Source organism: Nymphaea colorata, chromosome 8 (assembly GCF_008831285.2).
Source record: "Nymphaea colorata isolate Beijing-Zhang1983 chromosome 8, ASM883128v2, whole genome shotgun sequence".
Lineage (NCBI taxonomy): Eukaryota > Viridiplantae > Streptophyta > Magnoliopsida > Nymphaeales > Nymphaeaceae > Nymphaea > Nymphaea colorata.
In genome coordinates, this window is record NC_045145.1 from 11932784 (window position 1) to 12004872 (window position 72089).

General features: G+C 37.0%; 3 protein-coding genes across 5 annotated transcripts; 2 read left to right on the forward strand and 1 right to left on the reverse strand.

Moving 5' to 3' along the window:
• Positions 1-7796: 7796 nt before the first annotated feature.
• On the reverse strand, positions 7797-16434 carry LOC116259717 (chloroplastic import inner membrane translocase subunit TIM22-2-like). 2 transcript variants are annotated; one of them, XM_031637630.2, is made up of 7 exons: positions 16416-16434; positions 16102-16302; positions 11300-11364; positions 10176-10248; positions 10031-10084; positions 8123-8417; positions 7797-8027 (listed from the first exon to the last, which is right to left on the reverse strand). In XM_031637630.2, exons 1-6 carry the CDS (start codon positions 16417-16419, stop codon positions 8128-8130), a joined length of 687 nt encoding a protein of 228 aa, XP_031493490.1. In that variant the 5' UTR covers positions 16420-16434; the 3' UTR covers positions 7797-8027; positions 8123-8127. The 2 variants fall into 2 exon arrangements, with proteins under 2 accessions (XP_031493490.1, XP_031493489.1); XM_031637629.2 differs by having other exon boundaries at positions 7797-8417.
• Positions 16435-41156: 24722 nt separating this feature from the next.
• LOC116258297 (uncharacterized) lies at positions 41157-58875 on the forward strand. Of its 2 annotated transcripts, XM_031635377.2 has the most exons (4): positions 41159-41642; positions 41789-41827; positions 58359-58443; positions 58546-58875. In XM_031635377.2, exons 1-4 carry the CDS (start codon positions 41307-41309, stop codon positions 58626-58628), a joined length of 543 nt encoding a protein of 180 aa, XP_031491237.1. In that variant the 5' UTR covers positions 41159-41306; the 3' UTR covers positions 58629-58875. The 2 variants fall into 2 exon arrangements, with proteins under 2 accessions (XP_049935254.1, XP_031491237.1); XM_050079297.1 differs by lacking the exons at positions 58359-58443; positions 58546-58875 and adding an exon at positions 53300-53408 and having other exon boundaries at positions 41157-41642.
• On the forward strand, positions 54942-57227 carry LOC126410323 (uncharacterized). The gene is made up of 2 exons (XM_050079296.1): positions 54942-56835; positions 56948-57227. The coding sequence occupies exon 1, from the start codon at positions 55257-55259 to the stop codon at positions 56106-56108; it is 852 nt and encodes a 283-aa protein (XP_049935253.1). The 5' UTR covers positions 54942-55256; the 3' UTR covers positions 56109-56835; positions 56948-57227.
• Positions 58876-72089: the final 13214 nt, after the last annotated feature.

Here is a 72089-nt window from a genome sequence, read left to right on the forward strand (position 1 = left end):
TATTTTCCTGCATAAACACTACAGCTTAGCTAACTAGTCCTAATGCATCTATATAGACTGTGAATCATTATCGCTCTTTTGGCAAAGTTAGAATTAGTGATCAATTTATCCTTCAAATGTTGAAAGATCTTCTCACATGCTGTTGTCCACTCTAACTTAACTCCTTTTTGTAATAGTTTAGTCACTCGAGCTGCAATTTTGGAAAAATCTTGAATAAACTTTTTTTAATAGCCTACCAAACCAAGGAAATTTCTAATCTCTATCACACTAGTGGGTGCATTTCATTGTGAAATAGCTTTCATCTTTGTTGGATTAATTGACACACCATCCTTTGAGATTATATGTCCCAAAAAGTTTATTTTGTCTAGCCAAAACTCACACTTCGAGTACTTGGCATAGAGTTTGTTCTATCTCAGTTTCTCTAAAACAAGCTCAAGATGTAATGTGTGTGATGCTTCACACTCATAATATATCAGCACATCATCAATGGACTCTGTGATAAAATTGTCTAAGTACTCATGAAAAATTTTATTCATAAGACCCATGAAAATGCCTTGCTCAGTCCTTTTCAAAGTAATTCCTCTCTTTGCAATCCTTAAATTCCACGATGCCACTACTTAATGAACTGACCATAGTTGTGCTTGAATAGGACAAGTAAACACTAGAGCTGCTAATCAGGGAAGCTAAGATGATCTCAATAAGCCGAAAATGAATGGTATGGCCTGTAACTGCACTTTGTATCTATATGGAACAACATATAAGTAGAGATCCCGTATGCCCCTCTTGACAATGTAAAATAGAACATTGACATGCTGCCATTTCTGACAATTATTGTAATATGCACAGATAAGAAAAGGGACCACCACAGAGATCAATATACTTTATACCACATGTCAAAACCCTCGGACTACCACACGAAACCACTATGTGTATTCAAAGTGAACTGTGAACAACAGAAAATCATCCTTACTTTCTTTCATTAGAGCTTGGTTTTAGATGCAATAATGCCACAAGTCCAGCTTCTTCCTAACTTGAGTTGCTTGTGCTAGAAGGAGGATTCTACCTGAGCATGGGGGAGAGAGCAGGGAAGTTCAAATGGCTTTAAGAAACCCACGAAACCTAAAATTGTGTTTGTCAATGCAGGGGTCTAACATCGATGAATTGAGTAAGGCATATCAATGTACACAATAGCAACAACGATGGGATTTGGGTTGAGCCAAAGCCACCCACCGCTGCTAGATTGATGAATCGCCCATTCTTGTCGTTGATGCAGAGGTCCAACATCAATGAATCACCCATGCTTCTTATTGGAGCAACACATTCCAACTGAAAACTTTCATCACCCTACCTCGATGAAGTTTGGTTGCCCCAAATGCCCAAAACATCATTTCAGCATGAAAAAAGTACCCCCCCCCCCACCCCCAACCCTTTCAGGTTATACAAAACCTGGTTTTCATCCATGTTTTCATGAAATTGGTTATTGAATAAACTCAGTTTTGATCGTAACTGAACAACCTAAAATGGGCTTTTAGACAAAACATCGTTTTGCTTCTGAAACCCATTTTTTGGTGTGTTGCCAAACAAGCACTTAGAGTTTAAATTAGAATTGTGTCTTAAACCTAGTGTTACATGGAGGTCCCCTGCTACTTTTGGTCTGACTCTTAGAAGGATTTAGGGAGCTTGCTCCCCTAGTTGGAAAACTCCATCTATACTTTCTATTAGGATGCTGGCTACAATGTTTATCTACAACATTCAATGCATATGAGATAACGTGATCAACCGACAAAACATTAGCACAGGAAAATTCATCAACAATAGTAGGGTGAAACATTGGGCCTCCACATGCAAAGACAGATTCCATCATGTGAGATTTTATATTATATAATATAATATATATAATATATATATATATATACAAAGTTATTTGATTCTTCTGGCCATCTGTCCAACAGGATTTTCTAGACAACCTCATGCGATTGGACTGCATGTGTGAGAGATCAAGATGGCCGAGTGCCCAACAGATTTCAATTATAAAGAGAAAGAGAGATCAAAATGTGGTGGCATCTCTCCTCTACAACACACTCAACAAGGAGAGAAATCCATTGAGATTACTTCGTGTACACACCACACAATTTATGTTTTCATATTTGCATATATTTCCTTCCTTTTTTGTGCAAATAGTGGTATTCTCTTAAAACTCCTCCATTTTTGTCATGTTTATGGATTTGACTTTTTACAATTGATGTTGACAACTGTCTTTAGTGTTGGTTGGGTGGAGAAGAGCAGCACTAACGTGCTGTTTGGATGGAGAGAAAGGGAGGGAAGGGAAGGGTTGAACAATCAATCCTTTGTTTGGTTGACTAAATAAAAAGAAGGGAAAGGAAAAGAAAGTAGAAAATTTGTTTGGTTGCAAATGAAGGGAAAAGAAAGGGAAAGAATGGAAAGGATGCTCTAATGTAAATTCAATCCCTCCAAAATTGAAGGAATTGGGAAGGAAAGAAAAAGTCTACCATGTATACCCTTGACCTTCCGTGACTCTTTCGCTCCCTTCCTGCCCCTGGTCAAAACTCTGATGGGTGTCGGGTCTGTCTCTCTCTCCATTCCCACCACTGCTTAAGACTGGGATAGTAATCTTCCCCATTCAGACCATACCAACCATCGCCGGAGTCACCATCACCACTGTTGGATAGTGGGTTGCTACTGTTCATTGTGTTCCCTGTACACCTCTAGAATTGAATGTTAAGGGTATTATTGTAAAATAATATAAATTCTATCATTTTCTTTCCTTTCTATCCAAACAAGCTTTATAATCACCTCTTTTGTTCCTTTCCTTTTTCTTCCTTCCCTATCTCCTTTCCCTCCTTTTCTTTTTTTTTCCTTTCTATTCAAACAAACTTTATAACCACCTCTTTCCTTTCCTTTCCTTTTCTTTCCCTCCCTTTCCCGTTCTCTTTCCCTCCCTTTCTTTTCCTTTCCTTTTCTTTTCTTTCCCTCCCTTTCCTGTTCTCTTTCCCTCCCTTTCTTTTCCTTTACTTTTGACCCCTCTCTTTCCTTTCCTTTCCCTCCATCCAAACAAAGTGTAAGAAACACCTTCTTCAAGACCGACTGTCTGCATCCATCTCCAGCAAATGGAGAGCTCGTTGGGGTAGTGGTGGATTGGAGGTTGGTAAATACCTCTGTCTCTGTCTCTCTCTCTCCTTTCTCTGTGTTTCTTTTTTTCTTTTCCCTTCTCTTCTTGTCCCCTCCCCCTCCCCGCTCTCCCCAAAAAACCTCCTCTCTACAATTACTGTAGCACCAATGACTTCTCTTATTTATTTTTCTTTTTCATTATCTTCTTCTTATTCTTCTTTGTCCCTCCCCCTTCTTTTTTCCTCCTTAGTTTGCTTCCTATCCTTTTTTTTTTGTTCCTTTCATCTGATTGCCCTTACACCCATTTTTCTTATTTTTTTGTTGACCGTGAACATCGATGGTGGAAGAACTTCAGCTCACTTCAACAAAGATCTTCTTTGACCACTCCCACCTTCTTCTTCTCCTTGTTGCTGCTCTTTCTTTTTCTTTCTCTTCCTACTTTCTTGTTGCTCTCTCTTTCCCCATTTTCTCTTTCCTTATTTTTATTCTTATGCCCTGTTGTTTCCCTGTTTTCCTTTCCTTTTTTCTTCTCCTCTTCTTCTTCTTTTTTTCCCATTTTTCTCTTCTTCTTTTTCCTCTCTTGTTGCTCTTTGTCCCCCATTTTTACTCCCTTTTTTTTCTTTCTTTTTCTTTTTTTTTCTCCTCCCTCCCTTATTGCTCTTTGTATCCCCATCCTTTCCCTCCATTTCTTTTATCTTCTCCATTTTTATTGCAGTGTTAATATCACGGGCACCCCACAATGGGCTGGGACATTAACGCGGCCATTGAATAGAACTTAAACAAGCTGAACTTGAGTTCGGACACAGCCTTTTGGGTTGAGCACCAAACCAACCTTGTAAAGATTGACTTGGGCTCAAACTGAGTAATATGGCAGTTGAGCCAAGCTCTCAAACTGAGTAATATGGGAGTTGAGCCAAGCTCGAGCTGGTCAAACTAGTCACAAATGGCACTTTTTTTCTCCAATATCTGAAGGAAATTCTTTCTCAATGCATAGACAACTTGCCTACTGCATGCGGATATGGAAGAAAGTACAATAGCACTTGCAGCAATTTCACCCAATTTACTGTTGTACTGCTCATCAACATACTTACATCTTACATTTTCTTCGCTTGCATTTGGAGCATTCTTCTTTTTCTTGGGTCACAAAGAATGTCTGGTCGTCTCCTTTGCTCTCCTTGTCTCCGATATGTCGAGGAGACAACATGCAAAATCACCATTGTACATGAGCATCTTGGGTCACAAAGAATGTCTCATCGTCTCCTTTGCTCTTGTTGTCGCCGATATGTCGAGGAGACAACATGAAAAATCATCATTGTACATGAGCAAACATAGCGACAATCTCACTATTTTGCTTGCTTTTGAAAAAAAAAAAAAAGAACACTATGTTACTAATCAAAAGAAAAATTGTCTTATTTATTGGTTTGCCAGTACTTGTTGAGTTCCTTCCTCTATGCCTGGTGATATGGTATGTTATCTCACTCAAACACAACATATGAAAGGCCTAAGGGTCGGGGGACAAGGGAGGAGAATTTAAATTTCGTAGTTTACTACAAGACGGATACTCGCCTGTGGGAAGGCTCATTCATCCATCAAATTTAAAGGTCCTTCAGGTCCCCCTTGCGAGACCCACCATCCGTAATTCCCGTTATAACGGATGCATATTTAATCTCTCTTTGTGTGTGTGTGTGTGAGAGAGAGAGAACATATCGAATGGAACTTGGGAGGCAAAATTAGCAATTTAAGAAACAGTTAAGGGTAAACTAGGGAGGACAATTTTAAATAAAATGGAACTTGAAATCTGCTGAGATTCAAATGAAATGTCAGTGAATTTGAAATTTATGTTGAAAATTCAATGAAATTCAAAAGAAAATAGATTCAAAATTATTGAAATTTAATGGAATTCAAATTAATTCAGGATAAAATTGAAAGTATCCCAAAGGCAAGCAGAATTCAAGTTATATTGGCTTGAAAATGGTTGGATTTTAAATAAAATTTAAAATCATCATAAATTTCAAACAGAGAACCAATGGGATGTACTTGAAAATATACTCTGAATTCCATATGATGAAAGTTCTAAAGGAAAACTAGGTAAATAAACTGAAAATACCTTGGATTTCATTTGAAAATTCTTCAAGTTTTGTTATTTGAAGTTTATTTGAAAATCCCTTTCTCATTCATTTAGAAATTTACTGGCAAATTACGTAGAATTGGCTTAAAATCGTTTGAAATTTGTTGTCGACTTTAAATATCATTGAATGTTCATAATAATTAATTTAAAAATCATTGGAAATTTTATTGAGGTTGACTTGGGGTCATAGAACTTGATTTGAATTTGGTAAGAAAATAAAATTGAAATGGATTAGGTGGTAGATGGGTCTCCCTTTGAAACTAGATTAGGTGGTAGATGGGCCTCCCTTTGAAAAAACAGAATTTAGAACTGAATAAAAGACGGTTCAATGCTTGAAAGCATCCAGATCCAGGTTTGATGGTGATTTGAGATCATTGATTTATGATAGGAAGCGATTAAAATAGCGAATCTAGATCCCAAAAGAAGATGGATTAGGGGATCTTGGTTGAATAATTGGATCAAGGCTAGAAATTCATTCTGGAAAGATAGAAATCCAGCTCATGATATCAAATTAAGTGGAGTAGTTGTGAGATAGGGCACGCACCGGCCCAATTTTGATATCCTTATCACGACAATGCTTAGACAATCATTGGAAAATAGTTAGAAAATGGATGACAAATGTTTGGCAAGCTGTTGGAAAGTGTATTCTGTATAAAAGTTAGAAAGTGGTTGGAAAAATAAGTGGTAAATAACTAGAATAACTAGAAAATGAATGGGAAATGGCTTAAAATGGAGGGGAAATGATCAAAATGGACAAAATGAAAATTTGGTGTGCTTAGGGTAAAGTCTAAAGATATTAAGGTTCCTTTCTAAAATTGGTCGTCATGTCAAGGATGATATCATTTAGAAATTGTGGTAATTGCTAATTTTGTGATAGTTTGTAAGGGATTGTTAGTACAACAGAGATCGGCTGCTGGCATTAGAAACGTTGCATATGGCTTTGTGCAACTACGTTCTGTGAAGGAGTTTTGAGTGAAAAGAAGTATAGGGTGCACCAACTCGCATATCTCAAGCTTCCAAACTTGTGCCGGCAAAATATATTAGCAGTTTGACATCTTACGCCAATTGTCGTTGGACAATCCCAAGTCCGTGTGCCTTGAAAAAAAATAGTTGTCCTAAATTATTGCAAATGAAACTCATTAGCTTGTTTTTTGGCAAGGTTTCCTTATGATTTGTTGAACCTAGGTAAATCCAGGACAATTCGGTGACTTTTGGTTTATTTCTTGGTCTTGTTTGAAAATTATTAAAGTAGAAACAAGTATTTTTTGACAAAAATTGCCTATGCCCGACTACCTCATAGTATTCCATGCATGCACCGGTTACGGCTGTGTTTGAAAGTGTGAGAAACCAGCTTACCCTCCACATTGTCTCTGGTTAGATGTGAGAATATACATATTCAACCAAATTTAAACGTGGTTTCCTTTGGAAACGCTGTCTCAAAAGCATGTAGAATTTTGTCTGGTAACTTGTCTCTACTACGTGCAAGAAGCCCAATTCCGTCAGTAAATTTCACTCCCGAAAGTTGCATAGATCTTGCCTTCGTGTCCGTACAGTAGCCAATCCTTTATTCAAGGTCATGCCCATCCATTTCGTCTATGATTCTGAGTTATTTTCTTTAGGAAAATTTGCTATATTGCAAATAGGGCTTCCAAATTCAAAGGTATACCCTTTCACTATGTTGCTCCACATCACAGTGTTTTCATTCTTAGAGAACGCCAAGTCTTGAGTGAAACATTTCCATGTTTTAAGCACAACCCTGTTGTCAGAACCTTGCAATCAGCAGCAATGGTCGCATTGAGATCTCCTGTTTTAGCATCATTCGGCTTGGAATCTCTACTCTTTCGTCTCTCATTCCACTTTTCTTGGAAGAACGAGGCATTAATCAATCCTGGTTTCAATCCAGAAATAAGCCCTCCTTTTCATACGCAGGATCAAAGGAAGCTTTCAGCCCCTAGGCCTCATCATGGAATGCCAGCACTAACTTAGAGAGAGAAAGAGAGAGAAGTGGGTGGGCCACTTTAGAAGAAAGAGGTGCAGAGGTTGATGGAGGAAGGGAGAGAGGCAGCATATAACTTCAAATCAGCCACCAAGTTCAACTGGATGGACAATCTTTCTCCATCGCCAAAAGAGGTACCTTTGTCAAGCATATATCGAGCACATCTTTTGTTCAATTTTCATGGATGCCACTTTCTTGATAGCACCTAGAGTTCGGCTAAGAGAGTATTTCAATAGTTTATATAAACAGGGTTACTAGTTGTCATAAATCAAATTGTCTGATATTTACTCAGCCATCTAGCCAGAACCAGTTGACCCATCTGACCCAACATGATTTACGGTTAAAAAGAAGAAAAAAATGATAGATATTTTTATCATCTAATATTAATTCATGTTTTTTTCTCTTTATTTTTCTCTCAACCATCCATTTGCTTCAGATGAATAGCCTAAAAGACCTTGGTTAAATAGTTAGGTGATTCTAAATAGCCAAAGTCATGAAGAAGCACCATCAAGGATGATGTCTAAAGGTGCACAGCTTGCCTCGTAGAGAATGCAAGTAAAGCCTTGATGAAACAAGAGAACCAAGCATATCAGTTCACATCCGCTTAGAATCGAGTCCTTGAATATCCATGAAAGTTCAGCTCAAAGACCGAAGATTACACCAGAATGATTTCAAACTCAACACGGTATTCCTTTCAATGTATAGTGAGAGTAAAATTTCAATCCTTGATCAACTTTAGTGCCATCCAACTGAGTATCTTACTGCTGCTATTTTCTGATCACATCATGTTGAAAGGTAGTTAAAAGATGTTGATCAAGAGCAAAAAGCAAAAAGGAAGAAAAAGAATTGAAGAGCTAACTGCTAATTACCAATGTCAGCTTTGTGAAATCTTAGGCTTTGGCAAAGATCGACAGAAAGAAAAGAACGCTTGTGTCATGTTAGAAGGTATTGGCAACGTCAATGGAGGAATAATAGGGAATGACACAGGTGGTGGCAACGTCAACACAGGAATAGTGGGCGATGACACATGTGGGTAACCACTCCGATGAGCAAGATTATTCAATCGAGACATTGCTACTGCAGGTTGCTGCTTGTTCAGTGCCTCGATCAAGCATGAGAAAGCTCCGAATGTCATGCAGCCCTGGAAAAGAGCAGGTGGTGCACCTGAGAAGGGAACCAGAAAAGTAAAGCACAATATAAGCTAATTTCCTACTGAAGAACCTCTTTAACATAATCTATCACAACTATTCCTTGGTCAGGAATCAGGATGGATAGAAATGTAGAACTGAACCATAGACCGATCCTTTCATGCAGAATTGCATTTTGTGCCAAGAAATCAGGTGGAGGATTTTACAACTAAAAACAGAAAAAGAATGCCATTTGCTGATTCGAGTAAAAATAGAAGAGATTCATGCTATAACATGTCTAAATTTCATGATCATGATAGGCCCATATTGATTGGTGAATAATTTAATCCTGCCGATAAAACATTATAAGCTACCACAGAACAGGATTTGATGCATTATAGCACATTCACAATGCATGCAAACATAAACAACATGCAGGACCGCGTGCTGCTAGACTAAACCAGGCACTTCTTTAGACCAACAAACATGAAGTTTCACCTTAAACAACCATCAAATATGGGTCAGCAAGTGGCCATTATACCAGCAGAAAATATAAAGCAGTGGCTCGATCCACTACTGAGACAAAGTAGAGATCTATGGCAGCTAGCAAAGTTACATGAGTAAAACATCTACTAACCTGCTAATAGAACTGGGAGAACCTATTTTGAGTTCCTCTTGATTTTGACAATTAAAAGTCATTCAAATTGCATTTAAAACAATTGCTCATAGTCGGATTAAACATTGAAGAAAATGAGAATGTAGCTTTTTATGTGCATATCAAGAACCAAGTTGCTGAATTGTTCATCAACGATTCAACGCCTTAAGCACCAGTTTTGGTTTTTTAAAATATTGTCAATGGTTCAAACCCATGTGAAACCCAAGGGGCTGTCCTACTATAGTTAGTATTGCATATTAGGAACATAATTGTCCTTTATAAAATAAACCATTACTTTACAGTGAAATACAATTAGGTCATGTCCCCTAAGCAAGGGTCTTGTGACTGTGTTAGGTGCAAGTTATTTCAGCATTTCTTTATTTCTTTTAATTTCTGTTGCTGTGATTTTAGTCTACGTGAGGTTATTTCCTTTTGTAACGGGTCAGGTCCAGTTAGGCTTATGTTAACCCAACCCATCACGTCATTGTACTTAAGCTCAACTAAGAGCAATTAAACCCTAATGAAGAATTGTTTGGCGTGAGAGAAGCTGGGCTTCGTGTGGCTTGTGAAGGTTACAGCCGTTGGGCGGCGGTAATCAGGCTGTTAGTCGTGCAGAGGCTAACAGACTGCAAGGGGATCTGTCTCTTCTTTTGTCTCTTTATTTTCTGTTCAAAAATGATTCTACCATGATTTTTCAGATTTCTAAGAATTAAGTGGTCCATTCCTTGGGAGTTTCTTCCTAGTTTTCAAGAAAAGAAAGAGTTTCATGTACAGATTCTTGGCCAGACCAAGATTACAGCTGTTGAAGATGTCCAACAGAAACTTTTCAGAATGTATATTAACTACCATTACATTTCTAGAGTCCCCCGAACACAACGATCTTAAAGTCAAATGCAAGAAGAAATTAACATGCATCTAGTTATCCATATATTTCTAGGCTACAGTGGCAGTTCTCAATTAATATTTGTGGAAAGAGATTATGGGGTCCAACATACCTGGAAAGCTTAAAGCAATCCCAGTTACACATCCAGCAATGCCAACATTTATCACTGAAAAAAGAATTTTCGCATCATATATCTGATTTATATGAACTCTTGAAAGTTAGAGAATTAGATCCTTCATAAGGTAAGTATCACAGACCATCATCTTTGCCCCGCAATCTCTTCAGAATGCAGACCACAAGGCTGTGCACCCCAGATAGCACAGCAAAAGTCTGAAAAGGTTGTTCAAACAATATTAACAAGAAGCCCTTAGTATTAACATTTATATGACAACCAATTAAAGAAGTAAATCTAAGACAGATCCAATATGGTGCACTTTTCAAGTATTAACATTTATATGACAGGCAATCAAAGAAGTATATCTAAAACAGAACCAATATGGAGCACTTATTCAAGATTTTTACAGGAGGGACCTAGAAGAGATGCTCACTTTTCCCCATTTGCACCAAAATGCTAAAAGGATGTGCAGATACCTGTCCACAAAAAAGGATACAGGTGGCACTGAACATGGATGACACAACAATTTTTAGCTTGGGATGTTCATGACAGAAATGAACATCTAATGATTACATTTATTGAAATGATAGCATCCTTATGCTTGAAAATTTGGATGTATAATCTATGTATATTTTGACTGTATCTACCACGAATACATCCACCATATCTATTGGCATATTTCACAAACGATGTGTCTAGATTTGGTTATTGATTTCCATTTGGAATGAACTTAAGCTCTCAATTTAGGGCTTACCTCAATTTATTTTATCATGGATGTATGAATTTGTGACATATTTATTTTTCATATATGTAGCTACGAATTATTTCGCAACAAATCAAGGGAGTCCAATTAAACTTATGCTAATGTTAGGCGCTAGGACAAGTCAAAAGTAACATGTTAAGTTTAACTTTGAAATGTAATTGCCTCAGGAATGAGTATGACTTGTGATTCTATTGCTTCTTTGAAGTTTACTAGTGTTGGAAGACTAATAGATGGGTAGAGTATAGAGATGTATTCCCCGCCAAATGGAAAATTTGGTCTTGGCATCCTACAAAGTAGGTATATCAATCTTCTTGAACCAATAATGGATGCAGAAAACTAAGTGTATTATTCTATAAAGTAGTGAAAAATAAGCTTTTTTTTATTCAAAGAAATGGGTCAAAGGACATATAAAAATTTTACTTGCACAGCCTATTGTCCTTTAGCTGCAAAAATTCTTCATGGAATTGGCAGAGTTCCAGACATATAAAAGCCAACGGACTAACCTTGGCAGAAGAGCCTGCATCAGCAAAAGATCCTTTAAATCCTTTCTTCTTTACCAAGCCAGAACCTGATTATGCAAAAGCACAAAACATATCATCTAGAACACATTTCTGCATAAAAATGAAGCCCCAGTAAATATATAAATTAACCTTTTAGACTGAACCTGGATTTCAAAATGAGGAAATCAAATTGAGCAGTTTATCTACTTGAGTGACTTCATTCTGCAAGGTAGAGATCTAGAAGTACTTGATTCTCCTATCATTTAAGAAGTGCAAATCTCTATAAATAATCATGATATCATCATAACCCTTCCAGAACAGGTTGCAGAATTTGACTGCACGAGATTCTCTATATAGAGAGAAGATCACTATGTTCCTCAATGACTTCTCCTGAAGCAGAAATCAGATAATTTGGAAGGAAAGCAGGAACTAGAATGTTTTTCACTGCTAGTCAGTTTATTTATCTCTTACTAATGGAGTCTTATTTTTTTTTTGGGTTAATTCTATGAATTTTCTATCACCAATTCATCTCCCTGATCTTTCTACCATTAATTGGGCCCTTAGGCCCACTAACTCACAAAAAGAGATGATCATCAAGTTCCCTAGCCAAAGTATAAGACATATACTTGTGGAAAAACTAATATATAACATTAATATTTTTACATGGCAGCAATCCTATGTGATGTTACTATATGAGAGCAGAAAATTTAAATGAACATGGAGATTAATATAATTGAGAGATCGTTCAGCAGACAAGTTTTAATATGGAAAAATCTAGCTGTACAATTAAGGTTTCACTTTCAACACTGAACGGATCTTTTAGCCATTAACCCAATGAATGGAAAATATATACATAGGGATGATGGAAATGGATGGGTCATATGCATAGCTGCCTATAGCCCATATACATATAGCTGTTGTAGTTCATTACTCTACTACCACCCCAAGAGATAGATATTCCAAACATACCCACCACAACGACTAGATGAACTTGAGGTAACATGTTAAAAAATTAAAACAAGGCAAAAGATACTCTCCGTTAAGGATCCCAAATGTTCTTCTCATGGTAGACCAATTTGAGGAAAAACACATGTGCAAGTTGCAACGAAAGATCTCAATATAGAATAGGAAACTAAGATCAAGGCAAGCGATTGTCATTAGAAAGTCGGAAAGGCCAAGCATGAGTCTTCTAACAAACATTGTTTTAAGCCCTTGACTGTCCAGTAAAAGTTGTTTACTGTCCAGTAAGTTTATTTTCAATTCACTTTTCAACTTTTAAGTTTTCCCTTTTCATATATAATGGCTGATAAGGAAAAGGCGGTTTCAAATGCTTGTATGCTAGCGAGCTCTAGCGGCAGCGTGAATATCGGTTCAACTGAAAGCACAGTTCAATCTCAACCACTTTAGAGGCATATATCGAAAAGAGAAAAAGCTCCTGATGGTGGAGGCAATCTACAATTTGAATGCGATTTCGGTCATGGATTATTGATTGGCTCATATACACATGTTAAAGCATATTTATTGCAAATATGTGGCCAAGGAATCAGAGCATGTTAAATGATTGACAAAGACAGTGAAAGAATTGTAAAAAAAACAAGAGGCAGCTGAATTGATGAAAAATTTTGGAGAATCAAGTGAACGTTCTATTCCTTTGACTATTGCAGAAAGTGACGATACTTAGAAGATAAAACAAGAAAAGGATCAGAAATATGAGCAGAGCAAAAATGGATAAAAGAATAACTAGATTCCTTTATGCAAGTTCACTTCCATTTAATTTAGCAAGAAGTGTTTACTGGAAGATGTAGTTATCATTAGCTAATTGCAATCAAGTTGGTTATGTGCCTCCCAGCTCAAAGAAATTGAGAACATTACTTCTTGCACATGAGAAAGCAACTGTTGGGAACTTATTAGAGAAGGAAAAAACAATTGCTTGGAATGAAAATGGCGTCTATCATTTTTTGTGGGTGGATGAAATATAGAGGCGACCATTAATAAATTGTATAGTCTATTCACTTAATGGTCCAATTTTTATAAAGTGTGTCGATGCATTTGAAGGAATAAAAAGATGCAGAAGATTTGAAAAGTTGTTAATAGAAGTGATGAAGGAAGTTGGTGAAAAAAATTTAGTATAAATTATTACTAATAAAGCACCAATTTGCAGTTGTCAAGATATGAATTTATCAAGTAACCCCAAATAGTCATATGAATTTATCAACTAACCCCAAAAATATAGTCATACTTTTTGTATGCTTTGTGTAGCACATAGCTTAAATCGTGCACTAGAGAATACCTACAACCCCTTTAAAAAGGACTCAAAAGTATAGAATCTATGTTCATGGATTGAAGAACTTGAGCATGATGTTAAAAGTATCAGAAATTTTGTTATAAATCATCATCATGTTCTCCCTATGTTCAATAAACATTCTGATTTGAGGCTGTTGAACATTGTTGAGACATGTTTTGTCTCTTTCATTGTGATTTGAAAAAATTTAAGCAAGTTAAGAGCGCATTGATATTGATGGTAACTAACAATGGTTGGGTTTTATCATAGTGATGATGATGGGAGGCTCATGCAATTAAAAAATATATTTTAGTTGATAAATAGTGAGATAAACTCACATATTTTCTTCAATTTAGAGAACCTATATGGGAGTTGATAAGAGAAGTTGATAAAGATGGTCCCGTGCTGCATTTTCTATAACTAAGCCATTCCAATTCAGCATTTAGCGCTTAAATTCTAGTTCCACAATGTTGAACCATGTTTTGGATGTGAAAATTCAATTGGTGTTCATATTTGACTGTATAGGGGGCAACTCGGTTGTCCATATCTTTAAAGTTTTTCATAGGTTTCTTAAACACACTGCTACAAGAGCTATGATTTGAACATAGTGCATAACATGATTTGAACACTTCTAATATGGACTTTGTGGCCAGTGATTCCTTTTAATTTAGATGATATTGATGAATTACATCGATGTTAACACATATGTTGGAAACTTGGATTATGAAATGGAACTTTATATTTGTTTACTTTGTCAAATGTTAGATCAATGTGTCCAATTTAGATGAGGTCAAACTTGGATTCATGAACCATGATTGCAACAGTGAAAAGTGCATTTCTTGTTCGTTTAAAATCTTAATGAATGTATTTTTTCCAGTATATATGTATGAGTGTACCCTTGTGTCTGTGATTTTGAACTTGGTCTGCATCCATGCCTGAATTCGCACCCACACCCATACCCATGTGACATAGCAGTTAACTAACTACAGAACAGATTATAAATAATATATATATATCGTGTTTTTTGTGATTATGACATATATATATATATTTGTTGACATATATATGATATAAATATATATATAACTGCACCTACACCCAAATTTTTTTTGAAAATTGTTGTATCCTGCACCCACACCATGTGAAATAGGGTGCATCCACATGTACTGAAACCACAATTAGTGGTAGCATACAAATTTCAAAGAAGGGAGATATGTCAAAGAAAAGGACAAGAGATTGGGTATTTCAGTTTTGGAATGGAAGCAGAGTTATTTGTGCTCCAAAGAGGTTTTCTTAGGGGCAGTGGGAATGCACCTACCACTACCAGTAATCAGCTCCATGCCACTTCCTATTAGGTTAGTGTTGCATGTGTGTGAGTTCTGTTCTTAAGAGTTTTCTCCTTGTTGATAGTCACTGGGTTGCAGTAGGTGGCTCAGGTCCATTGGACAGACCCAGTAACCAATTAAAAATGGGATCAAGGGGCAGATTTTAGGGCATCGCATGTAATGAAGCCTTCCATCAAGTGAGATTCAGTTCTAATTTCTAACTAGGTTAGGGCTGTATGTGTGCGTGACTTCTGATCTTAGATTTTCCTCCTTGTTCTGGTGGCTATCACATTCAAGTTTCAAATAAAGGGCAGGAAGGTGGTTTCGAATTTGGTTTATCCATGAATCAATGCACACTATTTTAGATAACCCTCTTGGCTGGCATGCCCCCGATGGCACCTTCCAATTGGCCAAGAGAAGTCTGAGGCCCCTTCCCTTGATGGACATTGCCATATCTGGCCTACACTTGCTGGCCACTGAAGTGTGCTTGTTGCAAAATAAACAGAAAAAAGAGAGAGACAAGAGATGTAACCTAGTTCAGTGATCAATGCACCTTCATGTGATCATTTGAAATTTTGATCAATGCACCTTCATCCATGGAAAGCCTCAATCATGGTGTGAATCCCGGTGAATGAATTTGTTATTAGTATGATAAGTTACAGCACAATCTCCTTATTTTTAGGAGGTTTACTAACTGCTACAACATATTTCCCTCTGTTCACATTTTTGTAAAAATCGGAAACTGTAGACGCCTGCAGTAAATGGACATCACTTTCTAAGGCTGGTTCTTCAATTGCGACTCTTTAAATGAGTAGGGACAGATGATGCCTTAAACAGGACCGCAATCACCAGCTGACCTGGAACTTCAAAACAGAAATTCTCTTCTTCTTCATAGAGTTACTATGAGATAAACTTCAGATACACAACACTATAATTTTGTTTGTGCGTCAAGACAACTATAAGTCAATTCCAACTTTAGTGCTATAAATGTCAAAAGAGTTTCAGAAATCTCATTCAATTGCCAGGCCCTGGTAATCGTATTTCCAATCATTAAGTGAAATGGAGAATAGATAATCTCAAAAGAGAAAAAAATAGGTAAAAGCACCTAGAGGAAGCAAAAATACGAATCAACAGGTTCATAAAGCAACTGTGTAACTTCTAAACACTAATCACGGCTCTCAGAGAGAGGGAGGGCGTACCGTAGCCAAAAATGGAGCCCATGAACGCACCACCGGCGGCATCCCCCGCGAACCTTGTGAGGCAGACGAACGGGCCTCCTGGGGATGGGGGTGCGCCTGCAGACGAGCTAGGGTTAGGGTTTCCATTGATGTCGCTCCCAACCTCGCCGTCAGAGTTCGGCATCTCCGTTGTCATTTTGATGACAAAGTGGTTTTCAGCAGCTTAGCAGATTAGGCTTTTAAATTTTAACATCATTGTAAAAGAACGGAACTTCTCAAACCAGTTCAACGGCGGAATTACTCAGTTGCCATTCAAAGCATGAACGTTTACGTACCCATTTATCATTGATGTTCTCCTCCACAGCGTGTTTGATTGGACGGCAATGGCCTGTTTGATTGGGCAGCAATAAGTGGAAAGGAGAGGAAAGGAAATAGGAGAGAATGTTTGGACGGAGGGAAAAGAATGAAGGACGGGAAAGGTTGATAAAAAAAAGTCTTTTGCTTACGTCGAAAAGGAAGTTAAATAGAAGGAAAGGAAAGGGAATTGATTTTGTTTTTAAGACCTTAAAAAAAAGATAGATTTTGTTTTTAAGACCTTAAAAAAAAGAGACATTTAGATGGAAAGGTGAGAATTATCTCTCTCTCTCGTCATAGCAGTGCCAGAACTCTTCAAGAGCAAAAGTTTTTTAATTTTGATTAGGATCAAAATATTATTTTTCAAAATTTTTATATAAAATAAGTAAAAAATTTTAAAATTTACATATAAATTTTTTAAAAATTGAGGTGTGGCTAAAGCCCAAGCTTGGCCCTACCTTAGCTCCGCCCCTAAAGACATGTATGTTTCCATATCCTAACAAAGCCCTTGGACTTGAACCAAAGAAATTCAAGTCAAAAAAATGGTAGAGCGATAGATTTAGTTATTTGTTGGTACATTTCCTTTATCAGAATTGAAGTAGCAATGATGGAGCTTTCTTTGTTGGCATAAAGACAATTTGTAATTGTAGTGAAGTAGTAAGAATCTTTCCGAGGATTTTTTTCTTCATATCCATCTCGTTTTTTTTAATACTACCTTTATTAATGAGTAATGAAAGCCTAGAAATATATACACAAAGTTAAGATGTGATATGATTGTATTTGGGTGCCTAAAGACATGATGTAATAGATCGTTGTGTCGAGTAGTTGGATCATAGATAAAATTTGTTGCATGTTCGTTTGCCCTAGCTAGCTCAGTCTTTTTCAGAAGGGAATGGATCGGCTATCCCCCTAGCCGAGCCACAGCCACAAATATAAATGAGTTGAAAGGGGGTAGGAAGAAGACTTTTGGTACTTCAAGATCCATTGCGTATCCAAGGCCTTTTGTTCTTCTTAGCATTTGTTATTCTGGCGCAAATCTTTTTGGTTTTTTAAAAGAAACAGTTTGAGAAGGTTCAATTAGGTGGAGAGAGAGAGAAAGAGAGCAGAATGATGTGGGGAGATGAGTCTTTTGTAGATAATCCATTCCTTTCCATCCAAATCTCTTCGTTTTGAACGGATTAAAAACAAAGACAAATTCTTTTGGTTTCCCTCTATTTTATTTCCTTCCAAACTAAACTTACTTTGTTATTAACTTTCCTTTCCCATATTCTTTTCCCTCCCTCCAAACTTTTTGTCTTTTTTTTTTTCTTTCCCTAGCCCTTCCACTCGTTTCTCTCCAATGAAACATGCCATAAAGGTGCGATTGGAAGCTAAGAAACCAAGCCATATAAATGGTGTGCCTGGTGCATCAGGGAAATCTGAACAGTGGGTTAAGCCATTAGTGTAAGTGCTCCGAGTCATGGATCTAAAGCCAGCTCTTAGATCCTATTTCATATCCAAACCATATCAAAATATAAACTTCAAACCCGACTTTGATCAATATCCAAACTTTAAATTCGCTGTAGATCCAAGATGAAGCTAAAATTTCACTTTTGGATCAATTCGGTTCCAAATTATCTCTTCCAGATCCACTTTAGATTCAAACTATGCCTTTCAGATATATTGGATCCAAACTGTTCTTTCTATATCTATTTGGATCCAAACTATCTCTTACAGATCCACTTCGGGTCCTAACTATATCTTCTAGATCCATTTGGATCTAAATTATGTTTTTTGGAGCCATTTTGTCTCTTACGGATCCAAATCAGATTTTTGGATCCAATCTGCATCAAAATTATCTCTTTTGGACCCATTCAGATCCAAACTATCGCTTTCGGATCCAAATTGAAACCAAATTTGACTTTCAGTTCAAACTAGCACGTTGGGATCCACATCTCACTTCTAGATCCAATATACGTCCAAACCCACTTTGGATCCAGTCGGGGTCTAAATCCCACTTTAGGATCCAATTCTGATATGAATCTTACTTTCAAATCCATTCCAGATCCATGCAACAGATATAATCTAAATCCAAATAGCCACATTCAGATTCAAAAGTAAAAGTTCAGATCCAAAACCCATAATCCACATCGGAAATTCCATTTTAGATTTATGAGGCCACAAAACCCGATACATCATACCCATCTCTCAAACTACCTTTGAAATTCACTTGAAAATTCTCAAAAATAGCAATTTTGACCAAAATACCCTTGTTTTCCCATATAACCTTGATTTTCCAAAATTAACCTTGATTTCTGATTCAAAATGTTAATATTACCTTTTCCCATATACCCCACTTCCCTCTTCCCAATTTGCTCCATCCTCAACTCTCTCTCCTCCATTGTGCCCCTTTGCACTCTTTTTAGTTATTGCTCCTCTTCTTATTCATTATTCTTCGTCTCCTTCTTCTTCATCCTTCTTCTTCTATCCATCCTTCCTCCATCAACCAGTCTCCCCTCCGGATAATTTGTCTCCTCTTTTTTGTATTTTGTCTTGTTTTAAGCTTTAATTGTTTTATGCTTTAATTAGCTAATTAATTACTCTTGCTAATTAAGTATTATATTTGTTTATGTAGTGTTGTAGTTTTACTTATTCATGTTTAGCTCGAATTTAGTTTAGTTAAAAGCACGACAATATGCCATAATTTATGTTAATCTCATTCAAGCATATTTAGATTATGTTATGTCTAAGTTAATGTCGTTAGGATTCAGAAAGGCTAAAGTATGCCCCTTTTCATTTTCCCTCTTTTAGTGAAACAATTTTTAATTCATTATACATTGACCTAGGAGACCAGAGAGACCCAACTTGTTCTCAATTAATGGTTTAAACCCAGCCTTAACCCATTCATGTCGAGTTAGTCTACCACCTTGTTGCATTCCAAAATTTCTTTTGGTTCATCAATGAGAATTTGTTTTGAAAATGTGAAAGATGGACATGCTTATTGATATGAGGCTTAGTCATTCCTGGCACCTTTACTAGAGTAACAAAGCTAAGGGTTATGTTCATCCTCGGTGTAATTTTTATGTTATCTTAAACATCATCCTCAATCTATATGTGGTGTGGTGCATGTTAAGGATTTTAAAAGGCTTTAGCCAGCATTTAAAAACCTTATGAAACTAAGGAAAGATGAAAGAGTAGGTCCTTAAAATGAGAATGTGTTTTGTAAGTTCGAATAAAAGAATGAGTTTTAGAAGCTATTGACAAAATGGTTAGAGAGATGTTTTGGATAAAAATAACATTGGATTAATGAATCATTTTGATTTAGAAAGAAAGGAAGAAAGTTAAGCTAAACTTCAGAAAAACTTTATAAGCTCTAGGCAACTTGGTAAGTTAAATTGATTGTGAGAAACAAAGGAGGGCAATTAGTTAGTGTCCCCTTTTTATTCTTAAGCAAGTTTCAAGATTTTGCCCTAACTTGGTAATACCTTATTATGGTTTGATCTAATCTTACTTGAGTTTCTTACAAAGGTGTTTGTGGACATTCAAGTAAGCCATAAGTGCATTGTGCATGCTAAATAATTTTTTATATACTTAAACGTATAAATGATTCCTACTAGCATTCATGTAAGAAGCATTTTTACCACAACACACATCTGTGGAAACAAAATCCATAAAAATAAGAAAAAGTTTTTGAAAATTGATACGATTTTTAGGTTATTCAAGTATATGCTCAATGATAGGCATTATGTGCATAGTGATAATGCATGAAATGAATTATTTTTACTATTATTTTCGTGCAATTGTTATATGATTTCATGCTTAAGTCTCCATGTTCGTGTTTATGTGGGGTTTAATGTCTCACAATTCGAATTTGATCGAAATCAAAACTAAAACGAAGAAATTATATGCAAAGCAGTAATTCAGCTTTCAAGAGTAAAATCATCGTTTTTAATCCTAAAAACCATATTTTTCTTTGAGTCTAGATGAAAGAGTAAAATCGTCGTTCCCATCACCTAATTTCAGCAAAATGCTTTCATTTTCTGTGTTCTTTTGCATACTAATATAGAGTTAGATAATTATGTGTTATTTTGATTGACTTGTTAGTGTTTTAGTTAGTAGAAGTTAATGGATTTTATGGTTGGCATCTCCCTAGCTATCCAATAATGATGTTCATTATGCTCGGTAGCATTTCCCCTTGCATTTGCTTGTGATTCCATGCCATTTCAGCTCGATCTATTATGTTTGCCGAGTGCTTAGTGAATGGATCTTTGTCGGCAAAGAGTTGTTAAAAGGAACAGTTGGGCCAAACTTGTTAGAGGCACTTAGCAGCAGCTGCTAGCCGACCTATTAAGGCATATCTTTGCTAGCTTTAAGTAGGTTTTATATTTAACTTGCTCTAGAGTAGTTTAAATTAATTATATTAGTTGTTTAATAATGTTATGTGCTTGATTTTTAATGCCCAGACTAGGTTTAAAACATGTTTTCAAGTGTTGGACTGAGTTTTTGTTCTTCTACAACAGTTTCTGTTATTCGTTGTTTCATAGTGTTGTCTTTTGCCTAGATTTATATTACGTGAACCTTCTTACTTTTGGTTGAAATTGCAGTAAACGTTAATTAGTGTATTGTTTTAATATGTGGATTGCATTGTAGTGATTTAGAAGAGTAATTTCGGCTTTTCCTTTTGCTTTTTAGTTAATTTATAGTCAGTTTTACTATAATTTCTGCAATAGTTTCATCAATTAGTGCCCTACAGTAGAATTTGAGATACTTTGGATGTTATCGCATGCTCTTTAGATAGGTTTAATATTTATTTTGTTGTTTAATTCCTTAGATTTCGTATATAGTTGCTTTAAAATCAATTTTAGAGTGTGGACTGGTTTCTGGTAGGTCCATCTTACTCATCTTTAGAGCTTGTTATGTCATATTATGTAATGTTTCTCTATGTTTTTTTTGTTATAGGAGGTTTTATTTGTGCTGGTTGTTTGCTACTACTGTCAAACTTGGTTCAATATAGTTGTAGTTTACGTAGCGTAGTCCGCAGTGGAGTTGGTAAAGTGTACGGTCTGCCAGCTAGTATGGACTTAATCATAGTAGTTAACTCTAGTTTTCTAGTTTAAATATTGTTTCTATAGTTGTCGTTAATGTTTATCTTTCATGTGGATCAATTTTTAGCAAACATTAGTTGCTAATCTTTGATTATACCTAATTTAATAGTTCAAGCTACCTTTTACTATTTTCAAATTTTAAGTATAGTGTTGTGAAACCCAAAATTTTCTCAAAATCAAATGACCATTTTGCTCTTCATCATGAGATTTCCAAATAGATTTTTAAAGACAAAATTTCAGGAACAAATGACCATTTATAAGCCAAACAAGTACTTTTTACACTAGCATTGAACACCTAGACCCTGACCAGCTAGGTTGTCGAAGCTAAAAATCACTATTTTGCCCTTAATCTTATCATCTTGACCTAGAAAGTAGGGGTTTTTCACCAAAATTTATCAGAATTACCCAACATTTGAGCAATTAGGCCATTGCACAACTTTACATAACCCCAGGAGTCACTAGAGTCAACACACCATGGTTATCCTAGTCTGAAGCCAATTTCCATGTAGCTCAAATCAGCTTTCAAAACTTAAAACCAAGTCAAATTAAGTTTACTTTAATGGAAATAAAGTTTTATTTCACTTATTTTGTGTCACCCAATCCAAGATTTAGTCTTATACTTACTTGTAGGTTGCCACTGGATCTTCCTTTTTCTTGTTTTCAGGGGGTTGAGATGAATTTGAGCTCAAACCAAAAGAGTGAGCTAAAATTGAGCTTGGACTATGTTTTATCTTATATAAATCATGTTTCCTTTAGTTTGGCTTGAGTTCATTCATTTTGTTTTGAGTTTAATTTCATTCTGAGTGCTTTCTCTCTCTTGTTTTCAGGGGTTCGAGCTAAATTTGAGCTCAACTAGACGAGGTAGGATCATATTTATCATATATGAATCAAACTTCCTTTGGTTTGGTTTGAGTTTTTCATCCTGGTTTGAGTTGAATGCAGTTATGAGTGTTTATCATGAGTAAGCCAATACTCTTTTAGTTCGGTTTGAGTCCATTCCTTATAATTTGGTTCAATTCCCTTCTAAAGGCCATGAAGCTCATTTATAGTATTTGCTACACTCTGAAAACTGTTGTAGATCTCAATTTTGCAAAATTAAAAGATTTTTTTGTTCATTCAACATGTTCTTGTAGGTAAGTGGCTTTTCCATACCCCCAACTCCACCAGTAAAAATTCTAACAAAAATCATATTTTTATGGCTTTCTCTGGTTTCCTTTTATAAATGTGTCGTATACAGCTAAGCAAAAATTTGTTTTTGATTTCTAGAATAACCAAAAATAAATTTTCAGCAAGATTTTGACCAAGCATATTTAGAAGTCTAGCCACAAGCTGGTTTAGTCAGATTGAGAAAACTCATCTTGAACTCTATAAATGCTCAAGGGGCAAAATGGTCATTTCTTTTTTAAACCATATTCTTCTATATAAACATAGGGCATATGTTATCTATACCTTGGTTTATGATTTTCATTGATTCCTAGAACCATAGTTCAAGCCCATCCCTTTATGTGAACCTATTTCAACCCAAAATCATACACAAAGTTAGAATATAACGTAAGAGCCACATGAATGTAATTTAGCTTTTCATATAAATTTCGTGGGTCTAGTAGGCATGCCTGCCCCAATTTCTTATTAAAATTGAATTTTCTAAAGACAACAGCCAAGTTTGAACCTAGTTTTTCAAAAATTGAATCTCACTCGAACCCACCTAGCCTAGCTCAAGCTAGGTCCAGGTCTTGGTTCATGCTATTTTGAAATCTCCATTTTTCACATTTTTGATCCAGATCATATATCTAGGTCATATTCTCATGTCTGAATCTCATATGCAAGTCTCAGATTGATCTATCTTTATGTGTCCAAATCCATTATTCCCATTTCAAATCTTGGATATCAAATTATAATCTAAATTCCAATTACCATATCTAAGTTCATCTTCTAGAATTTTCTTTGGATTTGGACCTAGATCTAGGTCCCAATATCTATCCCAAATCCAAGAATCACATGTGAGCATAACGCATATCATATCTTAAAAATGTATCATGATTTTCTCACTCCACATTTAATGTCAATTTGTACATAAGCACTTGAAACATGCATAATTCTTTGTTGCACTCCAATGCAAATAGAATCGAAATCGATCTGTAGGTGGCTAGAACATACAATTTTTTCATTCATATCAAATTGTAGAATAAGGTTTAAACGTGTGTTTTCTCCTCTTCATAATATTGCATCATTTTGTCTTCCATGGTCAATGTCAATTCCAAATACTGATAAAAAATTTATCAACATTTCTCTGTGCACATGTGGCTTTTTGTGGAATCAAATTTGGAGTCCGAACGAAATGCAACAAGCATATTTTTGTTTGAAAACACATTTTAACCCAAAGTTTTGTGCTTTTGAGAGGAAAGAGAAGGTTTAGTTGTTTAGTCCTAGATCAAAAATCTCATAAGGGTCACCTCCTCTCTTTCCTATAAATAGGGCCTCACTCTCCCCTTTCACTATAAATATTTGAGCTTTCCCTAATGAAGCCCACAAAATAGGTAAAATTTCACTTAGGTGCTCCAAAAAAGTATTTAACTCAAAACAAGTTAAATTTTTATAGTCTTGGTTCAGGATGCATTAACACTCAACCTAAACCCAGCTGAACTCAGTGTGGGGGTTGTGGAAATGGGCTCAGCCAAGGCACCAACTTCACGTAATTTCTTTTTTCCTCTTCTTTCTTTACTTATTTGCAATTTTTTTTTTCTTTAAGCATGTTTAGCTTAGTTTTTGCTTTTAGCATGTTTAGTTTTCTTTTTGTTTCTAGTAGTTTAGTTCTTTTTTTTTTTGCTTAGTTTGGCATGCTTATTTTCTATATTAGATTTATTTTAATGTCTTTAGGGAAGGAATGGGGGTCAAGTTTGTCCTTCTCTTGTCTCTTTATTTTAATTTTCTGTTTTTGTTTAGGTAGTTTTACTTAAAGCAAACATATAGAATATAGTTCTCTTTCATGTTTTCTTTAATCATGCGTTGCACTTATGTGTTAACATGCACAGAACCACCTTGCACCCACATGCACCCATTGCCTGAAACCACATTGGGTCAGCCAAGTTGCAGACTTTGTTTGCATCAACCCAAGTATGTGAAAACCTGAACCTAACCTTGTCTCATACAAGAATAATTTCAAATCATAGTTTCCTATAAAATGTTTTAAAAACAATCTCTTTAAATAATTTCAAAACCTCTAGGTCATGTTGACAAGGAGTCCAAACCTAGTTCCTCTAAGACTTAGTTGATAGTCTCATAATCTAGATCCAGTCAAACTCCTTTAAACATATGCATATGAAATGAATGAAGTATATCATATATCACATGGTTTGACTAAGACGAAGCCCACTTATGTCAAATACATCCCAAGTAGATTCAAACCCAGTATAGACAAGACTGAATGTATCACCCCAAAAGTTTAGTCTTGTATTGAAGATTATGAGAGATCTTTAAAAACTTATAAAAGAGATTGTTAAGTTATTAGTTGTCCTAACTCGTAGCCTTTTTGAGGCTGAAGCTAAAACTGCTAAGGGAAGAGTTGGGAACTATTGGACCAGGGGTCTGAGCCCATGAGTGAGTCAGGTCGTTACAGTGGTATTAGAGCACAACCAACACTCGGTCCTGGAGTTCTACATGCATGGTTGTGTGTGCTTTAAGGGGGATGAATTATAACACCCAAAAAGTTTAGTCTCGTATTGAAGATTATGAAATATCTTCAAGGACTTATAAATGGGGTTGTTAAGTTAGTTGTCCCGATTTCTAACTTTTTTGGGGTTGAAGCGAAACTACTAAAGGGTGGGATGAGATCCGTCGGACCAGGGGTCTGAGCTCAGGAGTGGGTCAGGTTGTTATTGTGGTATCATAACACAGTTCAACACTAGGACCTGAGGTCCAACACATGCAGACACAGGTGCCTTAAGAGGGTGTATTGTAACATTCCAAAAGTTTAATCTCATATTAAAGATTGTGATATATCTTCAAGGACTTATAAAAGGGGTCGTTAAGTTGTTGTTTGTCCTCGTTCCTAGCCTTTTGGGGCTTAGAACCGAAACTACTACTGGGGGTGGGGGGAGGGGGGTGTTGGGATCTATCGGACCAGGGATCCAGGCACAAGAGTGGGTTGGGTTATTACACTGAATCCAATCATTTTGACCAAATACCCTAGCTCATTTGGATCATGGATATCAAATTTTAGATCTTATATCTTAAATTGTGGATCTTGGACATCAGAGTTTGGATTTTGGAAAAGATTTCACATCAGGGGTTTTGGAGCCTAAATTTCAAATTATGGATATAAGATTATAGATTTTGGATATCAAATTTTGGGTTTCAAACCCTAGATTTTGGAACTTGGATTTCACATTTGAATCTGGATCTCAAGTATGGATATTGGATTTCAAGTATTAGATTTTGGATTATGGATCTTGGATCTCAAATTTTGAATCTCAAGTCTTAGATTTTTGTATTGAATTTTAGTCTTTGGATTTTGAATCAGATTTCACATGCGAGTCTTGAATCATATTATGGATTTTGGATATTGGATTTCAAACACCAGTTTTTGGTTCTTGGATTTTAGATCTCAGATCCTAGATTTTAGATCTTGGGTCGTGAATCTAATTTCAAAGCAAATGAGTATTTGATCATAAGTCAGGGATCAATTCCCACAAAGTTAGGTCCAAATACAATATTTTAAGCCATGTAATCATAATATTTAGATTTATTCCCCTTAGAATTTGGAATATAGAATATAAAATTACATGAGTACAAGTTCAAATTTACTAGACCTTGAGCTTAGATTTTGGAATCTCAATCACATGAAATGATATTCTGATTTCTATAACATCCCTATTTCAAGTTTAGAACAAGAATCATATACAATTTCTCATATTGTGATTATAATTTTTGGATTCAGATCTAGTTTTTTCCTAATAGGTTCGCGTCCTACACTCAAGTCCTAGCAAAGACCGAACTTCAGGTCTACATGACTTAATTTTTGCATGCATCATGCTAAATTTAGGACATCAATTTGCATTGATCTATGACGAATCTGGACGTGAACGAGCATCAAATTAAATTCTCTTTGTTCATCAGTATACTTGTAAGATCTATTTACATTTCAAAACATTTGTTTTTCATAGGTTTTGGACGACATTTAGACTTATAAATTGGAATATTTAGCCTAGTCCTTGGTCTGAGTCTCCCTGGTGAAGGCACCTGGAATAGTCAGACCTCGTATTGATAGGCCGGGTCCCATCTCTCAGAATCCCACACAATGAACAAAGGCGAGTACATGTAATGGTATTCCATTTATTACAGTCTGCATGTAAGATTGAAAAAATTAACATGTAAATAAAGTAATGATCGTGATGGGACTTCTCACTGTCTGACTAGATGAAAGGTTCAAATTTTCTATTTTCCAAATGTTGTCCCACCTTTAGAGCCATTTAGATACCCCCATTTGATGAATGTGTATATTTTTTTATATGCATGAAGACTTAGAATTGAAAGGAATTTTTCATGTTCACTCAGATATAAGAATACATATTACTCCTCTCAATTTAAGAATTATTTGAAAACAATGTTTTCATCTCAATTTGGTTTTAACCCCCATCTTAGGCCTTATTGCATTAGAGCCAACTATTTGCACATGTGCTGACATATTTTAAAATTTCCTCTTGCCGATTTATCTCGGTCATAATATCGTATAATACTCCCCATATGCATTAGCACATGGTAGTTTAATGGCTGGACCAACCTACGGGAGGCAAGTAGTGGCCGTCCCCTCACTCATATTAAGGCATTAGCTTGGTATATTAGTGAGTGATCAAGGATAAATATGATCAACCTTTACAACCCTATTTAGAGAACTCTATGCCACGTACGCTAGACTTCTTGTCCAAGTATATAGGCATATATGATCTCAATTATTGTCATTAGATGGTGCTATTTAAGCATTCTATGTATATCATATTTGATTATATGTTTATCTCTTTACAATGCATTTAGCACTATGCACCAAGTTTTTCATAAAAAAGTGGATGAATTCTTCAAAAGAACCCTTGTTTTCCTGTGTTAAAATTGTCCAAAATTTTCGTTTTTAGTGTCATCTTATAGGGTCTCTTCTGCTTGTCAAATCAGCATTGTCATTTAATTTTAACCCTCTATTGGGTCGACTCTGACATGCACAATCTCTTCACGAAGTCTGTCCATCTTCCTTTTTCATTTTTTATTTCTTGTATGTTTATCTTTCCACATCTTCTCTAGTCATGCCGTTATTTTTCGGCCATGCTTTATTTTTCATCATAATCGTTTTTTAGGACTCACATGTCATCTATGAACCATCACAATTTACTCATCATGACCCCAGATACAAGATCACAAGGTGAAGAAGAGAGTGAACAAATTTTTTTTGAAAAAATCGATAATCCTCCTCCTGTCTGTCTCACTCTCATACTAGCAATTAAGAAGATGATTTAGTAGATGATGAATGATGGAGCACCAGCCAAACCGAGTAACAAGAATACAGATGGCTTAACCAAGGCTAAGGAGCTAGAAATATCCACAGGGCATGTGACACACCTCATGCAATCCAGCATTGAGGTAATGAAAAATACCACTGGGAAAATTCAAAATCGGTCAAAAAGGTCTACTCTCTAAGTGTTTTCTATGAAGGGTTAGATGACGAAGATTTTGAAGAGTTGCTATGCAAGTTCAGTAAATTCAAGGATACATGAAAACCCTCATACCCACCTGTCCATTTTTTTTACTAAGCATGGAAAATTCAAAAATAACAGCAAGGCCTTATTCATATGTTTTCTATGAAGTCCTGAAGAGAAAGTAGCTCAGTGGTACCTAGAAACTATTGATCCCACACAAGTGAGGGATTTTAGCGAAGTAATCAATGCATTCATTGAAAAGTACGAGCTTAATCTTTCAGTAGTGCCTACCATTAACACTCTCATCAACCTCCACGAATAGCATGGAGAATCAACAAGAGAATATAGCCAAAAGTGGTAGTCTACAAGCCTCAAACTTAGAAACCCGATGCACAAAGTCCATGCACTTACTATGATTCTCAAGGGATTTCATGAGCATCTCTGTCACCATCTCATATGACATGAATATAAGGTTTTTCATGATTTAACAAAAAATTGCAGAGAGGGTCGAGACAACCATAAAAAATGGCTACCTCAAATTAGAAATTGTGCAAAACAATAAGAAGTCAGACAAATCACAAGCACACATTGTCTTTGTAATCAAGAACCTAGAAGTCAGCATTGTGCATAGCTAGCCGCTAGGACACAAGCAAACAATCTAAAGCATCTTTGCCAAAATGCTAGCAAGAAATATCTAGGTTGGACGAACAATAGAGAATTCTCCTCACTAGAGCAAAAGAGGGAGGAAATCTTAAAATATCTTCTTCTAGAAAGGCTTTGCAAGCTCCTTGTGGTAGCTGACTCTCTACTAATAAAGGGGAAAAGCAAGCATCGATTCTGTAAGTTTCACAAAAGCCTTGGCCACAGTACCAAGGATTGTATTCTTCACAAGCACCTCATACAAGATTGCATTAACAAGAGGTTTATGGTGGAGGAAGTGATGCCTGATGAGGATGTTGGGGCCTAAGTTGAACTTGTTATTGCCTTGTTTTGTATTTTTTCATGCACTATAGGGACAGTGGGGTCCCCCATACAATGTTTTGATTAATAATGATTGATTCTTCTTTCATATTAAAGCATCTTTGTATTCTTGCATGCAATTTGTTCCTTAGTGGTGAGACTTCTATCTCATGCATTCTTTTCATTGCCCTTCATATTGAGGCATTTTCTTACAAGAACATTGTAAGTAATGAAATCACAACTAAAGGTTGTTTCACATGTTCAAAGTTTTTTAACTTTTGAATCCAAGTGTATGCCAATTTTTCAAGTTTTGTGATCCTTTCAAGAGCCCTAAGTTTTCAAGCATACATGGTTTTTCCAATTTTGAACCTCAGTGCATACATGTTTTCAAACTTTATACTTCGGTGCATATAGTTTCTCAATTTCACAAGTTCTTTCAAATATCACACATTGGTGCACACATATTTTTTCAAAAACTTTACACTTTCATGCACATAGATTTTTAAATTTCACACCATAGTGAATATAGCACTACAAAAATAATGATTATTTGCAACAACCCCTGCCTAGGGTTTCATCCATTGTGAATGGGTACTTTTTTTGTTTTTTGCCTTTTTTGTGAGAGATTATGACTCGTGGGGGATTTTGGAACAAAAATTTTCGAATGAAACGTTTGTGCCATGTGGGCGGCAGAGAGAGAGGGGGCAGAGGACGAGGAACCAGGAAGAGGTGAAAAAGAAAACCTAGAGGGTCCTCAGGTAGCGTCGACAAAGGTGTCTATACTAAGGATGGTAGCAGCAATGAAGGTGTCTTCCCAGCACTCAGCCGTCAGGAGGAGGAGAGGCAGCAGCGACTTTGTTGTCAGGAAGCTGCAAGCTCATCGAAGAACATGCCCTCTAGGGAAACATCCAGAGGCTCATCCATGGAATACCCTCACTGCCTCTCTTTTCTCTCCCCTTTTTCTATTGCAACTCTTCTTTGTTTAGACATATAACACCAGAAAGACATTGCAGATAGCTATGGCATCATGCCAGCATGGGGCATGAGGTTCTTCACAGAAGGAGGTGAAGAAGAAGATGAAGGACACCGATTTCGACAAGAGGAGGCGTGCCACCGAACTGGAAAGCCCTAAACCCAGTTGTGTTCCTATAGCAGCCATCTGGAACACCATCGTGTTCAGTTTGTTTTGTGAGAAGTGACGTCGACTCTAATCCTTATGTTTGCATTCTACTCTAGATCATTTTTTAATGACCCTACCGTGCCTCATGAGCCGTGCTCAAGAATTTGCCATTCTCCATCAGACCATACAATAGAGAAAAAGGAGTCCAAAATATAACTGAGATACGGAGAAACCAAAAAAATTATAACTGAAATACAGAGTTTTTTGGGTCTCATGGGTAATATGGAAGATTCATACAAAACTTTTATTGTATTGTTGTGAATTTTACAAAAAGGAGTAAAGTTTGAATGGTTGACTAAATGCGAAGAAAGCTTTTAGGAGTTGAAGTAGTGATTGGTCTCAGTGCCAATTTTAGCACTTCACTCAGATACTAGAAACTTTGTTATTTATATTGATGCAGCAGGTATTGGCTTAGTTTTTGTTCTGATATAAATGAAATTACCCAGTGCATGATTTGGAGTTGGCAGCTGTAGTTTAGTTTTAAAAATTTGGTGACATTACTTGTATGGTAAGGAATTTGAAGTGTACACGAACCTAAGAGTCTCAAATACGTAGTTTCTCATAAAGAGTTAAACATGAGACAATGCTGATAGATATAATATCTAAAGGACTATGATTTTGAAATTCTTTATCATCTAGGTAGGGCTAATGTTGTGGCATATGCTTTGAGTCGGAAAAAGGATCAACAAGTTGTATGCTAATCCAGCAATGGAAACTCAATGAGGACTTCATAGCTTAGAAACCTTTCGTAACTGCTGAGTTCGTGACTGCTTTGAATAGTCTCCTTGTCAAGCTAGACACTCTAAATGAGATCAAAGGTAAACAAAAAGAAAATTCAGATTATGAGCACCTAAAAGCCATGTCAGAAAATGAGAAATCAAGTATGTCTATAGATGAGAATGAAATAATTTGGTGGGTACCAAACATTGATAAGTTGCACAAGATTATACTAGATGAAACTCACAAGTCTCGGTATACTATTCATCCTAGCAACACAATGATGTATCACAATTTGCATCAGAATTTTGGTGGAAAGGTATGAAGAAAGATATTGTTGACTATGTTTCTAATTTTTTGACTTGTCAACAAGTGAAAATTAAACATCAATACCCAAGGGGATTTGATGCAACAGATTGACATACCACAGTGAAAATGGGAAGACATCATAATGAATTTTATTGTTCGACTTCCGAGGACCCATAAACAACACGATGCGATTTGTGTAATTGTGGATAGACCAACCAAATCTACTTACTTTCTTCATACTCGCATCAATCAGTCTTTAGAGAGTCTTGCAAATTTGTACATTGATGAGGTAGTTAGATTTTATGGTGTGCCACGATCGATAATTTCAGATAGAGATCCATGATTTACTACAAAATTTTGGAAGTTGTTACAACAAGCATTGGGTGCCCATTTGAAATTCAACACAACCTTTCACCCTCAAACATATGGTCAATCAAAATACATTGGAAGATATGTCACATGCATGAGCACTTGATTGGAAAGGCAAATGGGATAAGTATATCATATTGACATAATTCGCTTGTAACAACAATTATCATGTAAGCATTAATATGGCACCATATGAGACATTATATGGCGACCATGCCGATCACCTATTTATTGGTCTGATATTGGAGCCAAAAGTATTGATGGACCTACGACAATCTAACATTATTCCGAGCAAGTGCAAAAGATCAGACAATGGTTCTTGGCAGCACAAAACCAACAGAAGAGTTATGCTGATAACAGTTGTTGAGAGCTTGTTTTCCTTAAGTTTCTCGACATCTTTCGTTTCAAAAAAAAAGGAAAAACTCAGCCCACTGTATTAGACTTTCATTTGAGATTTTGGAGAAAATTGGTGTTGTTTCTTATAGATTAGCAATAACACCACAACTTGAACATGTTCACAATGTGTTTCATGTTTTGATGCCCAGAAAGTATGTCTATGACTCAACACATGTGATCAATTATGAAGGCATCTTAATAAAAAAAGACCTAACTTTTGAAGAAATACCTATAAAGATCGTGGACCATCTCACCAGAAAAACTACACAATAAAGAGATTCTCATGGTGAAAGAATTGTTGCACCATAGGATTGAAGAATGCATGTGAAAACTAGAGGATGCCATGAAGAGACAATACCCAACCCTATTTGATAACTAGTTTTTTTTAAAAAAAAAAATTCGCAACAAAATTTCTTTAGGAGGGGAAGAATTGTAAGACCCCCATTTCTGAACGATTTAATAATTGTGTTTATATTTATTTTCTTGGAATTACATTGGTCACCTGTGAGCACAAAGCGTGCTCCGTGTAGGTTCAATCAGAATGAGAAACAAACTGATATATTTCAGATTATAATAAATTTACCAAAAGGGGTATAAATGTCATTAATTGCTAAGGCAAGGGTAAAATAGTAAATTTACTCTAAGGGACATAATTAAAATTTCATAAATTGATAAGGGCATTTTGGTCTAAATTGAAGATTAGGGTCCAAACACAAATTAAGATGATCTAATCATGTTTTATTAAGATAAATAAGATTAATTGAAGTTAAACTTGATTAAGAATAAAATATAATAATAATACTATATAAAACATTTGAGATGAACAAGAGAGCACCGACCCTTTAAAGGGAGGTGCCTTTATGCGTGAAGAGAGAGAGAGAAAGGGAGAAGAAAAAAAGAAAAGGGAGGAAGAAGAGAGAAAGAGAGAGAAAAAAATCAAGACAGCACGCCTAAGATGGAACGAAGACCACACGGATGCCCGACAACTGAGGTAGGTCACTCTACAGGCAGCGGTATAGTTTTAAATGTTTGAACTCGGTCTATATTTTGTCAAAATAGACAAAAGGTGATTTTTCAAGTCGTACTCCGTCTGTTTGCATTTATGAACACATATTCGGATTCCTCACCATCTCTAGGGGCTCGTTTGATTGCTCGGGTAAAAACTGAAAACCGGGTGTAATCTGTACGGGCGGATGAAATTTCACCCGCCCGTCTCATGAGCAATCAAACGGGGTGAAATTTCACCCGTTTGTCGACAAAAAGAGGCGGTTAAATTTCACCCGTTCAAAAGTCCGAAATCGGAGGTCGGACTTTCGAGCGGGTGAAATTTCACCCGCTCGACCTTTTCCTTTTAACGCACCATTTCCTTTTGCCTGTCTCCTCCTCCCTCCGCAGTCGACGACAACTCTCTCCATCCTACCCCGTTTTCTCTCGTCTTTCCCCTGCATTGCCTCTTCCCCTTTCCTCTCTCGGTCTCTCGTTCCTCTCCGCTCTCATAGCCTCTCCTCTCTCGCTCTCTCCATCTCAACGAACAATTCAAAGGCTTCCTGATGTCTCTCAACTTCTTGATTCACCTTCTTTTACGCCAGATTGAATGACTGTGATCATTCCTCCAGGGTTGCTGCTGTTATGGCTGCACGTGAGCGGAAGAAGCAAGAGTCAAATGGTTTACTTCCTTCACTACCACAGAGAAAAATTGCTAGAGGAAACCTGCCCCCACAAAGAATTCAACCAGACACTGTTGGTAGTCGTCTTCTTCCGCCTCCAAGTCTCCACGGTTTTTTGTTGAGACCGCTTTCTGGACTGAGCAGCGTGAATAGAAGGGTTTGTCTCTTTAATTGCATTATGCCTCTTTCTGGTTTTGTTTTCCACTGTTTTGTTTATGGTTCTAGTGCATTCTTGATTTCTTTAATGCCGGTTGTTGGAATGACACATAGCTCTCGTGGTTCCCCAAATTTCTCAAAATTCTGCTGTGGTCCTGTTGTTCATGTTTCTCTGTTCGTATGCATTTTTTTCTTTTCTCTTTGTGTTCTGCTTGCTCTAAGTACTTGTGTTCATAGTGATCACTTGCAGTGGAAATAGTTAGAATGTCCATAAGTTTGTGGACGTTTGCTTTTCTTAGACATCATATATGACTTACATTTTGTATTGGAGAATATACTGCCAAATCCACTTCTTTGTTATATAATGATCATGTCTTATTATGTACCAAGTTGTTTCACTATGTAAGGATTAGCTAAAAAGTTGGAAGTTGAAGTGGTTAATTTTACCCCTACAAAAACTACCTTGTGCATTAAACAAGGTTAATTTTACCACGTTAAATTCTACCCTGTCATCAAACAAGGCCTCAAATTGGAAGATGAAAAAATTTCATCCTGTAAATTTTTTCAGAAAAATTTACCACGGTAAATTTACCACGTTAAATTTTTCCTATGCATCAAACGGGCCCTAGAGAATATCTAAGGAGACAGATTTTAATTTTGATGATGGAATTGTCGTTTACCTAATGCACTCGTGTAAGGGTGCTTTCGTAGTTCAAGTGAATGCTCCAGCCTAGAAGCATGCGGGTCATACCATCAGACTTGTTTCATAATGCTGAGTCCAAAGGTATCACCCAACCCAAGATCGCCTACATGTGCTTGTGCTCGGCTAGGCTTGGTTGACCGACTTGAGCCAGCTGTGGTTGGCTAGCCAACCAGGGCTGACCAGCCATGCTAAGGCAATTTACCATGGCTAGCTGGCCATGGTCATGCCATGATCAAGCCAAGGCTAGGCTGAGGCCAAGCTAGGACAGTTTGGCCCAGGCTTGATGAACCTAATCTGATCATTAGCTTTTATTTTAAGAATATAGTTTATCTAACCTAACGGTGTTTAGTTCACTTAAACTCGCAAACTCGAGAGATCACCCATGACTCTAGGCTTGCCAATTGTGAGCAAACTAGTTAGCCTTTTTCAAATATGTGTTCATGCTATTCAATTTTTATGTTTAAGGCTTAAATTTTGTTGGATTGCTTAAAATGCATGCAATATGCTTAACATAATTGTCATTTATGTATGATAATAAAAAGATCATGCATTGATTAATAATAAGATGAATTAGAAGCTCGATGGAACGGCACGGTACTGAGGGTGGCAAGCAACGGTTCGCAGTTGTAATTGTACCTGGATGATGGTCTTTGTCATGTGTCACTTGAGAGAATACTCGGACGGAGTTGTTTGGGTAACGACCCTGCTCAGACGTGGGAAGTATGATGAGACTCTCGGCCCAATGTGAACCTACGACTCATGAGGGTCCAGGTTCTATGTTACCAGAAAAAGTAGATGCCTTAAGTTTCTTCCTTGCCATTAGAACCTATTGGTGGAGAACACCTAACTGGGGTCAATTAATGGGGAAACTGACAGCAGCAGTATTTTAAACAAGTGGATATTGAGTAAAATATGATAATGGAAAGAATGTATTGCCTAGGATTTGGTGGAGAACACCTCAGGGGTCAATTAATGGGGAAACTGACAGCAGCAGTATTTTAAACAAGTGGATATTGAGTAAAATATGATAATGGAAAGAATGTATTGCCTAGGATTTGGTAGAGAACACCTCACTGGGGTCAATTAATGGAGAAACTGACAGCAGCAGTATTTTAAACAAGTGGATATTGAGTAAAATATGATAATGGAAAGAATGTATTGCCTAGGATTTGGTGGAGAACACCTCACTGGGGTCAATTAATGGGGAAACTGACAGCAGCAGTATTTTAAACAAGTTGATATTGAGTAAAATATTGATAATGGAAAGAATGTATTGCCAATGATTGTGCCCTGCAAGTTAATATCCAGTGATGACTGAATGAAGTAAAGCATAGATGATATTGATTAATAGTTCTGCTTACATATTTTATATTCATGGTGCGAATATCCTCCAGTTATATTGTTGTGACGTATTATTGTCGGTGCGTGAACTATATCTTCACACACACCTCGTATACACATCGTAAATGGGCGTATTGAGTATGAGAAATCATACTCATGCTGTGAAATTTTACTCTTTTTTTAGGTGATTTTGACGAGTCTTTTTTTAGGTGATTTTGACGAGCCACAATAATGAGCAAGGTAGATCTTAGTAGATCTGACAGTTATGGCCTGCGGACAGTTATGACCTGCGATGCGGTCGCCTGGTATGCCATTCATGCTTTCACCTTAAGTGATATCCTACCCGATCTGACTAGTCAAACAGTCTCCCCTATTCCGACAATGTGCCAAGCAAGAAGCTCAGAACGGAAAGCACAATAAGCTAGATTCGACATAGATTCATTCTTCGTACTTGGTCCAACCTCAAAACCCTTCACTAGCCCAAAACTGTTGGTGAGACTTTTCAACATGTAAATTATAAAGTTGATCTAGATTGATATGGATTTCCATACATGACATTTGATTGTTAACCACACTATCAATAAATGTGAACTTGGGTCGTAGACTGATTAGAACCATTAACTGCCCATGATAGGTCGTGCCATGCACTAACATGCACGCAATTATCTGTGCACACATCAGGACAGATCTGACCTACGCCAACTATGTAGTATGTGATTGTGAATGTTGAGCTACAAAAAAAAAATATTTTCGGGATGTTACATTGGATCTAATGATGAGATATGGAACCAGATCTGAACCTAGCTTGGTTTTGGATATAAAGCTGATATTTGGATTTGGATCTAGATCAAGGCTGATTTTGAATCTAGAGATGGGATTTGGATCCAGATATAGATCTAAGGCTGATTTGAGATCCAAAGCTGGGATTTGGATCCTAATCTAGATCTAATGCTCAATTTTGGATCTAGAGTTTGGATTTGGATTCAGATCTGAATCTATGATCCATTTTGGATCTAGAGTTGGTACTTAGATCCTGATTTGGATATAAGGCTAAGTATTGAATCTAGAGTTCAAATGTTAGATCTATGTATGGGTTTTTAGGCTGGATCCTGACCTGAATTTGGATTTGAATTTAAAATAGGTCTGAATTTGGGCTACATTTGGGTTTTAGGTCTAATGGACGCCTTGGACTTGGGTCCAAAGTAAAAATTAGATTCAAAAGAAGACTCAAATTGGATCAATTATCGAATTAGAGGAAAAATAGATTAAAATTTAGGAAAATTGAAGCATTTGAGGCTTTTTTTTTTAGATTTATGATAACTTTGCCACAAAATGTTTGAAAAATGCTAGGCATAAACTTTGATAAATTTGGGTTGATTACACAATCTTGGGTCCCAAATTGGCTTGGTCTGGTTAGGTATAGCTCGACGCACTTGAGGATTATAACCTAAGTGGGCTCAAAGTCAAACCTAAATTTAGTCAAACCGTAAAACCACTTGGTTTGGTTATGTCTATCTCGACTCACTTGAGGATTATAACCTAAGTGGGATCAAGTCAAGCCTAAAGCCAAATCTAGTCAAGTCAAACCCTAAACTTACAATGTCTGGTTTGGTCTTGCTCGACTCACTTAACCTAAGTGGGCTCGAGTCAAGCCTAAGACCAAATCGAGTCAAATCACACCTCAAACTAAAATGGTCTGGCTAAGTCTACCCCGACTCATGTAAGGATTATAACCTTAGTTCGTTCGAGACCAGCCTATGCCAAATCATGACAAGTCGGACCTTAAATCAGCTCAGGTATTGTAACTTGAGTTAAACCTATAGACTACAACCAACGTCGTTTGGCACACATGATCTAGTCTAGTTGAGAACCATAACCTCAATGGAATTCTGCACAACTAAAGTTGAAGTCAAATTGGACCTTCCCCAACCATGATCTAGTTCAAGCTTAAGCCATGCGCCCTTGGTCAAACTTGGTTTGGGAGGGCCCTGCACAAGCCTAACTTGAGGATTGTCACTTGAGCACGACTTAAGCCCAGTTCAAAGCTAGTATGAGACAAGCCTACTTCTATAACTCTGTCCAGGCCCAAGGAATGAAGTTAAATGCAAACTTGCCCATCTGTAGTTTGGGCTTGCAACCGCTCCTTGCACTTCTATACCGTCTCCCATGTATAAGAACACTCACCATTGCCTATTTGTGCATGCATGTAAATAATGAAACACTTCCATTTTCAACACATGATGTACGGATTTTCAATTAGAAATCATCTTCAACCACAACTATGTCACTTGCTTGCTTTGTTTTCAGTATGCTATTTGTGTCATTATAATCGTCCTCAACATTCAATTTAAAAGCTACCATTTAGCTAGGCATATATATCTTCACACAAGTAACAACGCCCAAAGAAGTTGTAGCAACTTTTCTGCAAATACTAGCATTTCAGGTTGCACATGCAACAACCAAGTGACATTTGATTTCAAACACAGTAAACCGCTTTCAACTCTTTAGTACATGCAATATCACCTCATTGACAATGCGTGCATTAAAATGGTAACTCAACTACCGTGATTGCATGAAGAGATGCAATATTGATAGCATTTGTGTTAAAATGACAAGATTGACACTTTCGCTTACAATTACTAAGCTAATTAAAAAGATGTAACACCAAAAAATTATAGTGGATATGTGTTCCATAACATTCCAACTTTAATAAAGTGGAAGATATAATCTAAGCTAGATTGATAGGTTACAACATTTTACACTTAATGGATGACAAAAAAAAAAAAGGAATAATGACAACATTTTTTAATGTTGCTTGAGCTCAATATGACCTAGATGATTACAAGCATGTGAACATATCAGTCGTAACAACTTATTTTCTCTTTTATTGGATGTGGTATGACCAATCTAGTTAACTTATGCTCCAATAGAATCTGCTTCACTTTCCACCCATCAAACGCCTTCCCCACTACATGTAACAATCAATGTAAGCACAATTCTTTGTCTGTGAAGTGATTTCTACCCAATGTCCTTTACATACCTTACATTATTGTTTGCATGGAATGTCGTTGGTTAGTAGCTCATTAGATACTTGCATTGAATGAAAATAGCCTTGAATTCCTCCTCATCGAGATGAGTGGAGAAACTGAAGTGTTATTTCTTGAAATAAAGGTGGCAAGTGCAAAAAAAAAAAAAATCGGGGGCATAGCTGGAACCCACAATTTTTTTGCACAAGCAAGTGAAGAGCATTTTTAGAATGCCCTTTTTTATTGACTACATCGTTGCCGCGCCGAGCTTAAGGGCATTTAGGGAATGTCAACTATTAAACTATTTTACATTTGCCGCTGCATCTACATCACTCGATTTTGCAAACCTTGTGCTGTCAGCATTAAACAAACGAAAGAGACGGAGAGATTATTTGAAAAGTAAAATGTACAATAAAATGTGAATAAAAAAAATTCGCAATGTATTTGTCTTGAACATCACCATAGAGATAAGTAAGAAGAATAATCTCAACTTGCTTATATATGATTGGCCGAAGCCACCAATAAGTAAGGGTGAACAACGAGCCTAGCAACTTGAGCTCGTTTCGTTAAAACTCGGCTGGAAATCGAGTTCGAGTCGGTTGTTTTAGTACACAAGCCCAGCTCGAGCTTGTATTTTGACTCGTCTTTTTAGTCGAGCCAAGTTCGAGTTCACTGAACTCGAACTTTTAAACTCGATGAGTCGGCTCGAGTAAAAATCTAATAGCAAAATGCAATTCCTACTTATTTCGTTTCTTCGGTTTTGAGTTTCATTTCTAGACCTGTGTTCTCTCTCCTCACTGTCTTCGTTTTGGTCCCACCGACGACGACTGATCGGTGAGGCTGCAAATCAGCTTGTCTTCTGCTGCAGATTAGCCAACACCCAAGGTGCTACACTTTCTCTGTCTCTCAATCTCTTTTAATATGAAACTCTGAAGGCTTCGGAAAATCCTCATTAAAGCTATGGTTTTAGAAGTCCTCACTCAACGAGGGTTGAGGGAGCGAGGGTTTCTCCTCGCTGGGTCTCTCTTTGAGACCCTCACTTGCTTGAGTGAGGGTTTCTGAAACCCCAACCCCATCATTCAAGCGAGTGAGGGTTTCTTGAACCCCTTGCTCGACAAGGGTTGAGTAAGCAACGGTTTCTTGAAACCCCATTGCTCGAGCGAGTGAGGGGTTCAAATCTGAACTTTTCCCATTTCAGAAACCCTCATGGGAGGGAGCGAGGGTTTTTGTTCTTAAACCCTGTTGATTGGGTTAAGGGTTTGGAATTTTTTTATTTTTTATTTTTCTAAAGTTAGATTCTTCCTCTTCCTCTGCAGATCGGCCTTCCCCTGCCATTTCCTCTGCAGATCAGCCTCCCTCTGCCATTGTAAGCGACAAAAAAAACTGCCGAGTCGAGCCTTAATCGAGTTACTCGAGCTCAACCTGTGATTGTCGAGTCGAGTTCGAGCTACAGTGGTCGAGCTGTTTTCAAGCTCGAGCCGAGTCAAGCTAGATGTTTCATTTAGTCGAGCCGAGCTCGAGCTGACTAAACTCGGGCTCGACTCGGCTCGTGTTCACCCCTACCAATAAGATTTCTACCGACCATCCAAAGTAAGAAATCTCATTTCTTAGGATTAGATTGGAAGGTGCTCTACCCTAAACACTAAAGCATAAACAAAAACTCAACATAAACAAAATAAATACATACCAAAACAAAACAAAGGACCATAAAAACTCTATAGACAAGGAACATTGAGAATGTCATAACGTCACACCTTTGGGATTCTACAATCCAACGCGTAAACATTCTTGGGTTTGATTTAAATGGACACCGAGTTGGATGTAAATACCCAATGCCTAACTTGACTCTGGTCGAAGCTATAAATTTGGGCATTGGGTTTGGGCCCGGCTGGGCTGGCCCAAAATTGGCCCCAATAATTTATTTATATGATTTTATTTGAAAAATATATATTTTATTACCATTAAGTATGTTGATGTGTTATACTATATATTTTATTATAATCAGATGGAGCTCGGGCCCCGGTCGAGGGCCGTCGGCTGCGGCCCGACCCGATGCTCAGCCCGACTCTCATCCAAACGGCCGTGAAAAGGAAATGTCCGACCCGGCGAACGCGCTATAAAAAGTGCAAGCTTTTGCGCTCTACATGGATTATCTCCTACCCGACCCGCATCTTAACCAGGGGAGGGCGGGGAGGAGAAGGGAAAAATGGCAACCGCGTCATCTCCTGGAAGAAGGAGAAGAGAGGACGCGTAATCGGCCGCGAGGTACGAACCAGTGCCGAGAATGGGCAGCACGGGTGGTGACGAGAGGAGAAGGCGTCGGGCTTCGGCCAAGCTCTCCGCTGTCTCGACTCTCATCGAGCAAGGTCCCATAACGGTGGCGACAGACGAAGAGGGACCCGACAACGAAACTATCACCAGCAGCAGCAACAACAACAACAATCCCAGGTCCTTCTCGCACGCTGTGAAGCAGCAGTGTTGGGAGAAGGCGGAGAAGGTTAGGGGAAGGGACCCGGAGCGGTGGAGGCGCGACCCTCTCGGCAACCTCGTCTTCCGGAAGCTTGTAGGATGCCCTGGCTGCGTCTGCTACGACTTCGATCACATCCTCCCCTTCTCGAAGGTGCCTCTCTCTCTGTGAAGCAATTGCCTGTTTTTTCACCTTTTCGAATGTGAGGTTGTTATTTTCTATTTTCTAAATCCAATTATCGCATTTAGTCGTCATAATGGAAGGAAGGCGGTGCTTACTTCGGCTTTGTGTTTCTTTAGGGTGGAAGGAGTTCTTTGGAGAACTGTCAGGTTCTACAGGTTTGTTCCATCTTTCTCTTGCATGAATATACATTTTGCTCTTTACGAGAAAGGCAATAGTGCCATTATGTTTGTCCTCCATCTCACAGAAGGTTGAGGCAGCATGTGGTCGTTCTTCATATTCAATGGCTGGTTGCACGTTCTTGAATCGCTGATATTTTTAAATTCAGAGGGTATCGTGGACATTACCTGAGTAGATGGATAGCTTATTCGTTCCACCGCTTTGTGCTTGTTCTTTAGGTTTTTATTTTTCTAAGCTTCAGATTGCCTTTTTGAATGGTTTTCCCTCCCTTTAATGCTTGATTTCGTAACCTCAAGTTAATTTCACTGCTCGTTTCAGGGATGGTAGAGCCTCAATTTTCTCTTCTTTCAAAGTATGTTTCTGCCATTTTTAGTGTGTCCTGCACCAAAAATTGTTGTCGTAGAAGCTGTGTTTGAGAAGATAATGATCCGGTTCCTCCGTCGGATGGTAGTTGTGAGAACTGAGAAGGGGTTGTTTATGGTTAGGTTTCTATAAAGGGAATGCTGAAGTTCATGTAGAGTCTCAGGTGGCCTTGAACTCTTACGGGCTTCTAACTTTTCCACTGTTAGGAAAAGCCTTTCCCTCATTTGCTTGAGTTTTGGGGTGGATTGAAGGAGTTAAGCAAGATTTTGTGTCCTACAATGTGGCAGATGCTAGGCTGAAACCTAATTGCATCCTGATGGCTTCCTAGTATCCAAATGAAGATTTGTGTAGCTTTTTAATTAAACGGCACCCAGGCTTTGGGTGATGGCATCAATGTTTAGTCCAAACCAATAGATGTTTTCTTTTCCAATTTTAACCTCATAAATATAATTAATTAATTAATTATTTTCCATCTTTTGATTTATTGATTGAGCTGGGGTTCTTTCAAAATCCTACTTTGCCTCTTTTTCTTGTTCCTCCGTTTTCCCTCTTCATGTTTTCTATTGAACAAGGCCACCTAGGCTCTAACTAGACACTCCTTGGGCTACTATAGGGTCTGTCATGCAAACCTGCTTGGTTTTTTTTCCTTTTTTTTTTTTAACTATATAGTGTTCCAAGTATCCTATGCTTTGATATTTTTTATTCTTGATTAGGAGGAACAAGACAACACCTCTTATCTAGGATATTTTATTTTTAATATAAAATAATTTTTTTGAATATAAAATATATTTTTTAATAATAAAATATATATTATTAATAAAATAAAAATAATATTAAAAACTTATCTGGCCGAATTAAGCCCGGTCGGGCCAACCCAGGCCGGCCCGATAAATTATCGGGTTGGACTGGGCCGGTTATTTTGGGCCCGAACCCAGGCCTGATCGGGTCGGGCACCAGGTACGTGTCAGGTGCCCAGCCCGATGGCCACCTCTACTCTTGACTATGACTTACTTTTAAACAAATAAAACAATAAATTCATGATTCAAAATTTATAGATTCAAACTTATAGTTTTCTCTAGGAAACCAAATAAAAACAATATATGATGGTTCAAGCCATTGTCGCAAATATCGTTCTCGGGTTTTATCGGTGAGGTTTTTCTTGGGTATTTTTTGTCAAACCTGTTTCTTTTTGGAAAAATATCGAGAAAATCCTAGCTATTTTAAAAAAATAAAAATCATCAAAATTAAGTAAAAATAAAATAAATGAGAAACTAATATAAAAACATAAAAAAATTAACTAGATAAGCAAGAAATGAAAATTAGAAAATGGAAAGTGGCACTCTAATAAATACCAAAAACACAGGTTATCTAATGGCTGAAGCATCAGATGGAATTCTCTTCGAGGTTTCCAGCAACCCTCACCTTCGACGCATGTTATCACTCGTCACTCCTCAAACCCTCACACGCCAAACACAGCTTCATCACTTCTCGAACCCTTACTGAAGATGCAGACAGTCAAACCCTCGCCGAAGAGGCAGACAGTTGGTAAAAAGGTTAGGCGCAGCTAGAAGACGCAACTTCCACTCTCACGTGTCACAAGAAAGGTAAAACTAATAAACCCTATTCACTAAAAATTAGATTTAAATACCCATTTTGCCATTAAAAAGAAATTTAGTTCAAAAAATACCCTTTGTTTCTTTACTTTTAACACGTTATACCCTTCTTTAGCGAAAGAATTCATCACGTGCAGTTTTTATAAATTGAAAATTTAAAATCTGTGTGCAAGAACATATAAACAAGACAAAAATTCAGGCAAAAAGAACACGATTTTATCGCGATAAATATTTTTTGCCGATTTTTCAAAATGTCTCGATTTTTTGGCCTTTTTTTTTTCATTTTCCTCCTTTTTAACGTTTATATCGCGATAATTTTTTGAAAATATCATGATACCTGTGACATTTGTTCAAGCTAGGCATACGTCTTTATGCATGGTGCATTAAAAAAAAAAACACAAATATTTTGGATGGTCTTGCACTTGGTCAAGTTTGACTGAGTAAAAAATGGACCAATTTGGCCTCGGGTGTGTTAAGTATACCTGGTATGGCTTTGACCACACCCAAGGCTGTACTCGTAACTATACCAGTATTGTACCGGTTCGGTATGGACATTGCTTCTTTACCCATGCGACATAGTCTCTTGATGACCATGTTTTTCCATAATATTTGAGATTTAGGGAGGTTGCCATACAATACAAAGCAGTATTGCTTTATTCCATCTTTTTACTTAAAAACTTTATGCATTGATATGACCACACCCGTAGCCTAAGTCCATCACTTAGGCGACATCTGTTAGACTGGCGCTTAGGCTGAACTAGGTGCTAGCACACCTAGTCCATGGGAAGGTGAAAAATCACCTTCCCTTCAAACTAAGTCCTGTAATTTTATTATACACTGTTATACCATATATACTTATATTATGTGCAGTTATATTATATAACTTCTGTTCTTTAAGTATAGTTTACTATATGTTAATTATATATTCTATATCAACTCATCAAGTGGAAGTTCCAGCCATATGTTAGGTACATATTCAATTAAACTATGAATTTCTGTATATATCTTATGTGCTCTAAAACATATTTTGTGGAACCTATGCCAGCCTTCTTACCCATCTTAAAACTTAGGCCCCGTTTGATTGTCGGGGAAAACACTATTCATCGAGGTAAAGTTCACTTCCTTGTACGGTTTTTCCGCTCGCCATCAAACGCCAAAAATATTACCTCGAAAAAACTGTACGAGAAGGGAGATTTGTTGTTAGGGTTCTCGTCGCTTTGCTCCTTCTCACTGCTCCTCTCCCTCTATCGAAGCCTTCTCCGCAGTCGAAGGCCTCTACCTACGTCGAAGCCCTCTCCTCTGCGTCGAAGCTCTCTATCCTTATCGGTGCTCCTCTCCCTCCGTCGAAGACCTTTCCTCTGTCGAAGCACTTAGAATATTGCTACTTCCGTCGGGGGAAGCCCTCTCCTTCTCACTATCTTTTTTCTCTTTCCCCTTCGTGCTGCGTGTGGTTGGAAGAAGCAGTGTTTGTCCCATTCTGGTGAGTCTCTTTTCCATCTTTGCTGCAACCCCTCTTTACTTTTTCCTCTTTCTAGGCTTAGGCTTAGGCTTTTCATCTGGCTCCTTCAAGGATTTGGTTGAATCTCTTTGCGGCGTCTCTTCGACTGTAACTCCATAGCCCAGCGTGAGTCCAAGAGGGCAGAGCAGGAAGAAGAGGAAGGAGGCACAAAGTCCGCCTTCGTATGTCTTGAGGGAATTTGATAGTTAAGAAGTTTGGCATCCGCCACGGTGTCTTATGGTCTCGCTCCATCTTGGTTGAGTGTTTAAGAAAGTTGGGGAATGGTGGTTGCTTATCGATGGACTTTTCCTAACTCAGAAGAGAAGAGAAGATCTAATCTTACTTTAACTAAACACTTAACCGGGCTTTTGGTAAATTCTTTAAAAGATTGTGTTGCTTTGTCCTGCTATGCCTCAACCAATTTCAGATTTGTTCTCATCTAATGTTGTCATCAATCCCGTGGACATCATCTGCACGCTGTTTTGGGACCTCATGTCTTCTACAAATATGGGAATTGGTCATGAATGTGACTAACAACAAGCAAACAAATGAAATTGGCTTCAAATCAGAACTCATTCCATACTGGAACTCATTCCAGTTCTTCAATCAGAAGGCTTGTCATTGGTGCAAAAGACTACCCTGTGCATCAAACACAGTTAATTTTACCCAGCAAAATTCTTTCCTGCAATCAAACAAGGCCTCAAATCGGAAGAGGGTAAAATTTCATCATGTATTTTTTTCCAAAAAAATTTACCATGGTAAATTTACCACGTTAAATTCTTCCCTGCAATCAAACAGGGCCTTAGGTTATGATAAAAAGGCCACCAGTTTCGCTTATTTAATGCATGTCTGGTAATCAAAGAAATATGTGCTGACCTCACTTCAACGTAGTTTGATGTTAGAGCTGCAAAGAAACAATATGAACTATGTAGATGATAGTCTGCACATGAAGCATAAAACATTTCCTAAGTTACTATGTTGTAAAAATCATCTTTGATGAATATACTTATCAATTCATGGTCATCAAATATTCAGTACACATGGAACAGAGTAAACGTTTGTTAAATATGGGCAAATTTCTTCATCTTCATTTGCAGACTAAATGCAATTCTTGATTATGGTAACTAATTTTATCTATATGATTTAATTACAGAAGAGCTCTCAAAGAACAGAAGTTTTAGTAACAAACTAAAAGTCTGTTAGATATTGGACGCCTTAGGCCAGGCACACCTAGGCAGCGGCTAGACACCTTTGCAACTAAGCATATGACTGAAAAAATCATAATCGTCAAATGTATCTTCTCATTTCTATATATTATAGTTTAAATTTTTCAATCTCTTATCTTACATTTCATTAATTTTATGAAGCATCAATCTTTCTTTATCGTCTCTCAGCATCAGCTAAATATTCTTGGTTAAATTGTGATTTTGTTCCACCATAAATAATCTAAAAGGCATTTTCGAATTGCCTAGGCCTTCACAATATCTTCTCTGAGATAAAATTCTCAATCATTTATTTTGTTTCATCATTATAATGATAAAGGCAAACCGAGTCTCAACAACCCTCAACAATTTCAAATAAGGATGCTCATTAAATGTAGAGAGAGCATTTTTGATGGTTTACAATAAAATTTTTGACGCTCCTGACATCTTACTCAATCTCTTTAATCCAGGACGCAAGTTATATGCATTTTGCAACTTCTTTTGATGCATTGCAAATGATTTTGAGTGCTAGATTTAAACTATGGGCCACACAAGGATTTCAGAATACATGAGTCTGAAGTATGTGACCAATCAATAGTCTTCAAAAACATAATACCTTTAAGACAATATATAAGAAATTTTGTCAATGTTCTTGTCCTCTTATTAACAGTCCATCCATCTCCCATGACACTACTCCTTGTACTTCTCTAACTCAATCTCAATTCATCAGTATGTTCCTGCTTTTTTTAACATTTACATAAGAATCTTGCTTCTCAATTCATGGTAAGAGACATTTATGCCTAAGGTCTACTGAAGTATTTACATCTGCAATAGCCTGAAAGTGAAATGATTAAATTGAACACATGCATCATAAAATCATCTCCCAACTACATTATTTACTTGTTATTTCATATCTTTGGGAGTCATAGTTGTTTGATTGGCAGGTCAGTAAGCTGTACAGGAAGGAAAAAACTTTTGATTGAGGCTAAAACACTCGCCTGACTTGCCACTTGGTTCATCTCTTCTTTTTTGTTAGAACTACCTCCTGCATATATCACCCCTTTGCATTTTTCCCTCAAACTTGCCACCTTCGGTCTTACTCTAGCATAAGCAAAATCAAAACTAGGAACCTTAATATAATCTTCATTAGCCTCATCATCCACTTCTCTGGGCTCACTGTAGCCAATTGCTGCTTCTTCCATATTCTTTCCTAACGTTTTTGCGTTTAGACTTCAGAGCACTAATCATGTCCATGTATTGCTTTGACACAAACGTTGACATTTGTTTATCAGTTTCACGAATGCACAGAGCTACATTCTCATGCTTCTCGGCTAAATGGTGTTAGCCGAGCAATTCCTGCTAATAAGTCCTTTACAATACTTATGACAATTTTCAATTGATCATTTTCCTTCACCTATGTATACCATTGCCATGCAAGGTCACTTGAAGCGATGGTTCAAAAAGCCAACAGGAATCTACAATAAAAGTGGGAGACATTACACCTTTCATGGTAAAATAAGAATCTCTTCTTTCTTCAACTAGAAATCAATCTCCTATGCATAAACCTATCTTCAAATCAATATTTTCTTCCTTCCTCACACAACTCTTAAGAGTGTTTAGGACTTAAGTGCGAAGGGACTTTTAAAACTCAAAACTAGAATTTGGGGCTGGGCTGTCTCTGTTTTCAATGATATGGGGTATATTGCACTTGTATGCTACAGTCCCCTATCATATGATATGGTGCTATATGGGACTGTTACACCTCTCTAATAGCTAGATATAGGGCTGTAATGTGTCAATTCCTTCAAATGTTGCCGTACGTATCAGTATATCATATGATACCTACCATACATAAAACACTGTCTTGAGGTGTTGATTATTTCCTTGAAGTACATGTTACTTGAAGGTAGGTCTAATTTGATCATCTTTATTCTTCAAGTTTTCAAGGGATTTTTCAGTGTTTTTCATTTTTATCAAACTCCAACGATGCCAACTTCATTCCCACCTTCAAGCTAGATGGAATTACTAGAACATTTGGGTGGGACATTTTGAGACTTATATCAAAGGACAAGGTCTTGGGTGCTATACATCGGACACTGTTTCTGAACCTGAAAGTTAGTCACAACGAGGGAAACTGTTAGATGGAGAAGAAAAAGTAAAATCTTCAGATGATTATTATAAAAAAATAATGAATGGGGGATGAAGATGACAAAACATTAAGTCGTATTGAATTTAAAATTGGCTCTAATTTACTTTATTAAAAATAGGCTAGTAACTAGACTAATTAACTCGAGCTTCAAACTAAAAGCTTGCTGGAATATGACAAACAATAAAATAAATTCACCTTAATTTAACTCTTAACTACTCTGGAATTTAAAGGCAACATAAAGTTGATGTTAAGAAATCAAGAAATAAAATAAAGAAGTTAAAAACGAACCTTCCCCTTGGATCCTACAGTAGGTGTCCCTTGACATACTCTAATAGGACAAGTTCCTTTTATGATTGACTCTAATTACAACTTAATTACTCAAAATAAATTGAAATAACTGTACAATTAAAAAAAATTTAATGGCTGATAATTAATATAGTTAACTTGATCTATATATTAACTAGCCAAATCAGCAAGAACAAAATCAAACTCTAATTAAGTGGGGCCCAATGAGAGGTCAGACTTCAATGAATGGGGGTCAATTCGTTGGGGGACCTGCCTATTCCTTGTTTCCGATTCTTAATCTGGTGAAACTAAAACCAAATAAACACAAACTCTAGTAACAATTAGCAACCAGAAAAAAAATACAATAATACAAGCAAAGAAGAACAGTGCTACATAATTCCTGGCTAATCATGTTACGAGAAAACAAGGATACGATGCTGCTAATGATTCTAAAGCAAACAATATGCTTGATGTCAAAAGAACAACCAACTGAAGGAGTAGAATAACTCAACACTCAAAAGTACTTCATGCAGGACTTTCTATCAACTGAAACCCAAAACTTTTAGCAAGTAGGCTGCATTACTACAGAAACATGCTGTTCAGACCAAACAAGTTTTAACTCAATCTGCAGTGATCCAAGAAAAGCAAAAGTTGAATGACTAAAAGTTATTCCCAAACTGACAAAGGAATCAGCCCTAACTATGATCCGAAGTTGTAAGAAGAGTGTGCCACTTAGAAACAGATCTAATGTGTTGACATCTAGTCTTGCATTAGTAGGAAAGTGAATAGAAAAAAATATAAATGTAGCTTTGACAGTAATAAAGAATGATGACGTTAAACAATACTTGAGATAAAGAAACTCCAGTGTCCACACGTCTTATCTAATGCCCATGAACAAGAACAATACACATCAAAGACTTGAACCTAGACCTTAGCAAAACCAGAAATCAAGCAGCTTTAAACTTCTATATTGTATTCCATTTTCGCATCAAGAATAAAGACCTCTAGATTGGCCCCCACTTATGTAGGCATAGATTCATAACTCTATCTTAAATTAGCTACAATAAAACAATATTTTTAGAAAAAAAGACCTTTGTGCAGTAAAATAAAATTCTGTCTGAGAACCTAATCTTAGTGGACAAGGTTTGAAGAAAATCCTAATCTCTACCAGCTAGTGGTGAGAAAGATATCTCTCAAGAAGACAAGTTGGGATGTGAGAAAAGAGCAGAGTAACCTTTGGAAATGTTCCACATGCCCTAAGATGCCGATTTCTTCAGAACACTATCATTACATGGAATCCACCAGCAGCTATGAAGGATAAAACACAGACAGGTATCAATATGGTGACTGGTGAGGAAAATGGAATCCACCAGCAGCTATGAAGGATAAAACACAGACAAGTATCAATATGGTGACTGGTGAGGAAAGGAAAATCAATTGGGAGATAGAAAACAAGGGATAGAGAGGGGAAGAAAGAGAGGTCAGAGGGAGTTGAGGGAACACTATGCTCAACTGGCAGAGAAGGCCAATAGAATGGGACATCCCATAGGGCTAGACAAGTTGCGAGCAGAGATGAATATGGTGCATATGTGTCCCCTAATTCTCAACCACCTATGTGCAAACTATTTTGCAGAGCCTACACTAACTACCAATATTTCTATATAGGGCCTGGGCACCACTTTTGTTGAGATTGTTACCAAATCTGAAACGATAGATAGATTTGGGTTTTGGAGTGGGAATAAAGGTTTTGTCTGGTCTCCAATGCTTTAAATGTTCGCCTAGATCTGATCTGGATTTTAGATCTTTGTTGGGTTTGCTCTAAAACATAAAATCATCTCTAACTTCCTCGTTTTAGCTCCAAATTTGCTGAAATTTGAAGCAATACTCTTTAGCACCAGAAACAACATAGAGATGACTTTTAAACTATAAAAACATGGATAAGTGCATGCATTTAATGCCTAAAGGATGATGAATTTCAACCTATATAAAACATGGATAGCTATTCATTATGAGTAATTATGCTTATGCAATTGAGTTTATTGAAAAGAATATACATAAGAAGGTGAATTGGTTTGGCTAGTGCAAACTATATTTGATACAAATGTTTTGACAATACAGAATAGTGAGACAAATAGGTATAATGATACAGATGTTAGGTGATGAATAAGCTACACTTCACATGCTCATAGGAGAAAGTCAAGTGAAGTTGTACATATTGTATTCAACAGTTAAAATTGGAATTCATGTGTCAAATTATTGAAAATCAATATACGCTTAGTTAATGTTTTAAGATTGGTCGATGGTGATGATAAGCTTGTCATGAGGTATCTCTATGAAACTATCGATGAAGCAAAAGAGACTATTAGGAGAATGTCAAGGGAAAAAAAAGTTGTGTATGCCAATATGGAGGATTATAGATGAGAGGTGGACTGAGCAACTTTATCATGCTCTTCATGCATTATCATATTAATTAAATCCTGTCTTGAGATATTTTGCAACATTTAAAATAGATAGAGAAGCGAAACAATGGTTTATCATACTGTATCGAGTCACTAGTCACTGAGTCTGACAACAGGATGCCATTCATTGTGAGAAGACAATATATGATAATTGTCAAGATGACGTGAGAAGAAGCCTAGCCATTTGAGATTGAACAATAACATGTCCAAACATTCTACATTAAAGTTCAAATTCTCTTTCATAACTTTTATTTAGTAATTTTATTTGTTTTTCTTATAGTGTTTCTTAGTGTTTAGATATGTGGTGTAATAGGTTTGGGAGTGACTGCCCAAATAAAAAGGTTTTGCAATTAAAATACTGAACCAAGAGTGTAGTGCATGTAGATGTGAAAGAAGTTGGAGTCTCTTCGACTAGTCTATACTAAAAAGCAAAATAGAGTCCTAGTGCCACAAAAAACACATTTTTTTTGAAAAAAAATTTAAAAAAATGCGATAAATTAAATTGCCGTTTAAAACATAAAAAAGGGTAAAAAATGGTTTTTAACGCGTTTTTTTCACTTTTTCATTTTTTCATTTTTTAAAATGCCAAACAGTTTTTTTTTTCATTTTCTATTTTTTATTTGCAAATCAACTTATGTTGTGATGTTTGTGTTATTAGTTTCTCACTTATTTTATTTTCTTCCTTTTTTTAGTTTTTTTAATTTTTTAAAAATTTACCATATTTTTCCTGTTTTTTTCAAGCTCGCCATTATACCCAAGAAAAACCTCTCTGTCTAAAACTCCAAAAACGTTATTTGTGACTATGAAATAGATTAGAATATAAAAGGTTGAATGACCTTGTTTATGTTCGATATAATGTGATTGAGAAAAAATAATAAACTAATATAGATTCGATTCACAAGTTGATCAGTAATATATAATTACTTTGTAGTATTTATTAACAATTTTTTTACTTATTTATTTTAAGCAATTAAAAAAATAATACTTCAACAAGAAAGGTAGAGCCCAAGTTGATCCTATCAGCTTAGAGCACTTTGATGTATTGGATTCGTGAGTTGAAGAACCAGTCACCATATAAAAATTGTTCAACATTGAAGGAGCCAAGGAAGTTGATGAGGAGGATATGTGCGTTGGGGAAGATGTTGAATTTGGAGGAGATGATAAACATGTAGATGAAGACGATGAATAATCATATTTTCATTTTTCATTTGCATTGAATAATGTATTTCTTCATGTATGGACTTTATGCTTATTTCTCGACGTGTTACACGACTTTATTGTGATTTATGCATGTTAAATTAGTGAATATTTATTGCTATACTTATGTGTGATATGATTTCTACAGAAACCACATGTCTCTTATTTTTTTTAATTTTTCTATTCTTTTGATTGTTTTAAAATTTTAACATTAAAAAAATAAGTTTACAATTTTTTTTAATGTTACGTGACGTTATGTTATATACCTAGCTACTGGCTCAACTATATATATGTGTGTAGAAATATAATAGACTATTGTATTATTAAAAAAAAAACATGTATAATACCCAATAAATAAGTCAGCCGTATGAAACAGCAATTAGATGCGTCTTTTTTAAAAAAACGCCAGAAAATAAAAAACGTGAAAAAAAGCTTATCATATGCATATTTTTTTTTGCGTTTTTCATATTTATTATTATTATTTTTATTTTTTATAATTGTCAGGATTTATTAAATGTTTTAAATTTTTAAAAATTTGCTGAGATTTTTCTGAAATATACTACTTTGCTGTATTATACTCGAGAAATTCCTCGTTGTAGAATACCTGTACATGATATATATATATATATATATATATATATATATATATATATATATATATATAGAGAGAGAGAGAGAGAGAGAGAGAGAGAGAGAGAGGACCTTCATTTAAGGAGGACGATTAATGATCATCAGAGGGGGAAGAGATGGGGTTAATGATTGGTGGGGGAGGGAAGGACAAGGAAGAAAGGAAAATAGTTTTCGAGAGAAATAGGGAGAAGGAAGGAGTGGTGGGGCCAAATTCTTTAGTTTCCACTTTAAAATGTCATGTGTAGGTTTTCATAATTTTTTCCTGAATGTATATTGTCGGTTTGTCCTTTTGCATCCACTCACTGGGTTGGGTTGCATTTGTAAGAACTGGCTGAACAGCTAAAGTTAAATATTTGGCATGATATATATATATATATTATATATAAAGGGATAAAAATCAGACCACTTTAAAAATGCTGTAAACAAAATGTGAATGTGTATAAATACTAATGTAATATAAATCATGTTTCAGTTTAAGTCATTTTTGTTAGAAAAAAAAAGATCTTTCTACTATCAAAACTTTGATGTCATAAGAGCCGTTCATTTTTTTATTATTAAAAAAAATATTTAAGTAAGAAAACAACTTACTTAATATATGTTTCTCACAAAATCACACTTGAGATCATATCTATAACGTTAGATTGTCAAAAAAAAAAAAAAATTAATTTTAATGGGTTTGGTTTTTATCTCTTACCCAAGTAACTGGTCTGTTTTTTACTAACCTTCCTAGAGCTCTATCTAATTGTATTTTCATTTCAGATTGATAAATTTCCGTCGGTAGCCTTCAAGGTATATGATCCAATGTTATTTGTATCGTACGATATGAACGCGTATTGTAATCTTATAAGTCAAAAAAACCTATATGATACACACTCGATACGTGTGCGTATCGTACGCGTATTGCACGTATCATGCAATACGGGGGCCGTATCGCACGTATCGTACGATACACCCCCGTATCGCATGATACGGAAGAAAAATAAAAAAGGGGCTGTCGGGTCCCTTTTCGCGTGTTGTTTTAAAACCAACGCTTCTCTCTCCCTCTTTTATTGTTTGTAAACACTGCAAGAGACGTGGGAGGGAGAGATTTTCTCCATTTGCATCAAGTTTTGCTGGTGAAAAAGCTTTCTTTCTCGTTGTGGGGAGTCTAGGGACGGTGGGAAGCTTGGAGAAAGAGGGTTTTTTTATTTTTCCAACAGCAAGAAGGTAATAAATAACTCATTTTCGCCATTGAATCGTTCATTTCTCTTATTTCCTACATTTATTTGTATGTTTTTACTTGTTTTGTGAAAATATAATGTCAGATCCTGCATGGAAGTGGTGTGAAAGGGTGAATCCCAAAGATAGGTTAAAAGTTAAGTGCAATTATTGTAAGCAAATCATATCAAGAGGGATCTCTCGCTTTAAACACCATATAGCCTAAGTCACATGGGTACTTTAATAAGGTCCACGTACCCGTGTCGCTGTACCCGTACCCAAAATGGGTACTTTGACACTTTGGTACCTATAGATCCAAACTGCTTAATTTTACTTTGATTTAATTTTTCCACCTTGTTTTTTATTCTATTCTTTGGATGTGAAAATTCGATTGATGTTCATATTTGACTAGAAGCCTGCTTGGTTGTCCATATGTTTAAAGTTTTTTATAGGTTTCTTAAACACATTGCTGCAAGAGTCGTTGATATTTTCTATGTTATTTATTTGTTTATGTTGATGTATATTCTTTATTTTGATACATATTTTCTAAGTATTTCTTATTGTTTATATATATATACAGCCATACCCGCACACCTAAGTTTTTTGAAAATGGTCAGTACTTGTATCCGCAGCGGCACCCGTACCCGTACCTATGTGACATAACATATAGCTGGTACACACAGCGATGTGGCTCAATGCAACGGCCCCCGAGAGAACCCATTGCCAGCCTATGTAAGGCACCAATGTTTGAAGCTTATTAATGCCGTGAAAGCAAGCAGGATTGAAAAGGAAATGCAAGATGCAGATGTAGGATATGGGGACCCATATGAAGAGGAAGGAAGCGAAGGTGATGATGTTGAGCTCGAAGAAGAAGTTGTTGGTGTCAGTTTGGGAACAACTAAAGGGAAAGACATCATGCATACAGGTGGTTCTTCTTCAACTGCAACAAAAAAAAAGAAGAGGTGCGAGTACAGTTTTACGAGGACGTGGTAGGAGTGGGGGTCGTACTGGTGGTGGTAGAGTACCTACTATGAAGTCGAGTAATATGTTTGGTTCGATCAAGAATTTTTTCCCCAATTATATTGCTGTTGGTTCTCAACCTGAGACTCGTACAACCATGTGTTCAAAGGATATTGTTGAAGCAGTAGATGAAACCATAGGAAGGTGGTTCTATGGCGCATCCATTCCCTTCAATGCAGCAAACTCTTTTCATTTTCAGGCTATAGTAGATGCGATTGCTACTGTAAGTCGAGGGTATAAAATGCCATCTTTTCATAAATTGCGAGGTAAAATTCTCAATAATGTAGTTAGAGATGTCAAGGCATATTATGATGAATTGAAATTGAGCTGGAAACAGACAAGATGCAGTGTAATGGCTGATGGGTGGACAAACATCAAGAACAGAACATTGGTAAACTTCCTTGTATATTGCCCCTTTGGTACAATGTTCTTAAAATCTGTTGTTTTCTCTGATACTCCTAAGACTGCTGATGTTTTGTTTGAGGTTTTTGATAAAGTTATACAAGAAGTTGGGCCTCAAAATGTCGTGCAATTTATCACTGATAATGCAGCAAATTATAAAGCTATAGGTGAAATGTTAGCAGCACGATATAGGACATTTTATTGGAGCCCATGTGCTGCTCACTGTGTAAATCTAATGCTTTAAGATCTTGGTGAAAGAGATGGTATGAAGTTTACAGTTCAAAGGTGCCAAGAAATCACGAAGTTTATTTATAATCATGCTTATGTCTTGAATTTGATGAGGAAATTCACAAATGGGGCTGAATTGATTCGACCTGCACAAACACGGTTTGCTACAATTGTTTTGATTGTGCATGGTATAGTCAAGCAAAGAAATCCTCTCAGGCAGATGTTTTCAAGTGATGATTGGGCTGCATATCCACATGTCTAAAAGAAAGGCTACGACAGTTGTAGATACCATATTCAATGCTGACTTTTGGGAATCATGTGTGAATTTATTGAAGATTTGTGTACCTCTAGTGAAAGTCCTTAGATTAATTGATAGTGAAGATAGACCTTCTATTGGATATTTATAGAGGCCATGGACAGAGCAAAGGAGGCTATTAGAGATAATATGAAGGGAAAAAAGAAGTTGTACATGCCTATATGAAAGATTATAGATGAAAGGTGGTCTGAACAACTTCATCGCCCACTTCATGCAGCAGCCTACTACCTAAATCCTGCTATTAGATTTCTTCTCAATTTTAAGAAGGACAGAGAGGTCGAGTATGACATATTGGATTGTATTGAGGTATTAGTAAGTGATTATAAAGAACAAGAAGCTATCCATATGTCGATCAACAAATATGATACTAGTTCTGGTACCATGGGGAGAGACACAACAATGAGATGCAGATCATCTATGTGTCCAGGTATTAGAAAAAATGACTTTATACTTTTTTGTTGTTATTTCATTTGTTTTTTATAGCTTCTACATTCTCATATACTTATTTTATTTCGTTTTTACTTTCCATTTGTTATTAGATTTGTGGTGGGACAGGTTTGGGGTTGATTGCCTAAAATTAAAGAAGCTTGCAATTAGAATCCTCAGTCAAACATGTAGTGTAACTAGATGTAAAAGAAATTGGAGTGTATTTCAGCACATCCACAGTAAGAAGAGGAATAAGCTGAAACATAAAAGGTTGAATGATCTTGTTTACGTTCGTTATAATATGAAGTTATAATATGAAGTTGAGACGAAGGTAAACATTTGTTATGCAAAATAGTAAATTTTAATATATATTTTAATTTCTAACAATTTGTCAATTTGTTCTCTTGTTAGGCAACTAGAAACAACATCTATGAGGAAGCATCAAACTCAATATGATCCTATCAACATTGACCATTTTGATATATTAGATTTTTGGGTTGAAGAAGAACAATCTGCAATACTTGGTGAGGACGATCTTGATTTTTTGAACCTTGAAGGAGCAGCGTAGATTATTGAAGAAGGAGAGGCTGGGGAGCAATGGAATGTTTGTGACATTCCATTTCCAGCAGAGGGGATAGAAGCCCTTAATGAAGAAAATGAAGATGATGAAGAAGATGATGCAAATGACGATTGACGAGGATTGTTGTTTAATGAATCATGATAACTATATGTTTTGACTTTTGAACTTATGAATTGTGATGTAATCGAATTCTCTTCGGTTGTTTATTATGTTATTTTGAATGTCTAATTTTTTATTTTGGAATGTGTTGTTCATACTTCATATACATGAATTCCTTTAGGCTTTAAATACATTTTTCTTGATTTTTTTTATTTTTTCTTGATTTTTTTGGATTTTTATGATTTTTTTTTCAAATTTTTATGATTTTTAATATTTTTTTAAAATAAAAAAATTAATTTTACGATACATTTACGATATATTATGATATGGCGTATAGGTCGGCCCGACCGATATGCGATAGGCTACGCCAGTAATAACATTGATATGATGTCACAGATTTAGAAATTTAAGGAGGATGGATATAGGAAGACATTAATAAATAAAAGATATCATAGAGAAACTGGTTTTTATGACGATGGTGGAGTTTGGGTTAGAAGATGGAGAGCATTTATGTGCATTCTTATATAGAGCAGCTCCTGCTCCCGATGGACTAGGCACTTCAGTTGGATTCTTTTGAGTGGGCAATCGTCCATTCAGACCAAGACATGTGGCCGAGTCCTGGCAGCCTTATGAAAATTTGCATGGATATGCTGTAGTATTTCGATTGAGGGTGTTTCGTATTCGTATGTTCACCCAATTGTTTTTTGTTTGTAGAATCTTCATCTTTGTGCTTTTTTGACAAGGCTGATCATCGTGATTTACAGCTATGACACCATAATTGCCATTCCAGAATGATTAGCTATGAGCGTTATGACACTCATTTCTGTCCCTTCTATCTTTGTCAGGCATCAGTAAATCGAGCAAAGGGGGATAAAACTGAAATTTCCAAAGCTGACCTCATTCAGAAGAGTGCCTATTGTAGACTCTCAGGTACTTGATACCTATGTGTTCTGTAAAGACCAATTTATTTCAATTGTCATTCTCGTTTCCTTTTTACTAAACACTTTGGGACTTGAACCATGACGATATCAGGGCATGACATGGACATTTTAGAACTCACTGCATATGGGAATGTTCGTCGTGGCCAAGCTTCTGAAGGCTGTAGAATACAGTGAACGATGCTAAAATTTTCTTGCATGTGGTTGTGATTTGGGAAATTTTCACACAAACTCAGTTTTCAACTTTTGAGCTGGAATCCTTGATTTCACCAAAGCTTGACTGCCCATTGGGCATCAAATTATTTACTTTATGGTCACATTGTAACTGGAGAAATTCAATATTGGAGCCCCTTCAAGTTTGTAAATTAAACTCTTAATGAGCTTGAAATTCATTTTGCTACTAGAAAGGTGGATCTTTTGAGCTTGTCAAGAAGTCTGCATGGCGTTTACTGTTGCAAGGCATTCTACGTTGGTTGGTATATTTCTGTCTCTGAATCGGCTGAGCAGTCCGTTTCATGATGCTTTGACCTGACCGGAAGCCACACGGACTTGCGTATGGCTTTCCGGTCTGGCCTGGTGTAATTGCGGCACTAAAAAAGTAAATTAATAGAATGGGGTTCCAATTGTGGTGCCGGAATTCAAATTGTAGGCACCCTATAATTTGTACCAAGAAACTCGAGGACTGATGCTTCATGAGATGCAGGACTTGTGAATCTCAACAGATATCCATGTCCGCGAGTGACCATGTCGTGCAGGGAATAGGATTTTAAATAGTGTTAGGACTCCCCAGTCCATCGAGTAGAAGAAGAAAGAAGGAAGTAAAATGGAAGGAACTTTGAATTAAAAAATTAAAAGAGAAAGAAAAAGCATACAAAGAATTACCATAACTCTCCAAGGCTTTCTAAGGTGTTCCTAGAATTCGGGAGGATTTGGAAACTTCGCATTGGAAAGAAATCTCTAAACCGCATTTGAAATGCACGAATGATACGATGTGATTGGTCTCTTTGATACGAAGTTTGGAAGGATTAAGGCATTTACTTGAGGTAATCAAATTAAGGTCAAAGCTTATTTGGATAATTCAATTCTGTAGGTATGAAGGGACATCAAAGTGATAGTCGTGAGATAATTTCATGATTTATGCTTTCTGCAAGTAGATATCAGTCATGATTTCATCTCTGGTATTGCATTCATACGTTTGGTGCTTTGACTTTTGGAAATGTTGATTTAGGACTCGAATCAAGAGAAATGGCGGTTAAATTTTCTAATTGTTCACACTTAATGAATCTTTGTGATCATGTTGGTTGCCTATTAAATTAGTTTTTTGCTTGTGAAAATTTTCCTGTGATTTCTGATGAGGGCTAGGGCTGCACACGAGCCGAGTCGAGCTTGCATTAGGCCCACTTGAGCTTGACTCGACTGAGAAAGCTCTAGCTTGTACTCAACTTTTGAACTTGAGTGAAGCTCGACAGAACAAAGCTCGAGCTTGACTCGTCGATACAATGTCGGGCTTGAACTCAACTTGCTTAACTTGTTTATATTAAAGATGTCTCATTTCTTTTAACTCGTTTAACTCATTTAGTTGCTACTTTTTTAATTATTATTTTTATTACAATTCAATTCATTGTGTAGTTGAGTGGAGTCGAGTATACATTTGAACTCAAGTTCAACTCGTTTATAAATGAGTTTGAGTAGAATTCTAATGAGATGGTTGAGCTAGCTCGACTTGTTGTGCAGCCCTAACGAGGAGGATTAGGTGCTGCAGACGAACGGAATCCTGTTGTTTCAAGTGAAGTGGCAGCATATGGGTATCTCATATTGCAGATGGAACCTAAGGCCGTGATGCAAAAAAGACACTAACTTCTTATTTTATGTATAATGATGTGCCAGATTCTGATAAGGAACTGTTTTAATGGCGATAATAAGGTGATCTTGTTGGTCAGCGTGTGGTGACAATGTTGTGGCATCACAAAGTGCACATGTAGCCAATGGCTGCGAGGAAAAAGGTACTCCTAGTTTTCCTATGTATAAATATAATTTAAAAGAAACGTATGCGGATTTATGGAATCTCGATGATAAAGATAAAAAACCAGGGTAAAATAAAACAATTGAAGGGCAAAGTCAATTGATCAAAAAGGTAAAATTAATCACGTTACGTCTGGATCTTGGATCAAGTAAAAAAATATAAATGCAACCCAAGTCAATGCCTATATTAGGCCGCTGACTAATGAAAAGTGGTATTTGAAATATATGAAAGGCCACAAAGGTCTTGAAGGAGATATGGATGGCATTGGCAGAAAAAGACGGTCCATTTGGCAAAAAAAAAAAGGGCGCCATTTGTAAGCAACGAGCCAATCTCACGTTTGCTTCTTATAATGAAGAAATTCATTCGGACGAGTGCAGGGGGCAGGGCATTTTGACGCATAGACCTAAAGAAGTACATTTTCATATTAGAATTTGTTCTACATTATCTTTAAAGTAGCCCGCCCGCCTCCATAGGTTCAAGATGGGCTTTATGTTGATCTTCAGCAAAAATGAAGGTTTCTTTACAAAAATTCCGCGTGGTCATGTATCCATCTCAATGTCATCAAATATGAACTGAATTTTGGGGGTACAAATCTTCCAGATGTTGGATACCCATTCCCTCTTGAAGGCATGGGCCGTCCACCTTTTGAAGGCATCAGCTGACACACCGTGGATCCTGTTATGTTTTCTAAATAAACTGCACACCTCTCTCCAGAATTGATTTTTAATCATGGGACAAGAAAACAAAACATATTCCAAATCCTCTGTCGCCTTCAAATAGAATCGGCATCTAGCGGTGAGGGAGAAGCCTAGATGTTGAAGTTTGAGTCAGTCTAGACCCTGTTTGTACATGTTATATAAAGAGTCCAGCTAGCTCTAGGGCGGCAGCTAGTTTTCCATGACCACTCTTATCATTTGTCATTCTGCCTCTAATTATTGATTGCTTGCCACATAACATCAACGTTAAGATTCGGTCAAGAGATACTGTTATAATCGATACCACATCCTCCTTGTCAGAGTTAATGGGACCATTCTGGATCCATCTCTTTCTGAATTGTGTTCTGAAGTTGTGCATTATGCTGCATTTCTATCTCAATTTCATAAATTTTCATATATCTGAGTTTGAACAACACCATATAATGTGAAGTGCTGATTTTTTTTTTCATATTATGTTATAGCCTCAATTATCAAACCAAAACCTTATCCTCTTACCATCACCTAGAATCCAATTGGCGTACAGTTTTAACTTTCTCGATCCCTAGATAATTCATGACCAATTCCAAGAGCATCCAGCTCTGCATTTTTCCATTCAAAGTGAGCTATATCTCAAGTATTTCTGTCGAATCAATAGGGTCCATGGTTTTTCAACATTCATCCAGATCATGTTCCAAGCCATGTATGTTGCACTTACATTAGATATCTTTTTAGTGTTGGAACCTCCTTATTTGGCTTACAAACAAAGTCCCAATCTATGAGTGAAGCTTCCTACCTATGTCCAAGGATCCCCAAAAGAATTTTGCACACATGCTCTCTAGTCTAGTCACCAGTAATTAATGACATTCATGATGACATGGCAGATAAGGGTTAGTCCGCCAACATGGGAAAGGTGGTGTGCTCTCCATGGGCCAATTCTTTTAGAAACCTTCCCTTCAGGAGGCTTACATATTATTTTTATAATTATGTTCTTGATGAAAGAAACTCCCAGGTATGTAGATGGCCGTTTACCTTCCTGCCATCCCAGCGATCCTATCCACATATCTTTGTCATAGAACTTAGAAGCAGAACATTAAAGAATTTGTGATACTGCTTTTAAGGCCAGCACCTTCTTCCAAGGCCAGAAACGTCCCACAAATTCCACTTTTGTTCTTCGGCTGCACATCAATAAATATGAGAGAGATATGTCATCTGAGGCCTGGCTCGATTTTGGGTCGAACCACCTTCTCCATGCATTTAGACTCCAACATCTTATGAAAGACTTCCACGGCACAAATGAAAAGGAGTTGGATAGAGCGTCTCCATGGTGCAAGCTTCAACTGTGGGGATATGATTCACCTATTCTTCCATTGAGATTGATGGAGAACGTTGCAATGGAGACGTAGGTAAGAATACATGGCATCCAAGTTCATGGAAGCCCAAAATGATAAGAGAATTTTGGAAGAAAGCACAATTGAGTTTGTCATATGCCTTACTAAGGTCAATCTTCAAGTAGATGGACCCTTAAGCCTGGTTATTCAATGAAGCGAGGATCTCATTTGCTAGAATTATGTGCTCTTGAATGCACCTGCTTAATAGGAAGGCACATTGGGCTTTACCAATGACATATAAGGCTGAGGATGTGCTTCATGTGTTATTTCATAATAGAAGTATAAACTTATATATAGGCAATTGCTAACACAATGGTCCTGAAGTGATGCAAATTGGCAATGAGCACAATGGCAGTTTTGTTTAGTTTTTGGAACATCTTTCCTTTCTTGAAGAAGTCCTAGATAAATGTGCAACATCATGTCCAATAATGTCCTAATACTTTTTAAAGAACTCTTATGTGAATCTGTCATGTCCTTATCACCGGTAGATTTATTAAAATGTGATGCAAATGGATGAACATGCAAGGAGCTTTAAATTGATGCTATAGTAATGCACAATAGTGCATAAGAGAGTTAAAAAATTGAGTACTACATTAATGTATGCCAGTTTTATTTATTTTTAATATGGTCTAGTTATGTCAATATGAGTTACCAAGGGTAATGTCCATTATTCTCTACACTTAATTCATGTTTTAATGTTCTTTTTAATGTGTTTTTTTAGTGTCATGAATGCATTGTAATTTCTGTCATGACTTATGCCATCATTATGATGGAAGTTATGGGTCATAGGTTATAGTCTTGAGGTCCTATAAATAGGTGATTGGAAAATGTGCATCTTGTACCAAGTGTAAGTTGTAATAAGGTGGTCTTGTGGGTGTTGTGAGTTGTACCAAGTGTAAGTTGTAACAACAGAGGATTTGAGACGTTACAAATGAAAGAGAATGAATGCATTCAAAATTTCTTTTCTATAAATCACATGAAACCTTTAAAGATATAATTGAAAAAAAAAGGTGGTAGAGAAAATCTTACAAAGTTTACCATCTAAATTTAATCATTTCATAACTGCTATAGAAGAATCTAAAGATATGAGTACTTATTCTATTAATGAATTGATGGGTTCACTTTTAGCACATGAAGCGAGATTGAACATGTCAACAAAAAACAAGTACTGAAGCATTTCAGGCTAAGGCAGAAATTTCTAACAAGCAAAAAAATGGTGAAGGTATGTCAAATAGTAAATATGCAGGCAGAGGAAGTGGTAGAAGTGGCTATCATGATTGTGTCCATAGAATATTTGATAGAAGTCGACAGAATTCTGATCATGGTAGTAATAAAAAACCAAACTATAGGGACAAACAATGTTATTTTTTACAAAAAATATAAGCATGTTGAAGCAAAATACTGGGAGAAGGCAAAAAGGCAGGCCAATGTGGCTAAAGAAAAGGAAGAATGTAATCAAGGTGACATTTTCATTGCTCATTCAAAAGCTAAGGTCGATCATGTATGTTTTTTAGATAGTGACTACAGTAACCGTATGGGCAGGTGAAAGGAACATTTTATGCTATATTGACGAGTTTGTGAAAGTATTTGTACGACTAAAAAATAACAAGCAAGCATAGAGTGAAGACAAAAGAACTATTGAAGTCAAGATCAAATCAGGTAGCAAAAAATTTAGTCCATGATGTTTATTACATACTTGGTTAAACTTACAACTTATTGAGTGTTAGACAATTGCTTAAAAATGGTTATTTACTTAATTTTAATGGTAACACTTGTGAAATCAAGAAAAAATAGTCAAATAGTAAGTCTTTCATTACAGTAAAAATGACTCCAAATAGGATGTTTCCACTTGAATTTTCACATATAGATGAAGCTGCATTAATCGGTGATGTTGACTGTTGACGGGTTTTGTTGTTCGGGTCCGGATCTTTACCCGATCCGGTTTGTCCTAATTAGGACTACTTATATCTCTGTAAACCCTAATCTTAGTGTTAATGAAGTTTTGAAGAGAGAGTGTGTCTGGAGGCTAGTGGGCACCAGACCTCCTCACCCGTGGTTTTTCTTCCCTCGCGTTGAAGGTTTTCCACGTTACATCTGTGTGCTTTCTTCTACTCTCGTGCATATTTTGTTTCTACATGGTATCAGAGCCGTCAGACTTGGAGAAAACAAAATCTGTTTTTCTAGGGTTGTGAAGTTCCAACCCTGATTGCTGCGGCTACCACCGTCGCCGTCGCTACCACCACCGCCACCGTCGCTACCACCACCGCCGCCGTCGCTACCACCACCGCCGCCGCTGCCGTTGCTGCGCCGCCGCTGTCGCCGCGCCGTGACATTGCCTCTATCGCTGCCCCACCGTGGCCGTGACCGCCGCTGCTGCGTCGCCGGTGTCGTGACTGCCGACGTCCGACGCCAACGTCTCTGCTGACGCCTCTGCCGACGCCGACCACCGACGCCGACGTCCGATGCCGTCGCCTGTTCTCGGCGCGCGCTGCCAAGCGCCGCCCTCTGCTTCCGCCGAGCGCAGTCCGCTGCTCCCGCCGCGTCCCGTTGCTTCCGCTGCTCCCGCCGCGTCCCGCTGCTCCCACCGCGTCCCGCTGCTCCTGCCGCGTCCCACCGCTTCCGCCGTTGATCCCCGACTGCGTCATCTCCCCTCTTCTCTAGGTTACTGCTGTTGTGTGTGTTCTTTGGCAGCCACTTCTAACTGGTGATCATGGCTGACTCGTCTTCTTCTTCAGTCAATACTAGTCTACCTGATGTTGTGTCTGCGCGGACTGATCATGCACCGATTCAAGTTACCACCATTCAACTTACCAAGGAGAACTATTCACGATGGTCTGCTGCAATTACTATAGGGATTGCTGGGCGAGGACGCATTGCCTATGTGAATGGGAGAAAGGTTGAACCTACTGCAGATAGTCTGGCTTGGGATACATGGTTTCTTGAAGACAACCAAGTAAAAACCTGGATTGTTAATTTAGTGTCCCCGGATATCCAACCCCTCATTCTTCGTAAGAAGACTGCAAGGGAGATGTAGATTATTTTGGAGCAGATGTATAGTCAAAAGAAAAAGAAAGTTCGTGTGTATCAACTTATGAAGGATGTGTATTCCCTGCGACAAGGTCCTCTCTCGGTTGCAGACCTTTATGTAACATTAAAATCTAAGTGGGAGGACCTTGATTATCATTCTGATATTACATGGAGGTGTCCTCACGACCAGATGCAGTATAGGACTGATAAATGGGAGAACAGGGTATTCCTTTTCTTATCCGGATTGAATGATGACTTTGAAAATATAAGGAGTCAGATTCTTAACTCTGACGAACCATTTAGTATTGAAGATGTCTATTCCCGAGTTGAAGCTGAAGAACAGAGAAGGCTGCTTTCTAGTGGACGAAAGGGGGAAGAACAGTCTGCCTATGTTAGCCGTGCCCCTGTGGGAACTCCTCGTTCTTCCTGAAAATGTACACATTGCAAAAAACTTGGTCATACTAGGGATTTTTGTTGGGACCTGCATCCAGAGAAGAAGGATAGTAGGGGGAGGTCTTCTAGTGGGAAGAAGCCTGTATCGTCTGCAACAAGTTTGAGTGATGGGAAAGGTTCTATTTCTGCAGAACAGATTCGTAAGCTACGAGCATATTTGAGCAAGATTGATGTTGGTCAGGCAGATACACCAGATGAGGTGAAGATAAATCAGGCATTGGCTGTTTCAGGGGCAGAAGGTACTTCTTATATGGGTGAATGGATTGTTGACAATGGTGCCACTCATCACATGACTGGCAACCCTAAGCTTTTCCATGACTACAAGCTATCCTCGGGAAAGGAATGTGTATCCCTTGCCGATGGTTCCTTTACTTCCGTGGCAGGGAAAGGGAGTCTTTTCTTGTTAAATAATTTTTTAGTTCATGATGCCTTACATGTTCCCCATCTTCCCTAAAATTTGTTATATGTTAGTAAGTTTACCAAGGAACTGAAGTGTGAACTTATATTTTTTGAAAAACGTTGTGTGTTGCAGGACTTGGTGACAGGGAAGAGGATTGGGATTGGTTTGGTGTCTGATGGGCTGTATCGGCTTCCTATACGCATTGTCACAGCTCTTATGTCAGCAGTCAGTAGGACAGAGAAGAAGGAGGAAGAGTGTCGTTAGTTATTTTTGTTTTGGCATGAACGCCTTGGTCATCTTCCATTTGGGATTTTGAAACCTTTGTTCCCTGAACTATGTTCTAGTTTAAACATTTCCATGTTATCATGTGATGTGTGTCAGTTTACGAAACATGTTAAAGCTTCTTATCCAATTTCAAATAGTCGTTCTAATAAAACTTTCTCCTTGGTTCATTCTGATGTGTGGGGGCCTTCGGGCATTCATTCTCGTGGTGGTTTTCAATACTTTATAACTTTTATAGATGATTATTCAAGGTGTACCTTTGTGTATTTGTTGAAAGATCGTAGTGAGGTGCCTCACATTATTGAAACTTTCATCCTCCTAGTGGAAAACCAGTATGGAAATTCTATCAAAACTTTTCGGTCTGATAATGCTCGTGAATATATGTGTCTCACTGTTGAAGAATTCTTTCGAAAGAGGGGGATTGTTCATGAGACATCCTGTAGTTATACCCCCCCTCAAAATGGGGTTGCTGAGAGGAAAAATCGTCAGTTGCTCAATGTCACCCGAGTCATATTGTTCCAAAGAAATCTCCCAAAATACTATTGGGGAGATGTAATCCTTACTAGTGTCTACTTGATTAATCGCATGCCTAGTCGTGTGCTAAAGGGTCGTACTCCCTACTCTATGCTTCCAGGGAGTAGTCAACCTTTTCACCTTCCTCCTCGAGTCTTTGGATGTGTGTGTTTCATACATAACCACAGCCCAAATGTGAAAAAACTTGATCCCAAATCTATTAAGGGCATCTTTCTTGGGTATTCTTCCATTCAAAAAGGTTATAAATGTCTAGGTCCCACCACTGGTCGTCTTCACATTACCAAAGATGTCAGATTCTTGGAAAATGTCTCCTATTTTGGTGAGAATTCTCTTCAGGGGGAGAAGATAATGTCTAAGGAAGAGTATTCTCCCACACAGGAAATTCAGTTTACAGACTTTATGGATTACAGGCGTGAAGAGAATCCTGTTGCCAAGGTGCTTGGCAAAGATGAAGAGGGGACGACTACTGATGTACATGAACAAGAGAAGGAGGGAGAGCATCCTATGGTGACAGAACAAGAGGGTAATCGTATGTTTGGACAAATGTATTCCAGGAAAAGAGCTTGTATTGACAATGTGATTAATGATGAGGAGGTTACACCGAATCCCAATCCTACTTCTTCCTTGGATGATCCAAGTCGTGTTCAGAAGCAAGATGTTGGAAGAGAAATTCAGACTAAAAAGAAAAGGAGGATCTTCCCATTGCCTTGAGAAAAGGTGTCAGGTCATGTACCCAGCACCCTATTGGTAACTTCGTATCTTACTCTAGATTGAGCACTGACTATAAATGTTTTGTATCCTCCTTGGCTGTGGTTGTGATTCCCAGGAATGCTACAGAGGCTCAGGGTGACACTAAGTGGTCTCATGCAATGAAAGAAGAGTTGGAAGCTTTAGACAGAAATCAGACATGGGAAGTGGTTGATATTCCTGAAGCAGCCGACTTGGTTGGGTCGAAGTGAGTCTACACTGTTAAGTACAAACCAGATGGGAACATTGAGAGGTACAAAGCACGATTGGTGGCCAAGGGGTTCAGTCAGAAATATGGGATCGACTACTTAGAGACGTTTGCTCCAGTTGCAAAGATGAAGACTGTTAGAGTTATTATTTCATTGACGGTGCTGAAGGGTTGGGAGATGTGCCAACTTGATGTGAAAAATATTTTTCTCAATGGAGATCTCGAAGAAGAGGTGTACATGTGCATGCCACCAGGTTTTGAGAAACCTGGAAAATGCTATAAACTGAAGAAAGCTTTGTATGGGCTGAAACAGTCTCCCCGAGCATGGTTTAAACGGCTTAGACTTGTTATGAAGAAACATGGCTACAAACAAGGAAATGGAGATCATACCCTGTTTGTAAAGAGAAGAGAGAGTAAAGTTACTCTACTATTGGTTTATGTTGATGATATGATTGTTACAGGTGATGATAAGGAAGAGATAGCAAGATTAAATGGTTTACTATCTACTGAATTTGATTTAAAAGATCTTGGTAAGCTGAAGTATTTCCTTGGTATTGAAATTGCTAGATCAGGTACAACTCTTGTACTTAGTCAAAGGAAGTATACCCTAGATCTACTGAAGGAGACAGGAAAACTGGGGTGCAGACCAGCCTCTACTCCTATAGATGCTGGGCATAAACTTGGTAGCAAAGATGGAGAACTGTTATGTGAAGAAGCTAAAGGGAGATATCAACGTCTAGTTGGCAAACTGATTTATCTCACTCTGACTAGACCTGATATCACATTTGCTGTAAATGTGATGAGCCAGTTCATGCATGCACCTACAAATATGCACTTGAAGGCTGTAGATAGAATTCTGTGCTACTTGAAGAAGAATCCCGGGAAGGGACTTCTATATGTGCAACAAAGATCTATTGAAGTTGAAGGGTATTCTGATGCAGACTGGGCAGGCTGTGTTGACACCAGAAGATCTACTTCAGGGTACTGCGTCTACTTGGGGGGAAATTTAGTTGTTTGGAGAAGCAAGAGACAAGATGTGTGTTCCCGCTCGAGTGCAGAGGCTGAATATAGGGCTGTGGCTACTGGGGTATCAGAATTGTTATGGTTGAAGATCTTACTGACAGATATTGGAATAGAGATTGAAGGGCCTATGAGGATGTATTGTGATAATAAGTCTGCAATTAACTTGGCTAACAACCCGGTTCTTCATGATCGAACAAAGCATGTGGAGATTGACTGTCACTTCATCAAAGAAAGGATTGATGCTAAGGAATTAACGCTACCATACATGAAGTCTCAAGACCAAACTGCTGATATCCTAACCAAGGCCTTAAGTGTAACTCCATTTGAGAGAAATGTATCCAAGTTGGGCATGTTTGATATGTATGCCCAACTTGAGGGGGAGTGTTGACGGGTTTTGTTGTCCGGGTCCGGATCCTTACCCTAATCTTAGTGTTAATGAAGTTTTGAAGAGAGTGTGTGTCTGGAGGCTAGTGGGCACCAGACCTCCTCACCCGTGGTTTTTCTTCCCTCGCGTTGAGGGTTTTCCACGTTACATCTGTGTGCTTTCTTCTACTCTCGTGCATATTTTGTTTCTACATTGACAAAATATCTGAGGTATGGTCATTTACATTATAATGGCTTGAAATTATTAAATAATAAAAACATGGCATTAGGTTTACCTCATATTATATGTAGTGATGAGATTTGTGAAAGATGTTTATATGGAAAGCAACATTATATGCTTTTCCTAATTGAAAAGGCATGAAGGGCCAAGAAGCCTCTTGGACACTATCATGCAGACATCTATGGGCCCATGCATGCTCATTCTTTGAACAACAGTAAATATTTCCTTTTGTTTAGTGATTATTTTACTTGTATGAATTGAGTATAATTTCTTACGCAAAAATCAGAAGCTTTTGAAAAAATTTAAGAGTTCAATGCTTTAGTAGAAAATACCAACAATCGTGTCATAAAGTGTTGGCACACAGATTGAGGATGAGAATTTTTATTTACTGATTTTGATGATTTTTGTAAAAAGAATGAAATTCACAAATAGTTAACACCTCAACAAAATGGTGTTGTTGAGAAAACTATGGTAAAAATGGCTAGAAGTATGGTGAGTGAAAGCCAACTTCCAAATGATTATTGTGCAGAAGCAATGACTACTGCAGTTCATATTTTAAACATTTCACTAACTAAAGCAGTACACAATCGAATACCCTATGAGGTTTGGTGGAAAAACAAACATGATGTAAGTGATTTACGAGTTTTTGGCTATAGGAGAATTTTTATCTAATAATTTTTATTATTTTTGTAAAAAAAAGAAATTTGCTGGAAATTGACAATAATGAAGACACCTCAACGAAATAGTGTTGTTGAGTGAAAAAAACAAAACTATGGTAGAAATGACTAGAAGTATGGTGAGTGAAAGCCAACTTCCAAATCATTTTTGGGTAAAAGCAATGGATACTACAGTTCATATTTTAAACATTTCACCAACTAAAGTAGTACGCAATTGAACACCCTATGCGACTTGGTGGAAACACAAACCTGATGTAAATAATTTATGAGTTTTTGGGTGTATTTCATATGCTTTAATTGATTCAAGCAAGTGCACTAAGTTGGACAAGACAAGTAAAAAAATTATATTGGTTGGATATTCAGATGTTACAAAAGGGTATCAGTTAACCCTGATACCAAAAAACTTATTTTGGGCGAGATGTTTTTTATGAAAGCAGTTTTCGAAAGTGAGATAAGAAAAATGAGCATTTGGTTATTGAAAATGACTCAAATGAACCAAATAAATTTGAAAACGATGTTTTCCTATAGAGCTCAAAGAAACCAAGATATTGAACCTACTATAGACAATGACTGTCTCCAAAAAAGGTAAGGACGTTGATGATCTTTATAATTGTGCACTTGCTTTGATGATTACAGAATGAACGTGTTCTGAAGATGCTTGAAGAAAACAAGAACGAGAGAAATTCATGAAAAAAGATATAGCGGCTATTGAAAAGAATGACACTTGAGAACTTGTAGATCTACCAGATGGCCAAAATGCCATTGGTATTAAATGGGTCTATAAAGTAAAATATAATGTTGATAGAAGCATGCAAAAATACAAAGCAAGACTTGTTGCAAAAGGGTATGCTAAAAAATATGGGGTAGATTTTTTAGAAACTTTTTTCCATATTGCACATTTTGAAACTATTAGAATTATTTTGGCATTAGCTGCTCATATGAAATGGCTAGTTTTCTAGTTTGATGTGAAGTTGACATTTTTAAATGGCTTCTTCAAAGAAGAAGTCTATGTTTACCAACGACAGAGGCTTGTTATTAATTGGCAAGAGGAAAATGTATATAGGTTGAAAAAGACTCTTTATGGCCTTCACAAGCACCACAAGCCTGGTATGGGAGATTAGACACATACTTAATGCATACTTAATGCATAATGGTTTTCATAAAGTAAAAGTGAACCAACTTTGTATGTGAAGGGAACAATGAGAGCCAATGAGAAGTTACATAAGAGTTTGATTGGGAAATTCATGTACCTCACATAGACTCGCCCAAATATTGTATTCTCAATTAGTCAGATATCAAGGTTTACACATTGTCCATCAATACATCATTTTGAAGTAGCAAAACAGATCATCTGTTATATTCGATCAACAACCAACTATGAGATTTGGTACCAATGTAATTCTGATTTTAAGTTAATTGGCTTTTCTAACAGTGATTGGGCAGGTTTTGTTGGTGTAGATATATTTTACTCTTAGCTCGAGGGCTGTGTCGTAGATGTCCGAAAAGCAAGCAACTATGGCCCTACCAACTTCAGAAACAAAGTATATTGTCACAACTACAACTGCGTGTCAAACAAT

Excerpts from the sequence above, each read along its gene's own strand:
- LOC116259717 (XM_031637630.2), bottom strand. Across the intron at positions 10,249-11,299 it reads ATGCAGGCTCTTCTGCCAAG|ACTTTTGCTGTGCTATCTGG; the intron begins GTTAGTCCGTTG and ends CAACCTTTTCAG. Across the intron at positions 8,418-10,030 it reads GATTGCTTTAAGCTTTCCAG|GTGCACCACCTGCTCTTTTC; the intron begins GTATGTTGGACC and ends TTCCCTTCTCAG.
- LOC116258297 (XM_031635377.2), top strand. The coding sequence starts at position 41,307 with ATGGGCAGCACGGGTGGTGACGAGAGGAGAAGGCGTCGGGCTTCGGCC. Across the intron at positions 41,828-58,358 it reads AGAACTGTCAGGTTCTACAG|GCATCAGTAAATCGAGCAAA; the intron begins GTTTGTTCCATC and ends TATCTTTGTCAG. Across the intron at positions 58,444-58,545 it reads TGCCTATTGTAGACTCTCAG|GGCATGACATGGACATTTTA; the intron begins GTACTTGATACC and ends TGACGATATCAG.
- LOC126410323 (XM_050079296.1), top strand. The coding sequence starts at position 55,257 with ATGGGGACCCATATGAAGAGGAAGGAAGCGAAGGTGATGATGTTGAGC.